At 32.9% G+C, this 72,089-nt stretch overlaps 1 protein-coding gene and 1 non-coding gene across 2 annotated transcripts; one reads left to right on the forward strand and one right to left on the reverse strand.

The window, feature by feature from the left end:
• The first annotated feature begins 34,166 nt into the window (after positions 1–34,166).
• On the forward strand, positions 34,167–43,639 carry AST91 (sulfate transporter 91). Its single transcript, XM_086454421.1, has 13 exons — positions 34,167–34,658; positions 34,766–34,814; positions 35,309–35,516; positions 35,683–35,854; positions 36,014–36,079; positions 36,530–36,643; positions 36,759–36,875; positions 37,778–37,904; positions 40,989–41,275; positions 42,157–42,347; positions 42,420–42,505; positions 43,153–43,229; positions 43,326–43,639. The coding sequence occupies exons 1-13, from the start codon at positions 34,347–34,349 to the stop codon at positions 43,482–43,484; spliced, it is 1,965 nt and encodes a 654-aa protein (XP_086310547.1). The 5' UTR covers positions 34,167–34,346; the 3' UTR covers positions 43,485–43,639.
• On the reverse strand, positions 37,666–37,739 carry TRNAN-GUU (transfer RNA asparagine (anticodon GUU)). The gene has a single exon. It is a non-coding gene; the product is annotated as a tRNA-Asn (tRNA).
• Positions 43,640–72,089: the final 28,450 nt, after the last annotated feature.

A 72,089-nucleotide genomic window follows, 5' to 3' on the forward strand; every position in this document is an offset into this window, starting at 1 on the left:
TCTTTCTCTTCTTCTTATTCTTCTCCATCCCTCACCTCCTCCGCCACCACCACCACGACGTTCTCCCCCCATCTTCCTCACTTACTTTTGTCGTCGCCACCGTCGCCGCTACCACCTTCTCCGTCGTCGCCGCCGCCTTCATCGCCACATCCTCCCCCCTCCCTCTTCCTCGTCATCTTTTTCTTCCTCTCCCCCTCCTCTCATCTTCTTCCTCCTTCTCCTCTTCTTCTTTTTTCTCATATTTTTTCATGATTTTATCCAAGTGAAATTAAACAATGGAATTTGATTTTCCAACCCTACCTATTTTCCACAACTAAATTTCCATGGATTTCAAATTCCAGGGAAAGTGACTTTCCATGCAATCAAACATACCCTTAATTCAAAGTTGATAATATACAGTGGAGAATTATTTGATGATTTAGAAAAATACAGAAGACTAGTTGATAAACTCAATTACTTAACTATCACTCATCCAGATATTTCTTTTGTATTAAGTGTAATGAGTTAGTTTATGGAAACGCTAAAGATTCCACATTGGGAAGTTGTTATTCGGATCCTTCGATTTCTTAAACGATTTCCAAGACGTGGTTTGTGGTATAAGTCCAAAGATCACTTGAACTTAGAAGGGTATTGTGATGTAGACTGGGCAGATTCTCCATCTAATATAGGAGGTCTACATCTGGATATTGCACTTTCTTGAGAAGAAACTTAATTTTTTGGAGAAGTAAAAAGCAAAATGTGATTGCAAGGCCCAGTGTTGAGATAGAATATAGAGAAATGACTCTTATGACATGTGAACTGACATGGATTAAGAATTTTCTCAGAGAATTGGGTGTTAAAATAGTTACTCCTATGCGATTATATTGTAATAATCAAGTTGCAATTCATTTTGTTTCCAATCTAGTGTTTCATGAGTGAACAAAGCACATTGAGACAGATTGTCATTTTATCAGAGACAAGGTTTTATGTGGGGAAATTAGTACATCGTTTGTGAAGTTTGAAGATCAGTTGGCAGATATGTTCACTAAGGAACTTAACTGTAGTCGCCTCAGTCTTATTTGCTCAAAGCTAGATTTACTTGATATTTATGTTTCAGCTTGGGGGGGAGTTTTTATTTTTTATTTTTTATTTTTTATTTTTTGTAGTTTCTTTAATTTATTTCCTTTAGTTTTTTGTTCCAAGTTGGATTTTTCAACTTGAGGGAGTGTTATTGGTATGTATAAGACGTGTGGGGGCAAATTGGTCTTTTCTAGTTCCACATGTCCCATTTAGTGTAACTCTAATTCTCTTATATAAATATAAGAGAAAAGGCTAATAGAATATGTTTTTCTATTGAGTCTCTCTAAATACTTCTCCTCTAAATCTCTCTTTTTCTTCTAAACAATAATAGATGACAAGTGTTGGAGATGGACCATCCCACACCCAAGTCGATTATTTAGGCGATTATGTGAATAAGTTCGATTTCCATGCATCAATTGCAAGAATTCTCTCTTCAATCCAAACCCTCACCTTTATGTTGGAAAATCTCTCAAAACAAGCCTTCCCAACCACCACACAATTTTACTAATTGTGGATGATATTTTTCATTGGGTACCAAAGGGTGACACATAGGCATAGATATGAGCCAACTCATCCAAGGGTAAGCTCGGTGGCTCGGTCGTAAACTAACCATAGATTTGAGTCTCGGTTGATCGGAGGAATATTGGGTCAATGATGCATGGTAGGATAGTTCAGTTAGTCGAAACCCATAAAAATCAAGCATATTGCAAAACCAAATTTGGAAGATCTCTAATTTAGGGGAAAACCCCCCAAATAGAAGGAATGAATAAAAATAGAAGGGGATTCGTTAATTGCAGGAAATCGACCCAATGACAATGGTTATGATTCCAGGTAGTTATCCAAATCCTTCAGATAATAAAACTGAATGTTGATCAATCCAAAACAGATCCATAATCCATTAATTTATCTATTTAAATTTCATTTAATAGATTGTGTAAATCATATTAAGATTATGTGAGCATGAGAACGATGAACCGAATTATTGCTTACAATTGGTTCTAAACAAGGAAAGAAGCACTTTGAAGGACTATTGGATCGAGGAGTGGCTTCAGACCACATGACTCAAATTAGTGATATAACACTTCCAAGTACCAAATTGATACATCCAAGAAGGTTGGAAACCCATAAATAAGTCACAAATGGAGAAGGAATGTATGCAATTTTCATTTTCAAAGAATCAAACTATGCTCAGCTACGACATAATTTGATCGTTGGAGTGTTTGGAGGGAGGAAGCTCGGGGAATTTGAGCATTATTAAACCCACCATTGGTTGGATCTCTTGCAACGTTTCTGCACATAACCTTACTCCATATTACTAGGGCTGTCAATGTGGTGGTTCAGTTCGGACCAGGCTTTGTTCAAACATGACCCAATCATAAAGTAGCGGGCCATGGCTAGCCTTATACATCTAGTAGAGCCTTTGTTGGTTATGCCCGAGCCCGAGCCTAACAGGCTCAATTGATATTGTGTTCTATAAAAAAAAAATTAAATTCATGCATCTTTTAATTGAAAAATGGTTAGAAATGACAGTAGAGGTATTAATTATAGTGTGTTTTAGTCATATTTTGTTATATTTTGTTATAACATTATACATGTATCTATAAATAAAATATACTAGTGGGCGAGGTTGGGTTTTGTCAAGTCCGAGCTTGGAAAGCCCAGCCCTACATTTGTCGGGCTCATGATTGAAGCCCTAACCCTGCTTTGATAGGGTGGGCTGACCAGGTTTGTGGGCCAATGGGCTTAATAAATACCCTTAGACATTAGACAAGACCAACATTCTAGAACCTTCCCATTAAGTAATTTGGAAATTACATCATTCTTTTTCAAATATTCTACTCTTTTTATTGTCAAAGGTTGCCCAAATATTCCGACCCTCAAAGGAAGATCTTCTTTGATGAAAAGTTCTATTATTTATTTATTTATTATTATTTATAATTTATAATTGTTATATTCTAAATATTATAACAGATCGGCCATACCTAATAATATGAATGACTTGCTATTCACTTGTTTTCTGGGAAATAATCATACCATACCATACTACAAGGTGTAGTATTGGAATTGCTATGTAGGCTTTTGTTTACCACGGGTTCGAATTTCTCTCTTTTCTTACATTCACCTAATTCAGCAGTGTATCAAATCCAATCCAAAAATGAAAATGGATCTTTTTTTCATTCCTATGGGACCGTAGTCTAAATAGAATTATGGTCTAAATGTAACCGTAACCAGATAATAAAATATAGATGTTAGAAGTCGATTCATTCCAATTCATTGGTTTAATCTAGAATAAATATAAATATCAGAAAAAGATGGGATTGTTGTCTTGACGAACATGAATAGATATTTCTTTATCTTTTGTTTTTATTTAATAATTTTTCACAAAAGAATATATATATTATCCTCCGAACCTCAAAAGAAGATCTTTCTTTGATGAAAAGTATTCTTCTATTTTTCTATTTATAGTTTATAATTGTTTTATTCTAAATATTATAATAGATCGATCATACCTAATAATATCAATGGTTCACTATTCACTCGGTTTTTAGGTAATAAATGTGTTTAAGAAATCAGAATTTGGAATTGGATCCAGCTTGACTTGACCAACTCAACCAGACTCAAATGAGTCAAATTCTTTCAAACCGATTTTCACGTTAGTTGAAAAAATATGAATACAAATTAAAAAAAATTAAGAATCATTTTTTGTTATAATAAAGATTAATAGATGTTGCAACATAAATTTGAAGATGTATATCAAATTTTTGTTATATTTTTATTGAGTGCGGATCGTATGCACCCAGGGTGGAAGATTGAAACCATCCTCCCACACCCCAATACATGCCAAATAAGCCATGATCCAAGGAATTAGTGCTTAAAATATCTCCTTTTAAAAAGTTTCTTGGATCATGGCTTATTTGGCATGTATTGGGGTGTGGGAGGAGGGTTTCAACCCACGCTGGTGCATACCATCAAGACTCATTTTTATTTATGAGAGTAGTCGAAAAGCATCATTTACTAAGCTAAGCGTGCAGGATGAGAATCTTGAGAAATTGAGATGGATGAGTGGGAAGATTATGAAAGTCACAATTACAAGATGAATACATATGAGAAAAATCTACTTATGGTTCCAATAGGCGATAAATTAACGTAACTCTTGAGAGAGTGAAATGAAGGAACATGATACGAACCCCAAACATTTGGAATAAGAGTTGTTTTGGTTACTATTGACAACATTGCAACCTCAAAATAACATTTTATACTATTAAAATCTTACAAATTATTTATCATACAAAAAAAAAAAAAAATACCATAATGGATCAATCTGATCACCTCAATGTGTTTGTCAAAGCCACCCCAATTTATCAAAAAATTGGTTCAATCAACTTGGTTTTTATTGATTCAATCAATTTGATGAGTTGACTTGAAGAATTGGTTTCATTGAGTTTTGGAAACAAGTTACCTCGAAATCCAATCAAGTTGAGTCAACTTGGTCGAGTTTGGATATATGGTGTGTGGTCCATTTCCTTTTTATCATCCCTTGGCAATCCTATCAAGAGCATCATATATTGCCCTTTTTGTAGCTAAAAAGCCTCAAACAATATCCTACCACCTTAGCCTAAACACATATCCATAAAGTTAAAGAAAGAAAAGAAGTGGATACATATCAAAGACTCAGCTTTAGAGAAAGTTGGTATATTCAACTCGAAGCCGCTTTTCTTACTTTCATGCTTTTTTTGACATGCACTGCTTTTAGATTCCAATTTTCAATATATGACTCCAAATCATTCTATCAAAAGATAATAGAAAGAAGGAAGGAAACCAATCCTGGTATTATGTGGATCAGCTAGATAGTTATGGAATCTTTTCATCTTTATTTGAACCAATCATGATCGTACACATGGCATACTAGTGGGTCGGTGATCTACCACTAAGGGATATTCTGGGCCATCTGATCTTTTCATGAATTAAGATAATGATTGCCATGCCGTCATCTCTACAGTATAGTATAGTATGTATGATAATCAAAAAGGTCCTTAACTTTCTTCTTCTTCTTTTTTTTATAAAAATGTAAAATACTACTACATTGGCAAATACACACACATGATATATAGTTGTATCACATCCAGAGTCAACTCTGGGTCTGGGGCAGTACTGGGGTACTCAATGCTATTGGACTTGAATTTGTGTGCAATTCATAAAGTAGTGAGCCAGGGAAGCTTTTGGGTGAATTACTATTTCCTGAGCAGAAAATGAGTTATTTACGATTCTGGCTACTTTTCATTTTAATTACCAAAATATGAACAATTACATTTTCGTTAAAAAAAATTCAGAAAGAATTGACTATTTCGCAGGTTTAATCACTTTAAAAACCTCTGAATTCGTTATCGTTCATGTTTTGGTAATTAAGGCTCTTAATTCTTAGTTGATAATGAAAGCCTCCAGAAGACTAGGAGGGTTATTGCTATTCTAGAATAATCTTCGACATCTCTCAAGCCAAATATGGTGAACTAAGGCATTAAGAGAAAGCTTTTTAACCGAAGTGCTTAAGGAGTTACCTCTAAGGTAGTTGCTTAACCAAGTAACTTCAGTGTTCTAGTCCCTCTTAGAATGATTGATATTAGACCTCCTTAGGATTCTTTGTCGTAAATCATACGAGAAATTGTTGGAATTTAGATGGTTGAATTTGAAAACCCTTTAATATTCAATAGATTTTAACCATTTGGTAAACCAATTTTTAAACCATAGGATAATTTAATCCCATGTTTGCTTTATGCTTTTTACTTTATTGTTTTAAGTTTTAGTTGATAGTTTTATTTTTTGCCTTGAGTAGTTTTAGTCCCACATCGATTAGGAGAAGAATTGATTTGCAATTCTTAAATAGTTGTACTTCTAATAGTTTTAAAGTCAATAAAAGTAGTGGGTGGGCTCACGGGGGCCCAAGAGAAAAACCCAAGGTTCCAATTGGGATTTAGATTTGATCCACTGATCCGAAAATCTTCATGCGTGTGCGCGAGTACGATGTACGTGCAGGAGGGGTGCAAAATCTCAGATTTACACCTACATGGCCCAATTTTATTTAAAAATTCTAGGCCATCTTGTATTTTCTGAACCAACACATTCGAAGAGGCTTTGTGACTATTCTGAAAAGTCACTTTCTCCTTATTTATTTCCAAGGTTTAGTTGATTTAACATACTTGACCTTTGATCTTTTATTTTATATATTTTTGACTATCAGTACACTTTTTATTTTCGTTGTGAGAGCACACAATATCGTTGAGTTCGAAGTTACGTTTCTAATTTAGAGTACCCTTTTGGATACGTGGGTTGTTGTATCCTAGAAAACGAACGCCTATAGACTGTGATACCGTAGCAGAGGCGAATTTTGTTTTAGGATAGTGTTTTGTGCAAGCCTCAACCATTTTATTTAGGTAATATTTTTCCTATTACATTCAATTTGAAAATCAGGATTTTTTCAAACTCCTTCTCTCACTGTCCATAAGAAATCAGTACTCAAGTAATAATAGAAATTGCAACCTAGGAAGATGTGATCTTCGTTTTCCATATTATTCATGCAAAAACATCAAATAGTCTCATGGATAACACCTCTTTCCACCAATTTGTCTTGGGTATTAAGGCCTTTGCTGAGCAGAAGCTAGGTCGTGGCTCTATGCCTTTTGATATTGTTAGGGAACTTACAAGGTTGTAGCATCTCACCAAGGGTCTAGAGATCTTGATGTCCTTATAAGCAGACTTCATGCATAAAGTACCTCTCAAATTAGGCTATTAGATGATTTTGTTTCTCTTAGAACAATCCAAGTCTAGCTATTTGATTTGCTCCTACCTGCCTCCAAGGCTAGCAGCAAGGTGCACCAAAGAACCCATCAATCTTGGTTAATAAGGTTGCTCACTTTAACTTCCCTATGAAATCTAGAGTCATAGGATAATTCAAAATGGGGATTTTGCAATAGAATTCCATTTGTAAATCAAGGGTCATGCCAGACGAAAGTATCCCTCTCTTCCCTATCCTATGCACTACTAAGTATTGAATAGCCTCCTTGGTTTTGGAGGATTTTCCTCCACGTCCAATAAGCATCGGCAATAATCAACATAGTCTATAGATGATCTCCTTTAATGAGGTTATTGGGGACCCAAGTAACCCAAATGTTGTTCCAGGGGGGAACAATGTCTCATATTTGTCTAGCAATAGCCACTTTAGTTTTGAAGCTCCAAGTCTTGAAATCCTGAACCTCTTTCCATTTTATCCTTTAGAACTATGTTCCAGTTAACACAATACATTTTTTTTTTCTATTTTCGATCCAAACTAAAGGAATTTAGAACATATGCTCTTTATGGATTCTAGAATCTTCTTTGAAAGCATTAGAACACTTGTCCAAGACACCTGCATGCTACTAAAGATAGACTTGATCAACTCCATTCGCTCTGCTAAGGAGAGAAATCTAGCCTTCCAAGACTTGATTTTATTAGTGATCTTTGAAATGAGAAGCTGACAGTCCACAAACTTCAGCCTAGACTAAATAAGAGGGACCACAAAGTATCTAAAAGGGAGGAATCCTTCACTAACGTACAAAATTTGAAAAATCTTCTCTTTTTCAATGGCCCGAATCCTTAAGCAAAAAATGTTACTCTTGTCTAGGTTCATCTATAGACTAGTGAACTTACCAAAACACATCAGAGCATCCTTCAAGGCTTCGACAGACTTGGGGTGCCTTTGAAGAAGACTAACAGATCATCAGCAAAAATCAAGTGATTCATCTTGGAATATTTGCACTTGGTCATGAGCGCCAACTTGCCTATTCGAGTGAGATCCATTAACTTGGCCTAGAGTAGCTCCATTACAAGCATGAATAGATAGGGGAAATGGGGTCTCTTTGATGAATCCTCTTTTTTGCTTAGGAAGTCTCCTTTGAGGATCTTATTAATGGAGACATAGTACATAGGAGATGAAATGCATCCCCAAATCTAGGATATGAACGATTTTGGGGAAGTTCATCTTCTCAAGGCAGTAAATAATAGCCTCTCAAGCAATTGAGTCATAGGTTTTTTGAGATTTACTTTAACAACGCACTTTGGGTCTCCATTGTCTCTATGGAAGTTTCTCACTAGCTCATGGGACAATATAATGATGTTTCTAATGGACCTACATTTAATATAGGTTGATTGGAAGGGTTGGCCAAGTGGTTCAAAGTGTCTTTGAGTCTGTTGGCTAAGATCTTTAACACACACTTGTAGAGCACATTCCACCAAGCAATGGGTATGAATTCATCTATAGAAATATGTCTTTCATATTTGGGCACCAGAGTAATAGTTGTGGCATTCATTTTTCTGACTAGTTTCCATTTATGAAAGTAGTAATGGATAACAACTACCATATTAGTATTAATAATGTTCCAAGCGTTTTGGAAGAAGTAAGTTGTGTATCCATTACGTCTAGGGGCCTTGTCACCATCCCTAGAAACCATGACACCCCTGATTTCATCTTCACTAACAAGCTTGGATAGTTCGACAGTTGAGTTTTCATCAAGTCTCCTCATCTGAACATCTTGGCAGTTAGGTTGATGTTTAGAGATGGTCCCAAAGAAGTTCCTATAAAAGTTAAGAAGCTCTTCTCCACATTATCTTTCTCCTAAAGCCAATTCCCACTTCTATCTTTTAAGGAAGATCGTAGGTTTCTTGTTCTTCTAGCCAAAAGGGACATGTTGAAGAAAAGGGGTGTTAAAGTCTCCAAAATTCAGTCAATTGACTTTGAATTGTTGTCTAATGGTGGCTTCCATTCTCTTGCCTACTTCATAATAAATATTAGCCACTCTTTTCTCCTCCTAGACCAAGGACTGGTTTAAAGGTTTTTCTTGAATGGCTCATTGGATCCCCTCAAGTTGCTTGAATGTGCATTCTAAAATCTTCTTGTCTTCTCCAAAGCTTTGTGAGCTCCAAGGTTCGAGGACAGATTTTAGGCTCTCTAGCTTTATAACCACTTTGAATATGGGGTTCCCTCTCAAAGGTTCTCCCGAACTAGCACTCACCAAATCAAGAAACCTAAGGTCTTTAACCTAGAAATTAAAGAATTTGAAAGGCCTCATCTTGATATAGAACCAGGTTAGGGTTATGTTTAGAGATCCCTGAAGGAATAAATTATACTTTTGAACTGTTGAAGGACTCCACGCAATTGTTGTTGGTAAGCATTTTATCAATTTTTTAAAAGAACCTTATGTGATCCTACTTATTTCACCAAGTCAAGTGACACCCTCTGGCTCTAAGATCCATAAGACCAATCCTCTGCATACAATTCCCAAGGTCTTTCACATCAGAGTTAGTGACTCTTCTACCCCAACTTTCTTTCCCACAAAGGTAATGTCATTGAAGTCTCCCATCACCAACCAAGGCAAATCAGCAAGAGCAGCAATACATTCAAGCTCTTGCCAAACCCTCTTCCTTTCTTGTTTGTCATTACACCCATACACAATTGTTAGCAAAAATTGGGACCCTTACTTAAATTCTCCAAGCAAAGTGACCATTTGGTCAGATTTGTAATTTAAGGTCAAGTTGACAGAGCTACAGTTCCAACCAACCCATATCTTGGCTTTTAAAGCACACGCAATTGTCTTCCATCTTATACTCAAGCCAAACATTTCTAACCACAAAATCCTTATTTATTTATTTGACTTCGGTTTCCAAAATACACATAATATCGATATTTTTTTTTAATGAATCTCCTTATCTCTTGTTACTTAAGAAGGTCGTCCACCCTTATAATATTCCAAGCTACACAGTTCATTGGGAAACTTATGTGTCCTCTTTTCCTCATGTTCCCTCTCTAGCTTCTCCCCAGGCCTATCTTGATGTTGCATGATCTTCATGGCTTCTTTGATATGTTGTAAGGTAGGAATCTTGTTAGTCTTTTTCATAACTATCTCATCAACTCTTAGGTTGTTGAAATTTGTGTTATCCTATTTTTGGATCTTTTCAGTTTTTTTATTCTTATCCTGAAAGGTTTGGAATATGTTACTAGAAGGGGTTGAAAATATTAGGCTTCATATCATGTCTAATCTTAAAAAGGGGTGAATAAAATAAGTCTTTTTTTTTTTTTTCTGATTTATCCAATTTTAATTTAGATTGATAATGTGACTATTTATTCTAATTCATTCAACTATCTTTGATTTTGCACATGTCTCTAAAATGCATTTAATAAAAATACATTTGGAATCTAAACATTGCTTTTATCATGTTATTCAATGGTCCATTCATATAAGATTTACCTATTCAACATTCATGGTATTTTATGACATTCAAGTGTAAGTTGTGAAATCATAAAAGGTGCACGAGACATAAGACTTAAAATGGATCGACAGTGTGCCTATATCCATTCTCATGGCAAGTTTCTAGTTTACAATGCAATAGTTTCTTTACTTAGAATCTAAACATTTATGGCATGTCATAATACCATAATATTTATTCATAGCATGCATTCATATAAGCGTAAATTAATAGAAACATTTTTACAAACACAAGACAAGCATTTTATAGTGGTTTGACAACGTGCCTACATCCACTTCTAAGGTTCCTAATTAGGAATTTGGTGTTCACTATCAAAGAGGTTTATGGTTCATCTCAAACCTTTTACATATAATTTTTATATCCAGGCTAAATTATAAAATCTTAAGATCGAGAGAAACACATCCTCTTGAAATTGTGAATTTCGTTCATCGAAAATTCACGAACTTCTTCTCCTGTCAAGAGTCTTAGACTCTAACAAGAGCTTGGTTTTTTATAGATTGAACCAAGTAATCTCATACATAGATTTGAAAATGAAAAACCAAAATAACAAGGACTCACTTAACACTTTAAGGTTTGCTAATGACGATCTTGAGTTCTTCTAGTCCTTGAGCTCATAAATACATTTTGATGGTTGGATCTTCTAATCAAATTTTTGAGTTCATCAACTCTTTGTGATTACTCTTTCCATTTTCACCTTTTGCTCCTTGCTCCATGAATGTATCAATATGTGTGCAAAGAAAAGTTTGGTAGTTGAAGTGAGATCCAATGAAAGATCAAGATAGGTTGAGGGAAGGTTCATCTAATGCTAGACTCTCATGGAGATTGCTTGAGTTGAGGGTGCATTCAACTAAGGCATGATCCTCCAATATTATAGAAAATGTTCTCTAAGAAGGGAGAGGGGGTAACACAAGTTCTCAAGGGATTGATTCAACCTACAATTGAATTTAAGTGATGAAATTTATACACATTTGGGGGGTTTTCAGGATCTACTAGTGGCACTAGGTTAATTAGGGGCATCGATAAATCAACGTTAAAAAAAGATGATCGTTGGAGTGTGTTTCCGGCCGCCCTGGTAATTTTACTAATCACATCGGTAAAATTACCAAAATGCCATTTTAGGTCATTTTGAGCTATTTTGACATTGTTTAGGCCAAAATGCCATTGTTTTGGGGATTTTGTAGATCTTACTAAATATAAGGTCCACAAACTTTCACCAAGGGTGGATCATGTTCTAAATGGATAAAATTATCAAAATACCCTTTTTAATCATTTTAGGCCAAATTGAGCTCTTGGGAAGTTCGATAATTAAACGATTTAGGGATTTAGTAGATCTTGCTTATATAAAATCTCTAAACACTCACCAAGGGTAGGTGATGGTCTAAGAATGGTAAAATTATCAAAATACCCTTTATAACCATTTATGACTCCCAAAAGTTTCGATTAATGAATAGGTCGAGGTATAAGATTTCCTTACTAATATGAGTTGGCCTAACAATCATCTAGGTGTTGTGAAATGGTCTAGGTGGTCTCATTACCTTTTAGGTTTTATGCACACACATTATGAGCATTTTGTCTATGTGCTTGAGGTTGAGCAACTTTACCGAGGTCTTCACATGTCTTCAATTGTAAACTAGTCTAACACACAACTTAAATCTCGGGATTAACAAAATGTGGAACTAACAAGGGTAATTTTGTTATGATGAGGACTGGGTTTCTTGGACCTGCTACCTTTGCCTTCGGAACTGGACTTTTCAATTAGGTTACTCTTCTTGTTTTCTATCGGTTCAAGAGATTTGTTACTTGTCTCACCTAGCTTCAATATTTTGATGCCTTTTTTGATAGGAGACTGGTTTGTCCATGGAACTATCAAGGGCTGAGTTGGTGTGATGTTTTGAAGTGTTTTCCTTACTTGAGCAGAATTCTTGATCCCAAGAATTAAATTGATCCGTTGTCTCTCATTCTTTATTTATTGGAATTTGGGTGACAACACCACTTGAAGAAATTCTAGAATTTGAACTTTTAAGAGAAAGAGACTATAAGAGAATGTTGGACAACCTTGTTATATAGAGAATAGAGTGATAATAAAATGGGAGATGTAGGGTTGTCTTTGGCTTTGATACCATTAGGCCTAAGCCGAAAATTTGAAATGATGGCCTTTTATCTTTATACTATATAAATAAAATTAATTAATTTTTATATAATGACAAAAATTTTTATTTAAAATCTACTCTTCTCTTTTTCTAAGATGCAACTCGATATTATGAATTAAAAAAAAAAAAAAAACTTTCCTCATAAACTTCTAATGTGTACATGCCTTCATGTTTTGGTGAATATTAGAGATTCCCCAGCATTTTGAAATTGATGACTTGCCTCAATTTCAAGTGGAGTAGAAGTGGTTCGACTCCCCACTTTTTCATCTAAACTTAAGAGTCAGACTAACTTGAATAACTTATTAAGATTTCAATCTTATTAAGGATTGTGAACTCACATTTCACTACCATAAACATGATCTAATGCATAACATATAGAGGACAAAATTTTTGAAGAAATTTTGAAAAAATTTCAAAAAAAATATTATTTTTCACCATTTAATTTCAATTTTAAATTTGAGAGTTTAGTAGTCGTCCATTTTAAACACCTTGGACGAAGTTCGAAACAGGGTTTTTTTAATTTTTTATTTGAGTTTTTGTAGGTTGCAGTGTTGGATTGTCAATGTGGTAATCCGTGTCAGCCCAACAACCCTTAGTTAAGATTTGAAATCCTACCTAATTTATAATAAAAGTATTTTTCTAAACTTAATATAATGTAGGTCATTTTGGTTTAAAACCAAGAAAAAAAATGCAACACACGATTGATTATTTTTTAAAATCATGCTAATATCTTTTTACGATTTTGATACATGTTGCACACCAAACACCCCACTATTTTCACAGTTCCAAAAATAAACAAAAAAAATTTTAAGAGAATTTTTTTTTCTTATTGAAAACTTCCACGAGATTTTGTTGATTGAGTATTATTATTTAGAAAGTCTCCATCACAAAGGATTATTAAAGAGGATTTATAAAGATTTTCTTTTGGGGGGCCTTTATCTTGAGCGGGGTCTTAAGTTGTTACCTAATTAACTTTATGCTTGAGTTAAAAAATCATAATAGATTTGATTTATTTTTATGGATGATTTGATTCGATTCTAATTCTTATCCAGTAAAAGCGATCTTGTCGATTTGGTCACACAATCTGAATCAAGTTGCACCCTAAAGAGAATCATAGAGTTACTTCAAATTCAAGGAAAAATAAGTAAATAATAGTGCTCAGATCTTTGGGGATGAGGTAGTGTGTCCCGTTCAAGCGACTACGTGACATATCTTGGTACTGGTACACTTTCCAGTCTCATTATTATATTCTGCACTATTGGTACACTTTCCAATGCAATTGAAATGTGACACGTCACCCACGACCATTCACCGAATGTGATGTTATGTGTGTTGGGACGGTGGAGCATGCCAACATTTGTCAACTTAGTAATGAAATGCCCTTTAGTGGGCCATGATCATCATGGTTTGATGATTATCCCACTTCTGTACTACTTACAGCCCACCTTCCAATTATTCTCAGCCAGGCAGCCATAGTTTCCTCTAATGAGTTGAACAAACAAGTTTTTTTTTTTTTTCTTATTGGAAGAGCTGCTATTGGCACTCCAATTTTAACTTATTACACACCAATTCTTAAATTATTTCACACCTTATTAAAGATCAAAGCACACTACTCAAACATTACAAAGATTTGGCTCAAATTAAGATAATGCCGACATAACATTATGGGAGAGAAGACATTTATGATGTGGATGTGTGTCATAACAATAGATATTTTTCATTAAGATATGAGTTATGACACACATCCACATCAGAAATGCCCTTCACAATGTTACTTTAGCATGACTCTTCAAATTATTACCTCAACATTATAACATTTGATTCAAAGAATTTCATTAATTGTTTATAATTATGATTAGGCTCATATAAAATTCCAAACCTACAAATAGAAATTTAGTAAAAAAATTGAGAAAGCTTCTATTGGCACCCCTCAACTTTTACTTATTCTCAATCATTCAATTATTTTTTTCTATTTTTAATTGGAGTGTAATAAGTAAAAGTTGAGATGCCAATAGCAGCTCTCTATATTAGATAAGATAAGAATTATATAGGGAAACACCTGTAATTTACAAGTCTTAAAGTTGGGCAACACTAAATTATCTCCAATGAAATATTTCTTAACCAAAAAGGAGAGAGAATCATCACTCACAAGAATTTATTTTCAATAGTGCACCACAATTAGTTAGACAAGTAATATGATTAAAGGTGCCGAAGATAAAAAAAAACTCTTTTCACATTCTAATTACATTATGCATGGGATATAAGGCAATTGAGAAAAGGAGAAGTTTTTTTATCGAGAATTTCCAATATAATTGGAAATAAATTAGATTTTGTTTGATTAACATTTTAGATAGTTCAATCATATAATGTATAGTTCATGCTATGATGTTATTTTCGCATGATTTCAATCCCTTCTTTATTTCACTAAAACTTGATTTGATTTCTAAGAATCTAGGATGTTCATTTACACTATTAATTTAAGGTAATCTTTGATGGTAAGGAATCTTTGACTCATGAAGAATGATTCGTGAAGAAAACACATGATCCCAACTGTTTGAACACAAAATCCAATGGTTGAGATTTGTCATCAAGATAAGTTTCTTTGAGATATGTACTATCAAGATACGCATAAATCTCAACTATTGGATTTTGTATCAAAACGGTTAAGATCATGTGTTTTCCCATGAGTCAATGGATCCCAACCCATCTTGTAATATAGTTAGAATATATTAATGATTTTTTACCAAGATGATCTTCATGTTGTGAATGACTCAATGTATGGTTGGATTATTTAAAATGTTATCCATATAACTTCAGGAGTGTAAATATGATTGGAATGAGTGTCTTTATTGTAGAGTAATTTTTTTGCTTATCTTCAACAACTCGATTTGCAACTTTGATGGTGTCTCCTTGTTCTTCCTGTCATTTGGAAACATTGGTGTGGTACCTGCCAAGAATCCTCCAACATCCAAGTTAGATAAGAACCAAGATACAAAGTAAATATAACTCATAATTCTCTCCTAAAATAAAAAACTGTCCTTCCTTCATTGATCTCTTCCCTTTATATAGTGTTTTCCTGTGATCCCTAGATTTTAGGGATCCTCTCCTTGATCCTCCAAATCTTCGGACTAGCTTAAGAAAAATCCTTTTTCAGAAGGAAATCAAATTGATTTAAAAGGAGCATAATTGACTCTAATAAGATATTCTTAGATTATCGGGATCTATCCCTTATTTTTGGTCGAATGAGAAATAGACTCAGATCTGCACGCATGTAGTCCTGCCTTGCCACTCAAACTGGGTAGGGGTATATATTAACTCTGACCTGCATCTAGGCAAAGCTAATATTTGGGCTTATTTGGTCGTTATTGAGTTGTAGATCCCAATTAGGTACCACTTGCTTTGAGTAGACTGCCTTATAATCTACCCTAACTCATTTGAGATCAGGACACGTGTAGATTGCTTACAGCTTTTACCCTCCATACTTATATTTTTTATTTTATATATCATTACTTGATAAGCAATATATAGACAGTCAAGTTCCGAAGACAAACTTCTAGACAAAGTGGCTTGTCCTCTATGGACTAAAAGTTTTGGAATCACCTAATTTTTTGTGAGGATGGTCTCTATGGTGAGAAAATCATCATTAGAAAATATTAGCATATTCTGAAATTTCTAACTCTAATTTATAAGTTGAAGAATTGTAGACCGTCAATTTTTTACTGTTAGCTTGTAACCACTTTTCATGGGGTTAGAATTTTCAAAATGAGCTGATTTTTTGTAAGGATTATCTCCTCATCATAGAGATCATCCTCACAAAAAAATCAGCCCACTCCAAAACTTTTTAACCATATAAGACAATTTTATCTTGAACATTATCTACAATTTTATTTATCTTGAACATTATATATAGGGTCGGGTTCCGTAGACCCCCATTACGACCCCCTTTGCGACACACCATTTTGTCTTATATGGGCAAAAATGTTTGGAATGGGCTGATTTTTTGTGAGGATGATCTCTATGGTGAGGAGATCATCCTTGCCAAAAATCAGCTCATTATGAAATTTCTAGCCCCATGTTTACAAGTTGAAAAATTTTAGACCGTCCAATTTTTGTAAATCAATTTAATGGGGTTAGAAGTTTTGGAATGGGATGATTTTTTGCCAGGATGATCCCCTCATCACAAAGATCATCTTCACAAAAAATCAGCCCATTCCAAACATTTTTGCCCATATAAGACAAACGGTGAGTCGTAGTGGGGGTCGTAATAACGCCATCCTTATATATATATATATGGCATATGTTAAAGTGCAATAAGTACACTTTGAAAATTGGATTTTATAAAAAATAAAAAATAAAAAAATACTCTTAAATTTTTTTTAAAATGCTAAAATACCCTCAAATTCCAATTTCGAAAGTATATTTATTATACTTTAATGTGTGCCTTTGCGGCACATGATAACAGAACCTTATGTATATACATTAGAATGAGGTTTATTAGGAATTAATCCGACAAGTGATCAGATTCCAAAAGCTGGATCTGTTCCAATTTGACAAGCAACAACCTTAACCCACATCTCAAATCTGATCCATTTAGCTAAAATAGATAGGAAGTAGCATAGTAACCAAGTTTAAATTTGAAAATTACTTGACAAACAGTTTAGTTTGATTAATTCCAACAACAATAACAATAAGAAACAAAAAATAAGAAAATTTTGGAGATCTAATAAATGAGTTTTTGAATTTCTTTTCAAAGTCATCATAATATTTAGAGGTTGGTAAAATTATTATATTCAACGATCAATCTATAAATCATCAATTAGTTTGTTGATCTGGTTATTCATTTTTGACAATGAGTGGCAGTTGTTACTCGAGATAATTAAGTGGTAATTTTTATTTATTTTTTGGATTAAATTGGCGTGGGAGATAAGGGTCAGAGGTCATGTCATTCCTATCTTCTCTATCATGCACCTCCACATATCCTACTTTATTCGCAACCCACATGGGGGGAAGATTCTAGAATCTCCAAACTAGTCCCACACTTAGCCACGTATTAATTACAAAAAGAGTATAGATCGAGCGGTGTTTCCTGACCAAGGTCAGATGGCACCCTACTTTATGACACGTGGTATTTTATTTTATGTCACGTGACATTTTTTATTTATTTTTACTTAGATAAATAAAACATCAAGTTTGATTGGTGATGTGCATCCATTTATAATAATATTATTTTAAGAATAATTTTTAATTGTTGGATTTATGCTTTTTTTTCAAGAATTGAGATCCAGTGGATATAAATTATTAAATATTATGATTTTTGATATGTAGGTTTATTAAGGGATGGACCACACATCCATACGATTAATGGGTTCTCAAAATGCCACGTAACATAAAATGGGTTGCCACCTGACCTTGGCTAGATACGGGATACCATTCTCGATCTCTAATCTTTCAGATTGATGTCTTGCATGATGTTACTTAATTTTAATTGTAAGATTTACCATAATGATGAGCATTGTTGTAAGTGTGAAATAGCGTAATCGATAAAATCTAAAAATGATGATATTATAGACCTCCCACTACCACAAAGTTATAGATCTCACTAAAAATAGGCCTACTAATTAAGCAATATATATATATATATATATATAATATTTAATTATTTGTTTAAATTTATTATAAAATAATTATGTCCTGACATAAATAGTAACTTTATCTCCCTTGAAATGATTTATTAATGTGTTTAAAATAATCTATCTACAATGATAAAGACTAGAATAGTATTTTTGTCTCTTAGAATTTTATATTTTGGACAAGCAACAAGATATACAATGGAAAGAGTCCACTAGTTTGAGGAATAGTCCACTAGTTTGAGGAATCCATAGCAAGTAGTAACATGTATTCCTTATCTAGTCCTATCTAATCCAACAACCAAAATCATGAATTAAATTTAAGAGATTTATTGGGTAGACCTATATGTTGCTATTTTATTATAAAAACACTCTCACTTTATCAGTTTGTTATTTGAACAAATCTTACTTTAGGAATCAGGCGAGCATGACTAACTTAACAAAATATCAAATCTTACTTAGGGTTTTTAGGCTCACATGGATTGTCAAATTAGCAATCCAACACCACAGTCTTCTAGATTTCATGAAAAAAATCAGATTCAAAAGATAAAAAAATTCCCAAATAAAATACCCCTAATGTTAGGTATAGTACAACCAATAACTTTTCGATGCTTTCTCAAAACTTCTAATAGTTTTTCCTCTTAAATTTGATTTCTGCTAAGAAATAAGTATTTCAAAGTCTTTGGTTGTGACTTGAGTTCTAATTTGGGAAGTTCGATTTGGGAAGAAACAAGAGTGGAAGTATAAATGGAAATTTTTTTGACTTTGGATGCCAACGCATAAAGTCTAAAAATGAAATAGATTCCAACAATACATTAACTTTTCTCATAGACTCATCTAAATTGAAATCTAGGCCAAACATTTTTCCAACGGATCAGTGTAACTAGATTCTAACACATTCGATTAAATAAAGTATGTATCATATTTACATCTTCTGCATCAATTCCTTCAAAATTGTGGAAGACATTAAATTTGACTTTTATATCCCGAAAAACTAATGTCATAATCCCATTTCGACAATGAATAACTACATCAGAAGTTGCTAAGAATGAACATATTAAGATTATAGATACATGATTTTCGGATTACGAATAACACTTCTATGAAGGTTTGGAGCCGTCACATTTATTTTGTAAGGGGGTGTGAATGGTCACCCGATATATATTTTTAGGAAAATTGTCATTTTTGACGTTTAGTGACTCTCATTTGAATAAGGTACCAATCAACCTTGAGATCGGGGTAAGTGGTTCGATTGAAAAAAAGGGAAGGTGTTAAGCATCATTTTCTCCTCACCAAGTGGTGGTAACCTTAACTCAACTCGATCATTTTTGGATGAAAATGCAAAATAAAATAAAGTGCCACGTGTTGATGGATTGTACCCTAAGTAGGGATTTGCTATCGGCTTAACTCATAAAGATTATCTTATTAGAGGAAATAATCTTTATGGGCATTAGCCTTGGGGACAGCATGCTTTTGAAGAGTGTTGACTATGATTATGGGTTCATTCTCATGAGTTGAGAATGATCTGAATACCAATTGCCTCAAAACAGTTTAAAAGGTTTAAAATCGAATTTTATTTTGTAAGGGGTTACAACCCTAATACTTTCAACTGAACAAGTCCGATCTACCGGCGATAGGGGATGGGAGCATCACATCTTAGAGGTTTTTTAAAAAATAAAAGAAGTGAGGGGGTAGTAGAAGAGGGATATGGAGAGGGGAGAGAGAGAGGGGGGTGTATTCCTTTTGACCCACCTTGAAGCTTTAATGTCTTCTTTTATTCATTCATTCATTCTTCTTCTTCTATGTCTTTCTCTTTGAGTCCTTAGTGAAATATGAAGATATATTTTTTTGGTTATGTGAAGATGTGAAAATAGAGTAAAAAAAGTTGAAAGTATAGAGGTGAATTGAGAGTAGAAGTTTTTTAGTCTAAGACTTGGTACCCATTTTGGAAGGGGAGGGGGGTATTTATATGTGTTTGGAGGTTACTTTTGGAATATAATGGGGTGAAATAATGAAAGAGTAGAGAATGACATGAGTTTTGAAGATGGGGGTATGAAATTTATAGTGGGGATGAGGGTAGTTGTGTAATGAGAATAAATGAATAGTTTTTTTTTATCCAAATTGTTTGGATCCTACCAAATCCATTTGGGTAGAGTGTTTGATGAGGTGAGATGATGGGTGTTTGGTTTAAGAGAATGGGGGTATAAGGGATTAGTTGATTGGATTTTGGGTGAGTTAAGGGGATAATGACATATGTCAAAAAGGGATGGGGAGGTGCGGTGATTAGATGAATTGATTGGAGAGAATGAGTATTTGATTGGAGAAAAAAGGTATGGGTTTGGTTTGTGGAGGTGGGTTTATAAGAAATGATGAGAGTGGGTTAGAGAGGGGTATGGGTTGAGATGTGGGGGGGGGGGGTAAATGATTTTTTTTAGAGATGATAATGTGGATAGGTTAGGGAAGGGTATAGGTTGAGATGATTTTTAGAGAGGTGATGTGGGTAAATGGTTTGTTAGAGAAATGTGATGGGGGTACGTAGTTGGATGAGGGAGGTGAATTGGGATAATGACATGTTTCCCTTTTGATGATCAAAGGGTGATTAGTTGATGTGGATAGTGGTTTGTGGGTTAGGGTTATGGGTTTGGATGTGGATTTGATATGGATAATGATTTGTGGGTTTTGGGGTGTTGGGCTTAGGTTTTAAGTTATTTAGAATTGGTTATGGTTATGTTAGAATGAGTTTTTGATGGTGGATATGTTTCAAGCTTTAGGTGAGATTGGATTAAGTTTAGGTTAGGTTGGATATGGTGAGAAATGCATTTTTGTGAGTTAAGGGTTCGTGGGTTTTAAGCGGGCTTATGTAATTTCAGATTCGGGAGGGGAGCGGTGAAGGTGGGAAAAGTGTAGGATAAGCCAAATCTTTTTGGTGAGCTCACTAAACCCTTAGGGGGTCTTAGGGACCCTTAATTTGATGAAATGCTATGTATTAGTGATTTAGGCTTTTGAGGCCCGTTGGCCAATTTTATTTGGAAAATCGATATTTTTGGACCCTTTCAAGTAGGGGGCTCGTTCAAATTGGGGTGTCTATAAAAATGATAGGAACATGGCTATTTGGGTTAATGACCGACTTTGTGTTTAAAACAACAAAGTCGATGGGAAAATAAAAATCATTGACTTTCACGATTACATCTTCAATAATTTCTTTCGAAACCTTGATTAACCTATCGGTTAAATTAAACGTGATGTCGATGGGTTTTAATTTATCTTTCTCTGAGACATTTGGCTTCTTGTTAATAGGTTGGACAGTGTTATCGACCTTCTTTCCTGACCTCGGGGTGTAGATAGCTTGAATGGAGTCTTGTGAAACTCTAGAATGACTTCTTACCTCATATTGTCTTTCTAGTCCATTTGGAACTGTAAGTTGACCTCTAGGGTTAAGCATAGTTTAACTAGGAAATTGACATTTCTTTCTCCCTCCTAGGAAAAAAGTTAATTGATCCAATTAGACTTCCATCTCCTCTATGGATTAAACAATGACCTGATTGATTTGAATTTCAGTTTGGGTGGTTTCTTATTGTTGTTAGATGAGTTGTTCTCGATGCTTTATCAACTCTAAAGATAATTGTTGTCGGACTGGAGGATTGTAATTAGTTATGGGATATGGTACTAAAGCTCTATACTCTGTAAGCTATTGAGATTGGTAAGGATTTTGAGGAACAATGGCTTGGTTCATTTGGAAATCGACTTGCTTAAGAAAACCTATATTGAAACTGGGTGGACTACTTTGTTAGATAGGTTCATTCTGTCTATTTAAGAAATTGGGATAAAACCTATTATTTGGGTGGTGAATTTGATTAAAAGAATTAGGTGTTGGTTTCTTAAATGTGTTGTAACCATTAAACATATTGGCATATTCAGTCTTAATGAATGGCAAGTTGAGATAATATTCAATCAAATGATCATTATTGTCAAACAAGACATATAATCTACTTGGCTTGATTGCCACTTACAAAACGGAGCAAGAATCATAGTGGGGGTTAGATGCTGAGATGGTGAAAATATTTAATTTCTTTGTTAAACTATTCATAACACTCTCTAGACTAGTTATAACATTCTTGAGATCAAAGTTTGCCATCATCTCATATAAGCCTGACTTCTTCACTAGATCATCTCTATCGAACTCTCCAAGACTAGTTATCCAGTTTTGAATACTTTCAAATAACTCAACTAGGAAATCATACACTTGATTGGGTGTTTGATTAATGAATTGACCTTTATGAATGAATTTAACTAAGAAATGTTAAACTTTGTACTAATTATGCTTTGTTAATGTCATGGTGTAAGCATTTGACCAGTGTTCGTTGCATAAGATGTCTCCGAAAAAGACGAGAAAAATATAAAATTAAAATTAAAAAATTAATTTAGAATAGCAAGTAGGATTGTTCAACTGAGGATTGGGAGACTAATAATTCAGATTTTGGAAAATCAAAGGAAAATGATGTGATTTTGGAGAAAAATAAAATTTTATAAAAAATAATAAAATTAAATAATAAAAAATTATGAATTGAAAAACATCTAAGGAGATTGAATCCATAAAGGATAATACATTAAATCAATTTATATTTCAATTTCTTTTTGGATAACTCAAATCAAGAAATCGACAAAGTTTCTTGATTTGAAAAGTTTAACAATTAAATTACCTTTTTATAAATCTAATAATTAGCTTAATTTACTTTCCTTCAAAAGTTTTATCGCCCAATAATCTTACATCACAATAAGTATTCGATATAATGGATTTTCCCCAATAGTAATAGTTCACATCCTAGATGAGAGATAAGGAAAAATAAATAATATAATTTTATAAACAAGATTTGTTGAAGAGAAATTTATTATGAACTTTGAAAATCATGTAAAAATTTTAATTAATTAAACATCTTAGCTTCATCAATCTCTCTAGATTGAGAGATTAGTCAAGACTCATTTTAAAAAAATCAATAAACAAACAGATTGAAAATAATTTATCTTTTATTGAGTTCTGAAATAAATCTTCAACAAATACTTGTCTTTTAATTTATAAAAAATAATAATAAAAACTTAAAATAAAAAAGAAAAGAAGAAGATATTAAGATATGAGAAAAAGAGAGACAAGATAATAAGCTAAAAGAGAACAAAAAAAAAGATAGTTAATGTCTTTTTATGAAAAAAAAATAATGGTTGTTTTGGCAACACGTTTTCGTTTGAATTGAATCTTCTTCGTGAAATATAATTATTTTTCCCTCTCAATAAAATTTTTAACCCCATTTACCTTGTCCTATTTTGATAATTGAGTCAAAATTTATGTCCAAAATGATGAAACATGACAAACTTGGAATCTTTGACTTATTATGTGTTTTTAACCAATTTAAAGTCTGAATTAGTTTTGTCTCGTGAATACAAATTTATTCTCTTCTGAATAAATTTTCTAATCCCCTTGACCTTGTCTTATTTCAATAAATGAGTTAAAAGTTATGAGTAAAATGATTTGATATGAAAGATTCAAAATGAAAGAAAACTTAATTCTGTCAAATCCAAAACCATCAAATCTCTTGGATTGTGTTTTGACTTTAACCTTTGACTTTTGACTTTTGTAGTTTTCCCACCATTTGATTATTCAATCCCCATCTATTTTTCCTGTAAGAAATGGATATATAATTAAACCCTTAAAATTTGTAAAAATACATGTAATTTAGTTATTAAAATATAATTTATGATGAATTAACTATTATGCATAATTTTATGAAAAAATTGTAACTCTTAAGTTAAAAAATACAATTAAATGCTTTATGAAATAATGTAAAAATATACATTTTTAGGCACTTAACAATTAGAAATCATTGAATCTTTCCCAAGTTTGAGAGAATTCTTCATCAAGATGTCTTCTAAAATTCCTAATAGCATCCTTCATTCTTTCAATTTTGGCCACGGGGTAAAAAATTTTCATAAATGTTTTAGATAAAACGTCCAAGGAAGCAATGGAATTGGATGCTACAAAGTTTACCAATGAAAGCAAGAACAATATAAGCTTAATATTCTCTTCATTTAGATTTTGATTCCTAAATGTTTGACAGATAATTAAGAATTTGTTAAGGTGGGTGTAAGGTTGTTCACGTTCTAAACTATGGTACTTAGGCAACATGTTTATGGTGATTGGCTTAATCTTGAATTGATAGGCATTGTTAAAATGTAAAATAATGCATACGGGTGAGGTAACGAAAGCAGGTGCAAAAAGTTCGTTCAAAATTCGTTCGCAATCACTCATCATGGATGATGATAGTTTCCTACAATTTCTATTAATAGTACGTTCAATTTTAGGATCAAGAGGTTCTAATATTTCACTATTTGAAAATCTACTAAGTATGCAAAACATACAGTTATCCCAAGATCAACAAAAAGAAAAGACTTGACCTAAAGAAGCTATCTAACTCTAGACATCTCCTAATTGGGTAGAAATAATGTAACTAGTCTTCTGGCCCAATTCTATGAAATCAAAATTGGCCATTCCAATATACTAATCAGAGGTGGCACACAATGCTTAAACAAGAGCATTCTTAAATAACCTTCTTTTCTAGAATAGACAAAGTCTATCCCTTATGGGGCAAGACCATCCTAGGCACCGAAAATGAATAAAAAACACAATCGATGCAATCTGAAGCGGATTTCTCATATCTAGCTTGTAGTCCCTATAGTGTAAATTAAATTAATTTTAATTAATTTGAATTTGACGACTAGTGAATTAATTTTCCTAATCTAGATAAAGGAATTGATAATGACCTCCAATATTTATCTTTTTAGTGACATCCCTTTGTAGGGATGCTCTTTACTAAGTAAAATAATCTAAGTGCGTGCAAATAAAAATGAACAAACAAAAGTAAGGAGTAACCCACTAGAAAGGGGTATGTGGGTATTAAGCATAATACCGTACTAGACGGGGGAAGATTAGTTTAGTTGACTTAGGTCGCCAACACCAGATTTGATGAATGAACCTAAGGATCCGTGACGATAACGTCCAACCATCGTCCTCCCCTAATCTATTAGAATCCAAGCCATTTTGGATATTTATTAAAAATAACTACAAAGTACCTAAAACAAAGATGGTTTATTATTGAAACTAAACCTAACTAAAAATAAAAAAATTATGAAGTTTCTTTCGATTGATTTTTCGATTTCTCCCTTCAAGATTGAAAATCATATAAAAAAAATTAGAATTGTATCAAAAAATAAAAAATAAAAATTAACAGAACACTTTGTTGCGTCATAGAACAATCCAGAAAAAATCAGAGACTGAAACTCCTCTATTTTACTGCGACGCGATAAACACAGGATGTTTGTAAACTATTATTTCAGAATCTTGTTTTGTTAACTCATAGAAGAAAAATAAATATAAAATATTTTTGAATTTTGAAAAAAAATTGATCGACAAAAAACAGAAACAAAATATGAGTTAGTTTGATACAAAACCTTCAAACTGAAACTACAATAATTATCTTTGACAATAATGCCAAAATGTTGGTTGTTCCCAGAAGATGTTGATTAGAATTTAATACTTGTCTTAACTTGATTGGAAAGCAAATGGTTGAACCACAAGGGATGTACTTGAAGGGAAAATAAATCAAAATTAAAAATTAAAATAGAATTATAAATTAAGATTCACAAAAATAGAATTATAAAGTACTAAAAATTAAATTAAAGAAATGGAAATAAATTCAATAGAGAGAAAGTCCACGTAGAGCTATCTGTCTAACCTAAGCTAGTTCTATCCTTTTTTTAACTCAACTCAAAGGCTTGGTGTTACTCTTTGGATCGGAAACAAGTAAAATCTTGGTTGAAAATTAGAATTAGGGCTTCTTCACTCACTAATGTATGAAGCCCTTGCTACTCAATATCTAAAACAAGTATAGTGCATCTTGATCTTATTTAAGTATGAACCATCTTACTCTAGATTAAAAGGGTGTAAGGGTTCAACTATTACTTTGATCCATTTGAGTTGTACAAGGCTTTAAAGTGAACCCATAAACATTAAAGTAAAACATAGAGGATAAATAATTAAATAACAACAACATAACTTGTTCTAGGCTTTTCCTCTCTAATGGAGAAAGATTAGCCTAAGGTCATAGCAAGAAGGAAAGAAAGATAAATAAAATGAATATTTGTATTCATTGAATGCAAAAGTTACACTCTTTCTTCTATCTTACTCTCATTATTTACAGAAAATTACAAAAAAAAATAAGACCTAATCTAAAAATGGAAAAGAGACAAAGGCCCAAAGGACAGGGACTAGAATACTAGACAAGACTTTTTCCATAATAGGCAAGAGTCCTATTTATAGAGGAAATTAGGACTTCCAAAAGAATCCTTTTCGATATGTCGCCACACTTTGATTGCTTCATGCATACGTATAAGTTCCGTGCAATTTTAGAACAATCACTTTTGTTTTTACCGTGCTGTTGGTTGGACATGCCGTGCCACGGTGAAACTAGCTAAAAAATGACTGAGTTTTGGTTGGGTCCTTATCTTTCTTTCTTATTTGCAATGCAAAGTCTTTTTAATGTGTTGGTGTTCAATTTAGTTCTGTTGATCTTTGACCTGTAAATTTGAACACACGCATAATCAGTTTTTTGATAAATGCATTATTTCATGCAATTATGCCTACTTAAGATGATAATTCATGCAAAAGGATAATATGAGGCATGAACATGATTATTGACCAAGAATGGTAAAATTGAAACTTAAACTATAATAAGTGCCTGGTAAAATTGTGGATAAGTCAATGTTTTGAAACACTGATCACCTATCTCAAGTCTTTCTGCATTGATTATCTCCATAAATAGTCAACCCTTGACCATTATCTTCAAGATTAGGCCTCTTTCTAATCATTAGATAGGAATGTTGTTTTTACCTCTTCCAACTTCAATGTATCTTTTCCGTAAGAAGCATTGTCATCATATTGTCGTAAGAATCTAAAAATGAGGTAAGAAGTATAATGACATTTTCTTCTTTCTCGAACTTAACATCTGCTTTGTGCAATTGATCCAAAATCTAATCGAACAAATTTAAGTGTTCTAAGAGATTCACACCTTCTATCATTTTCAAGGCATATAATTGTTTTTTCATATATAACTCGTTAGTCAATCTCTCATCCATGTAGAGATTTTCCAACTTCTCGCAAAGTTCTGGTATCGATTATTCCTCCATAACGTTAAACAAAATGTTATCTGCAAGATAGAGTTGAATCGTACTAACCGTTCTTGCATTGATGTCATCCCAATCTACATTCGTCATCTTTCTCTAGTTTACTAGACTTCCCTTTCAATGTCTGAACCAGGGTTTGTTGAACCAAGATATTCTCCATCCTTATTTTCCACAAATAAAAACTACTACTCCCATCAAGCCTCTGGACCTCGAACTTCATGTTCAAAATTTTCATTGCCATCTTATCAAACCCTAGTTTCGTGGCATGTTCCTCCACGAAAAATAAGAGAAAAAATAATCTCCAAAATACAATCGATCTCTTTGTACGAACCTAATTGTGTTGATACTAGTTGTTATGAATTTGGAGATTATTTTTCAATACGATTATGAAGAAAATAACAAAGAAAATCAAGAAAGAAATCAAAGAACACTAAGATTTACGTAGTTCAACAATGATGCCTACGTCCACGAATATATATAATATTCTTCACTAAGAAATCAAAATAGAACGATACAAGAAATAATTAGTCAATGCTTTAATCCCAAATTCAAGCCCTGAAACTCTTGTACACCCTTCTTCCTTTTTTTTTCTAAAACCTTACAAGAATTGATTTAGTACAGAATATAACCCAATACCCAAATATATAAGGGGGAGACTAAAGATGAACTCAAATTCAAAATAGAGGTAGAGTGCAATTCTAAACTCAATGGTATAATTGTTGGTTACCACTATTCCATTATAACTAGAAAATCACTTCCAAAAGAAAATCCAAGCCTAATCTAAGAAACTCATAATATTACTATTTATAAAGTTTCAAAAGTGAAACACATCCTAACCGTTGGATTAAATTCAAATATTAAGGCTATGATAAAAGACACATAAATATAATATATATATATATATAGGTCCCGTTCCCCACCTTAAGCTTTACCCTACACTTTAACAAACGTGTTTTGTCCTACATGGGTTAGAAGTTTTGGAATAGGCTGATTTTTGGTGAGGATGATCTCTATGGTGAGGAGATCATCCTCACCAAAAATCAGCTCATTCCAAAACTTCTAACCCCATAAAAAATGATTTACAAAAAATGGACGGTCCACGATTTTTCAACTTGTAAACATGGGGCTAAAAATTTCGGAATGGGCTGATTTTTGGTGAGGATGATCTTCTAATCATAGAGATCATCCTCACCAAAAATCAGCCCATTCAAAAATTTCTAACCCATGTAGGACAAAACATGTTTGTTAAAGTGTAGGGTAAAGCTTAGGTGTTGAACATTTCCCATATATATATGGGTAGCGTTCAATGGCAAACTATTTGGCAAAACATTTTTCAAAACATGAGTTAGAGGTTTTGGAATGGGCTGATTTTTGGTGAGGATGATCTTCTAATCATAGAGATCATCCTCACCAAAAATCAGCCCATTCAAAAATTTCTAACCCATGTAGGACAAAACATGTTTGTTAAAGTGTAGGGTAAAGCTTAGGTGTTGAACATTTCCCATATATATATGGGTAGCGTTCAATGGCAAACTATTTGGCAAAACATTTTTCAAAACATGAGTTAGAGGTTTTGGAATGGGCTGATTTTTGGTGATGATGATCTCCTCACCGTAGAGATCGTCCTCACCAAAAATCAGCCCATTCCAATACCTCTAACTCATGTTTTGAAAAATGTTTTGCCAAAAAGTTGGCCATTGAACGCCCCTTATATATATATATATAGGGAAATGTTCAACAACAAACATTTTGGCAAAACATTTTTCAAAACATGGGCTAGAGGTTTTGGAATAGGCTGATTTTTGGTGAGGATGATCCCTACGGTGAGGAGATCATCATCACCAAAAGTCAGCCCATTCCAAAACTTCTAACCCCATCAAAAATGGTTTACAAAAAATGGATGGTCCACGATTTTTCAACTTGTAAACTGGGGCTAGAAGTTTTGGAATTGACTGATTTTTTGTGAGGATGATCTCCTCACCGTAGAGATCATTCTCACCAAAAATCAGCCCATTCCAAAACCTCTAACCAATGTTTTGAAAAATGTTTTGCCAAAATGTTTGTTGCTGAACGGGACCCATATATATATATATATATATATATATATGGGAAATGTTCAGCAACAAACATTTTGACAAAACATTTTGGCAAAACTTTTTCAAAATATGGGTTAGAGTTTTGGAATGGGCTGATTTTTGGTGAGGATGATCTCTATGGTGAGGAGATCATCATCACCAAAAATCAGCCCATTCTAAAACTTCTAACCCCATCAAAAATGGTTTACAAAAAATGGACGGTCCACGATTTTTTAACTTGTAAACATAGGGCTAGAAGTTTTGGAATGGGCTGATTTTTGGAGAGGGTGATCTCCTTACCATAGAGATCATCCTCACCAAAAATCAGCCCATTCCAAAACCTCTAACCCATGTTTGAAAAATGTTTTGCCAAAATGTTTGTCAAAATGTTTGTTGCTGAAAGGGACCCTATATATATATATATATATATATATATATATATATATGGGAAATGTTCAGCACCCTAAGTTTTACCACATACTTTAACAAACGTTTTTTGTCCTACATGGGTTAGAAGTTTTGGAATGGGCTGATTTTTGGTGAGGATGATCTCTATGATTAGAAGATCATCCTCCCCAAAAATCAGCCCATTCCGAAATGTTTAACCCCATGTTTACAAGTTGAAAAATCGTGGACCGTCCATTTTTTGTAAATCATTTTGATGGGGTTAGAAGTTTTGGAATGAGCTGATTTTTGGTGAGGATGATCTCTTCACCATAGAGATCATCCTCACCAAAAATCAGCCCATTCCAAAACTTCTAACCCATGTAGGACAAAACGCGTTTGTTAAGTGTGTGGTAAAACTTAGGGTGCCGAACGGGACCCATATATATATATATATATATATATATATAATATATATATATATATATAGGGAAATGTTCAGCACCCTAAGTTTTACCACACACTTTAACAAACGTTTTTTGTCCTACATGGGTTAGAAGTTTTGGAATGAGCAGATTTTTGTGAGGATGATCTCTATGATTAGAAGATCATCCTCCCCAAAAATCAGCCCATTCCGAAATGTTTAGCCCCATGTTTACACGTTGAAAAATCGTGGACCGTCCATTTTTTGTAAATCAATTTTGATGGGGTTAGAAGTTTTGGAATGAGCTGATTTTTGGTGAGGATGATCTCCTCACATAGAGATCATCCTCACCAAAAATCAGCTCATTCCGAAACTTCTAACCCATGTAAGACAAAACGTGTTTGTTAAAGTGTGGTAAAACTAAGGGTGGCGAACGGGACCCATATATATATATATATATATATATATATATATATGGGTCAGGTTCAAGGGCCATATGAGAAAACATATGAGAAAACTTTCGTTTTTCAAAGTAAGGGTTAGAGGTTTTGGATTGAGCTGATTTTTTGTAAGGATGGTCACTATGATGAGAAGATCATCCTCACAAAAAATCAGCTCAATCAGAAACTTCTAAATCCATCAAAAGTGATTTACAAATTTGTGATAAAAATTGATAAAAAATCGACGGTCCTCATTCTAAATCACTTTTAATGGGGTTAGAAGTTTCAGATTGGGCTGATTTTTTTTTTGGATGATCTTCCCATCATAGAGATCATCCTCACAAAAAATCAGCTCAATCCAAAATTTTTAACCCATATTTAAAAATTTTATTTACCGTCGAAAGTTTTCTCACATGTTTTCTCATATGGCCCTTGAACCTGACCATATATATATATATATATATATATGGGTCGGGTTCCTGCAACACACATTGCGACACACATATAGACAACGTGTTTGTCTTATATGGGCAAAAATGTTTGGAATGGGCTGATTTTTTGTGAGGATGATCTCTGTGATGAGGGGATCATCCTGGCAAAAAATCATCCCATTCCAAAACTTGTAACCCCATCAAAATTGATTTACAAAAATTGGACGGTCTATAATTTTTCAACAAAAATTGAACGGTCTAGAAGTTTCATAATGAACTGATTTTTGGCAAGGATGATCTCCTCACCACAGAGATCATCCTCACAAAAAATCAGCCCATTCCAAACACTTTTTCCCATATAAGACAAAACACGTTGTCTATATGTGTGTTGAAATGGTTGTCGTTTGAACCTGACCCTATATATATATATATATATATATATATGGGACATGTTCAGCAACAAACATTTTGACAAAACATTTTCATAACATGGGTTAGAGGTTTTGGAATGGATTGATTTTTTGTGAGGATGATCTCTACGGTGAGGAGATCATCATCACCAAAAATCAGCCCATTCCAAAACTTTTAACCCCATAAAAAATGGTTTACAAAAAATGGACGGTCCACGATTTTTCAACTTGTAAACTGGGGCTAGAAGTTTTGGAATTGGCTGATTTTTGGTGAGGATGATCTCCTCACCATAGAGATCATCTTCACCAAAAATCAGCCCATTCCAAAACCTCTAACCCATGTTTTGAAAAATGTTTTGCCAAAATGTTTGTTGCTGAACGAGACCCTATATATATATAGGAAAGCGTTCGGAGGCCCAAAGAAAGCCAAACATTATGTCAAACATTTTTCAAAATATGAGTTAGAAGTTTCAGAATTGGATGATTTTTTGTAAGGATGATCTCTATAATGAGGAGATCATCCTCACCAAAATTCAGCCTATTTTGAAATTTCTAACCCTATCAAAAGAAGTTTACAAAAATTGGATGGTCCATGATTCTTCAACTTGTAAATTAGGGTTACAAGTTTCGGAATGAGCTGATTTTTGGTGTGGATGATCTTTTCATCGTAGAGATCATCCTCTAAAAAAATCAGCCCATTAAAAAACTTCTAACCCATGTTTTGAAAAATGTTTATATATAGGAGAACGTTTGGAGGCCCTAAAGAGAGCCAAACATTTTTCAAAACATGGGTTAGAAGTTTCGGAATTGGCTGATTTTTTATGAGAATGATCTCTATGATGAGGATATCATCCTCACCAAAAATCATCCCGTTCTGAAACTTCTAATCTTATCAAAAGTGATCTACATAAATCAGATGGTCCACGATTATTCAACTTGTAAATTAGGGTTAAAAGTTTCAGAATGAGCTGATTTTTGGTGAGGATGATCTTTTCATTATAGAGATCATCCTCACAAAAAATCAGTCCATTCAAAAATTTCTAACCCATGTTTTGAAAAATGTTTGGCTCTCTTTAGGGCCTCCGAACGCTACCCATATATATATATATATATATGGGTCACGTTCAATGGCAAACTTTTTAGCGAACTTTTTGGCAAAACATTTTTCAAAACATGAGTTGGAAGTTTTGGAATGAGCTGATTTTTGGTGAGGATGATCTCTACGGTGAGGAGATCATCATCACCAAAAATCAGCCCATTCCAAAACTTCTAACCCCATCAAAAATAGTTTACAAAAAATGGACGGTCCACGATTTTCAACTTGTAAACATGGGTTAGAAGTTTTGGAATGGGCTGATTTTTGGTGAGGATGGATCTCCTCACCGTAGAGATCATCCTCACCAAAAATCAGCCCATTCCAAAACTTCTAACTCATGTTTTGCCAAAAAGTTTGCAAAAAAGTTGGCCATTGAATGCTACCCTATATGTATAGGGGACGGTTCAACAGTCCTAAAGTTTGCCAAGTTTGGTGCCAAACATTTTTCAAAATATGGGTTAGAAGCTTTGGAATGAGCTGATTTTTTGTGAGGATGATCTCTATGATGAGGAGATCAACCTCACCAAAAATCAGCCTATTCCCAAACTTCTAACCCACGTTTTAAAAAAATGTTTTGCCAAAATGTTTGTCAAAATGTTTGGTGTTGAACATTTCCCATATATATAATATATATATATATATATATAAGGTCCCGATTAGCACCAACCCTTTGGCCAGCATTTTAGCCAACCATTTTTTTCCTACATGAGTTAGAAGTTTGGAATGGGTTGATTTTTGGTGAGGATCTGCTCTCTACCGGTGAGGAGATTATCCTCACCAAAAATCCGCCCATTCCAAACTTCTAGTCCCATGTTTACCAGTTGAAAAATCGTGGACCGTCCATTTTTGTAAATCATTTTGTGATGGGGTTAGAAGTTTTTGAATGGGCTGATTTTTGGTGATGATGATCTCCTCACCGAAGAGACTCATCCTCACCAAAAATCAGCCCATTCCAAAACTTCTACCCCCTGTTTAAAAAATGTTTTGCCAAAATGTTTTGGTGCATGAACATTTCCCATATATATACATATTAAATTGTCTAATTAGCACAATAATCTAAAAGATGTTATTCATAAATATCCTCCTCAAATTTCATAACTACTCTTAACTATAATATTATCATCTGCTCACAGCTGAGTGCCTTTTGTCACACAAAAGAAGGGACACTTCACTCTTTCTCTTATTACCTGATCTGCATTTAAGAACCACTGAAACCACATACAAAAAATTCATTACCAACTTAGAGAAGAGCACCATCCATGAAGAAGAAAGAGTATATCCCATGATGAAGATAGAGAATATCCCACACCTGCAAAATCCTTGGCACACCAGTTTATGTTGCCCTTAATTAAACAGTCAACTGTTTTAAACACTCTATCCATGAATGATTGTATGTATACATGTATAAATGTATATATATTCTATGTATGTAAGTATTATATGTATATACTCTTTTGCCTTCCCATGAAAAGAAAAGTGAAGGGTCCTCATTCTCAAAGCTAAGTCGATAAGGCTCACCACAGGAACTCCAAAATCTCTCTCTCTCTCTCTCTCTCTCTCTTTCTCTCTCTCTCTCTGGTAGTGTATATGCAACTTGCTTTACTTGTGGACAGTACAAGTTTTGTTTGGTAGTTGTCCCCAAAGAAGTTGATTGATGGGGTTACCACAAATAAAAGAGAGTTGTTAGCATGAGATCCATCAGACATTGATCAGACCCATTTCTCTGCTATGGAACCGATATCCACACCCACAAATATGAATAATTTGAACCTTCAATGTGTAGAGATAGCAATGGAGGTGCACAAAGTTGTCCCACCACCACCAGGAACTACATTAGAGAAACTACAGACCAGGCTCAAGGAGACTTTCTTCCCTGATGACCCTCTAAGGCAATTCAAAGGCCAACCTTTGAAGAAAAAATGGATTCTTGGAGCTCAGTACTTCTTCCCTATACTTCAATGGGGTCCTAATTATAATCTTAAGCTTCTTAAATCTGATATTGTTTCTGGCCTCACCATTGCAAGCTTAGCCATTCCACAGGTATATATCACTAATAATCTTGTATCAGAATCTATATTTATTAAGTTCTTGTTTTCTTGGATGTTTTTATAACTGTCTCTCCATTTTGATTCTTTTTTGTTCTTTAGGGAATCAGTTATGCAAAGCTTGCTAATCTACCTGCAATTGTAGGCCTTTGTGAGTAGTATTTCTTCTGTGTTTTGTTTTTTTAAAAACATATTTAACACTTGGGGTCTGTTTGGAAGTGGAGTTGGAGTTGCACCTCTTAAAGAAGATCCACCAACTCCCAAAATTTGAAGAATTGCAACTCGATCCCACCGAAAATGGTCGATGGTACTCTACTCGAGCCACCATACCATCCATGCAGGCCAATCGATCATGCTGACATGATATGTTGGGTACCTTATGCAATTCCAATACAAAGTCTACTCATAACCAAACGCTTTAGTTTATCTTGGGAGTCACAATCAAATTCCAACTTAACTCCAATTCTTAAAACCTTTCAAATTCGAGGATCAATTATCAAAATTTTGTATATAAATCATATATTTGTACCCCAAAAAAAAAAATTTCCAAATTTAATCTGTTCTGATCACAATATGTTGATCTAAGGTTTTTTTTTTTTTACATTAAAATTCATCTTATATAAATATATTCATCTATGTGTGTAGATTCAAGCTTTGTTCCTCCTCTAGTATATGCTGTTCTGGGAAGCTCAAGAGATCTAGCTGTTGGTCCTGTGTCCATTGCTTCACTTATAATGGGTTCAATGCTTAGACAACAAGTTTCACCCACCAAAGAGCCTCTCTTGTTTCTTCAGCTGGCCTTCACTTCAACCTTCTTTGCTGGTCTTTTCCAAGCTTCACTAGGAATACTAAGGTTAAAAAAAAAAAAAATTATTAATTTCTTTTTCTATAGTTTATAACAAATCACATAACCTTTTATTCCCTTCTCTCTCTCTCTCTCTCTCTCTCTCTCTCTCTCTCTCTCTCTCATCTATATATATATAATTGGTAAAATAATGTGATTGGATATGGTTTTGTAGGCTTGGGTTCATTATTGATTTTCTCTCAAAAGCAACTCTTATTGGATTCATGGCTGGAGCTGCAATAATAGTCTCTCTTCAGCAGCTTAAAAGCCTTCTTGGGATTGTACATTTCACCAAACAAATGGGTTTGGTTCCTGTTTTGAGCTCTGTTTTCCACAACACAGATGAGGTCTATTTACCAATACCCCCTTTAACATAAAATAATAAAAAATAAATAAAATCTCAATGATTTTTTTTTCCTGTTTTTTTCATTGTTCTTATAAGGGTTTTTATAATTTTCTTATTTACTGACTTGTCTTTTGTTTGTTGTTGTTTGTGATGTTTTCAGTGGTCATGGCAAACAATTCTCATGGGTTTCTGCTTTCTGGTTTTCCTCCTTTTGACCAGACATGTTGTATGTATTCTATCTCAAACTTTAGAAAAAAAAATGATTTATTATTTTATATTAAGATGGTATAGTCATGTCTGAATATTTTAGATACTCCTTTGCTTTCAAACTTATGACATACCCTTGACCTCAGTCTTCTCTGAGAGAGTAAGAAAAAAAACCTAAAATGCCCTCTTCTTCATCCTCTACCGGAAAAATCTTGATTTTCTCCTCAAAACCTTTCTTCTTATTTTAATCAAGAATTTTGACAAGAAATTGAATTATTTTTATAAAGTGGAATATTTTTTAGTTGTTTACTGAAATTATTTATTATTCTATAAAATGGGGAAAAAAAAAATCTCACCTTAACCAAATAAGCCCTTTAATTAATATTTAAATCACAAAGAAGCCCTTCTAGTACATGTGCTCGTGCACATGCCACCTTCTAATGATAATAATGAAATATTGATGATACAGGGCATGAAAAAACCAAAGCTCTTCTGGGTATCAGCTGGAGCTCCTCTTGTCTCTGTGATACTTTCAACACTACTGGTATTCGCATTGAAAGCTCAAAAGCATGGCATCAGTGTTGTAAGATATTGGGACCTACATAGCTATATTGCTACCTGTTTCATGGTATCACTATATGTTGTTGTTGTTGTTGTTGTTTTTTTAACTTATTTTATTTAATTTTGGTTCTTAATAGATTGGAAAGTTGGATGAAGGGCTAAACCCTCCTTCATTGAACATGTTACACTTTCAAGGTGGCTACTTGGGGCTTGTAATGAAAACAGGCCTTATCACTGGCATTCTCTCCCTCACTGTAAGTCTTATAACACTCTATATCTATCTGATCAACTCGGATGAAAACATACATTTGAAATATTTATAATAAAAATTTATTTGAGATGGAATTTGAAATAAATAATTGGGTAAATTATTTTAATATTTACAAAAAAAAAATAATATCTATTTTTTTCAAAAATTACCAAAGATAAATTAAATCGTTGGACAGTCTAGCATTTTAGTAACTCGCTAAATTATCCAGCGTTTTAATGTGTTAAACTACATTGTTTTACTAGAAATGCCCTTTTAACGGTTAAAACGTTGGACTGTCCAGCGTTTTAACACCTCACTAATTTATCCTCCATTTACAACATTGGACAGTCCAACAAATTACTAAAACGTTGGACTGTCTAGCGACTTAATTCCTTTTTTATAATTTTTTAAAAAAAATTAAAATATTTTACCATCTTTTAATAATTTTCCCTAGATAATTCTATTAGGGGTCAAAGTCAAAAAAGTCAGGTAGGCTGGTAGCTTATAAAATTTTCCTGAAAACAGTTTCTATGAATTTGAACAATTTTTTTTCTTGAAAAATTAATTTTGGAATTGTGATCTGGATTTAGCTATATATATATATATATATATATATAATGAGATGATTCTTTACAGGACCCCTTGTGGGCCCTCAGATGCACACCTTTCAATCTATGGTTTTTATTCTAGATTTTAATAGCGGGCCCAGCCCATACGGTAGTTTACAAAAACTTTTCCCAAATAAAATTCTCTTCAAAAGAATTTTCTATTTCTTTCAAAAAGAATAAAAAAATCGCTAGAAGGAGGGCTCGAACCTCCGACCTTGTGGTTAACAGCCACACGCTCTAGCCAACTGAGCTATTCCAGCTGTTTGTGTTATTTAATGAATAATAAACAATTTGACAGGAAGGAATAGCGGTAGGAAGAACATTTGCTGCACTGAAGAACTATCAAGTGGATGGAAACAAAGAAATGATGGCAATTGGATTCATGAACATAGTTGGCTCCTGCACTTCTTGTTATGTTACAACAGGTACACCCTTTCACTTAGCCCGAAATCAACCCGACCTCGGGCATAAAATGCTCAACCTAAGCCCAACCCATGTCGGGTTGGTTCATTCCTCATTAATACTAGATAATTTAGAAATAATAATGACTTAAATCAGTGTTACAAAAACAGGACCGGACCAGACCGATCTATCCGATCGGGTAGGACAAGTCCCGTTAGCATCTATAGTTTGAGTCAATCGAAAAAAACCCAATTTTATAAAAATCAATTGATCTGATTGGTTCAATCGATTTAAATAGTGACCCAACCAATTTTTGGGTGACTTTTAATATACCCTATCACAATTTGATAAATATTTGAGTTGCCCATTGTGTTTCAAAATTGATGATAATGACCCCTTGACCTACGGTATTCTCTTATAAACTAATAGAAAATTATCAAACTTAGAAATATTTTAATTAATCGGCCCACATGAATTGTCAAGTTGGAAAAATAACACTAACCCTCTAAAATTCATGCTTATATTATATTTAAATAAATGAAATAAAAAATTATTATTTTGGGCTTGATCCATGCTTTGAAAATTGACGATCACTAAATTCTTAAATTTCAAATTTAAATCCTAATTCAACAGTGAAAATTTTTTATTTTAATATTTTTTTTATAAGTTATTAAAAATCTTGTCATCTACATCCTATGGCATTGGATCATGTTTCTGACTTAAAAGTTACTTGATTTTGAGAAAAAAAAAAAAACTTAATATTTCATTTTTGAGTCCAACCAGTTTGACCTGGTCGGACCAATTTGGACCGACTCGGTCAATCATACAAATCAATGATCGGTCTAGTTTTTAAAATATAGGCTTAAATAAAGATAAGTGGTCTATAAAAATATATATAAAATTTACAATCATTTGTCCTAAAAAAGATGGTGATGATTACTAAAGTTTGAAATGTGAATTGTGCATGAGAAAGAAATAAAGATATGTAAAATATTTTTAAAATATAACCATATTAAATTCGAGTTTGGGCAAATCAGGCAAAATTTGGGTTTGGGCATAGACATTGTCTAGATCCAACCCGAATTGATTTGGTCAAAAAAAATAAGCCCGAACCCTAGCTGTGCCCAAACTTGATTCAAGGTTGGTTGAGTCCACCGGGTTCGGGTTTATCCAGCCAGAGTTGCAGCACTAGAGGTTTATGGTAGAGCCATGAATGAATAGCATCAGACCCGGATCCAATAACTTTGGTCTGGATTGAGAATTTGGGTTTCAATAAATATCTGACCAAATTACGTATTGGATCTGTTATAACCCAGCATGTTCGGACCCAATGGAATGTGAGAAATAATTTATTAAATTGGGTTTAATATGATGCAGATACAATCCGATGATTGATCACACTTGGATACTAACATTAAGATCCGATATGAAAAAAAAAAAAAAAACCCCGATCCAAATGTCCTAGAACATTCATATTTTATCGGATTTGGTCCTTTGGATCCTTATCACATTGGTCCCAGATCAACCCGGTCCGATCTAGACCTTATCCAGCAACCCTTGCTAGTTGATAGAAAATGATCAAATTTATTTTTTATTATAATTTTTTGTCAAATTTGGTCAAAACATTGATTAAATCTGAGTTTAAGATATCTTTATAAATATTTAATAAAAAGAATTAAAAATATTGAATAATTATAATTAAAAATAAATAAGGGACAAAAATTATATTTAAAACATATTTTTTATTGAAAAAGAAAATTAAAAATGGCATTTATGTAAAATGATGGGAACACAGTTGATATTTGTACAAGATGAATAGTGAAATAGAGACCATCTCTATTTTTTTTTGCTTCGTCTCCAATTCGACGTGGATAGTGATTCAGAGGGTGTGTTAGAAATTAAGAGACCAGTTGGAACTTGGTTCGGAGGTCTCTATCTCTAAATATAGGGATATAGATACCAGTTGGAGTTGCTCAGTTGGGCAGACTCCGATGTAATTTGGTTTGACCTCTATATATATTTATTAGAGAACTTAAAAGAATTTTTTTAGAATCACTTTATTTTATTTTCATAAATAATCATCATTAAATATGTATTATTAAGATTTGATCATTGAAGAATTATTATAATATATTAAAAAAAAAAAACTTATTTTGGGTGTTTACCAAAAAAACAGAAAAGTATCTTACCAAGATTACTAGCATAACCATCTTTTTGAAATATTTATAAAGATCCATATATCCATTTTGATATATCAGATTGGGTACAAGGCTCTTTTGATGAATATTTTGAAAAGATGGTTGTGCCAGTAATTTTGGCCTTGCACATAATTGTTTTTGTACTTTTCCCTATTACCTTTATTAAAATTATTGCCTTGAAAACTAATTGGTGTTAAAAATTTGGATTTATGTAAGATTAAAATTTTGAATAATTAATTTAAATAAATATTTTAATATTTTTGAATAGATGATTGAATTTTATATCACAATTTATAATTTAATATATTATAATGGTATTTTTATAATTTTAAATATTAATTAGGTTGATTTTAAATTTGCATCAATCCTCTATTTCATTGAATATTAAAAGAGTATTTTTCTAATTTCAGCTAATTAACTTTGCATCATACCCTCATTTCATTATCATATTGAAGATTAAAAGGATATTCTTTAATTTCAACTAATTAACTAATGTGGTTATGCCATTATGAGCATGGTGCATTTGTAATTTTATTCATTTTAATAAAAAATAACCTAATAATTAATAAGTTTAAATGTATTGTAAGGGCTTTAGTGACTTTAACAACAACCAAGGTTGGAGCCAGGATTTAACTTATGTGGGGGCAGCCAAGAGTAGAAATTTTTTTGTGGGGGACAATTAAAAATGAGAAAAATAGTTGTGGGGGCAACTAAGAGTGGAAAATAAAATTTGTAGGGGGCAATAATGACATATTTCTTTATCGGCCGTTAAAACTTGTCGCAATAGCACATTAATCCATAGAATTTGAAAACTCTTGTGGGGGCAAGTGCCCCTACTCTAAATCTGCCCTTGACGACAACTACTCCCCCTTCTCTCATTATCCTAATCGGATTTATTATGTATTGTAGGTGCTTTCTCTCGATCTGCAGTGAACCATAATGCAGGGGCGAAGACAGCGTTGTCTAACATAGTGATGTCCGTGACAGTGATGGTAACATTACTGTTCCTGATGCCCCTATTCCGTTACACACCCAATGTTGTATTGGGTGCAATCATAGTTACAGCAGTAATTGGGCTTATTGATGTCCCGGCAGCTTACCTTATTTGGAAGATTGATAAGTTTGATTTCATGGTTTGCTTATGTGCATTCTTGGGTGTCATATTCATCTCTGTAGAAGTCGGCCTCGCCATTGCTGTAAGTATTTTTCTTCTTAATTGATGTTGTCAATAAGTGTTTCTATAGAATCACTTTTAGAATAATTGTGTGATTGTAATATTGATTGTATGGTGACAATGTTCTAGGAAGTACTTTGTTTTTGGAATCTAGAAATGCTTCTTTAGAAGATGTGGAGCATTTAAACCACGAGGAGTTGGCTCAATGTCAATTTCGGACCAATAAGTGGTTAATGTTCGTAGGTTGTGAGTTTGATACCTAGTATGAGCATTAATTCCTCAGGGGCCACCACCCCCGAGGGCGCACCCTCACGTACCTGGTGCATGTGATGTGCGAGCATTGCACTTGCCTTGGGACTAGACCTTTGACAAGACCATGGTCTATAGAGTGGGCAAAGCCCAGATACAGACCTGGTCCGTTGTCTACACGGATACCCAGTCATCAAAAAAAAGAAAAAAAAAGATGTGGGGCATTTTATGAAAAATAGCTTTTGTGGACATTTTGGTCATTCAAATAAAAATTATCAGACATTTTGAATATTTTTCAATAGCATAAAACTTGGCTTTGGAACATGTAGATTGGAGGAATAAGATTGGTTTAGCTAACCTGAATCTTTGGGATAAGGCTTTTTTGTTGTTGATGTTGTTATTGTTGCTACTTTGCACACTTTTATCCAAAAGAACCCACAAGAACCAATTTCTTTACGTTCCACTTAGATACGGATAAAAGCCAAAATCCAAAAAAATGGTTTGGGGCAATGTCGGCTTCAAACTGACTTTTGGATTTTGGCTTCTATATATAAATGTAATTCTTCCTCCCAAAAGCACTTTTTAGACACTAAAAGCTAAGACTGATTCCAATATAATTTACGACAAACTCTATTAATCTCATTATGCATGCAGGTAGGGATGTCAATATTCAAGATCCTTTTGCAAATCACAAGGCCTAAAATTGTGATGTTGGGAAATATTCCTGGAACAGACATTTACCGCAATCTTCATCATTACAAGGAAGCGACACAAATTCCATGCTTCCTCATCTTGAGCATTGAAGCTCCTATTAACTTTGCCAACACTACCTACCTCAACGAAAGGTTCGCTATCATTATCATTACATTTACAATAGAAATAGGTAATTCGTATCCAACTTTGATTATATTTTGTAGGATTTTGAGATGGATAGAAGAATACGAAGCTGAAGTGGAAGTAAGAAAACATTGCGATCTTCGATTTCTGATCCTAGATATGTCAGGTAAAATTGATTTATTCGAGAATCAATATATATATATTTTTATATTGGTCATACTCTTGCTTGATATTTAACCCATCACTACATTTTGAATAGCTATAGCTTCATTAAGGATTTAATAGGAACCTCTTCTCCTTGCAATCAATCATATTCTTAGTGATTATTTTATATGATGCTTCAAAAAGATTATTTCATTTATTTTATTACAAGAAAAAAAATAGTCTATCAACATATGCTACTACTATATTTATAAATTTATAGAAGGTAGTTTTTATGATATCTTTTGGTTTTTCGTTTTAAAGGGAAAAACCAAATCTTCACTTGAGTTATTTGAACTTACAAATTAGCCATACTACGTAATTGCAAACGATCATATCTACTCATGTGTCACTCTCTTGAAAATTAAGTTTGTTTTAGAGTTGTTTAGATGGTATACTTTCTACTTTATATGTTGAGTTGCAATAAAAACAATGCTATAGAAATCTTCTAGGGATATATTTACAACAATAGTAGTTTTTAAATATAAAATTGTTACATATATTCTTTTATAATGTCCTTAGAAACTTGATTTTTTTGTTTAGTATATATAACCAACAATATATAGTTGTGTGCAACTAGTAAGATAAAATGGTATTATGTTTGTTTTTCAGGTGTAAATTCTATAGATACAAGCGGAATCTCATTCATAAAGGATCTAAAGACCATGATGGAAAAAAATGGTCACCAAGTAAGAAAATGAGTTTTTTTTTTTCCTTTCCTTTGAGATGTTTTTGGCTTTGAGTCAAATTATTGATACTGCTATAATGGTTGATTGGCGACACAGCTTGTATTGGTCAATCCGGTGGGTGAGGTGATGGAGAAGCTACTACGAGCGAATCAGGCTCATGAGTTCATAGGTATGGATTGCTTCTACTTAACTGTTGGAGAAGCTGTTTCTTCGCTTTCATCGATGATGAAAGAGCAGACATCGAACCTTGTATGAAACCAACATGGATCCCTACTAATTCCTTGTTTTATAGTAGAAAAAAACAATTGAAGTCTTATTTTAATTATGATTTCTATAATAATTTACTTGTATAAAGGCACATATGGTATATGTGCATGTAATCAATTATATTTTATCTTTATGTTCTCCAATTATAGAACTTCTTGTATTCTACCATCACTATTAGCATCCCATAAAATTTCATTTTTTTCTTAAAATTATAGAATTTTGAAATAGATTAGAACTCCTTTATTCATGAATAATTGAATATATGAGACGCATTTTGGATAAAATATATAAACAATTCTATTATAAAATTCTTTTTTCGAGGGAAACAAAACAAGAAAGGCATGTCTTTCTTATTTTTCCTTTGTGTGATGAAAAGCGGCTTCTTGCAAATAGGATTGTCTGCGCATCGAGACCAAAACTTGGTTTGATCTAATCTAATCTAATTCGTTAATTTTAAGCTTTGAATCAAGGTTTCAGGTTCCAATAAGGATCCAAAATGATTATTTTATTGGTTTTGGATTGCACGCAACGTGAAAAAAGCCCATGTTTGATGGCCCAAGGCTGTTGAATTTCATAAAAGTTGACAAACCAAGGCATCAACTTTTCTTCAACGGGTAAAAACCGTCTAATTAGTGGAGGATGGGAGAAATTCGAAGGCTCCAGGTCGTTGAATCAAGGGAACATAAAAAAAATTTAATAACCCTAGCCTACAGAAATTTGATTTGTAAATTCCGCTAGCCTTGGCCCATCAAATCAAGAACCACAAATTTCATGTCGAATTTTTCATTTTCACATAGAGGCACGTGCTCCAATACAATACCAACCGTACGGATGGAATATCATATGAGTAAATGTGTATATATTATCACATATATTATGTAAACATACTACATTTTATCATAGTGTATCCAAGGTTTTTAGGATCTTATAGTAGTAATGACAAGTCCTGCATTATAAATTTGTATGTGTTCCGTACTTTTAAACTATAAATTTTATTTCAATGTATGGGGGATATTTTTCGTAAGGCCCCATGGATGAACATGTAGCACTCTGAGGAATCGAGTTTACACAGATCAATCATGTCATAGAGCTCTAGTCAGAAGATATGATAGAAAATCGGATCCTTAAGCTTATGGATGCCCTGGATTTCCGTCTCATCTATGACAGTCAACGCTTATACCTTGGGAGGTCGGTAGACATCGCAAGAGTGTTGCAAGGATAAGGGGATTGGGTCAACCCATATCCCAAAAAACAGGGGATCCAGGGGGATACAAATTGATTAAGATATCTCGTAATAGGAAGAAATTCAAATAAGGAAAGATATAAAAAAAAAAAAAAAGAAGGAATGAATTAGGACAATCTTGATTGGATACATTCTAAATCAAGATCCACATTCTAAATAAGATAGAGATGGAATTTGAAAGCTTCCACCTCTATAGATATATGGCCAAAACACATTTAAAGGTTCATTATTTACCCCTTACTATTACTCTACCATTTTTTTGTACTTAATCTAACTTGGGCATCAGAGAGATTGTGTTACAAGCACACTTAGATTTGCTCACCACGTCATCTAAGAACTTAGAGGATCGCCATTCTCAGAGGCGATAATACGATCAAGCCTCTCAAGATGTTCCACCCCCTCCCAATTCAAGATTTTCAATAGGACAAAGGATCACATCTTCCATTAGTGGAATCAGATGATATTGTACCAGGGAGATGACCCCTTACTGTGCAAGTTTCTCCCCTCAATGTTGTGGAAAGGGAAAATTACATGGTTCCAAGGACTTCTCCTGGGGTCCATCAAGGGATTTTCTAAGCTTAAGAAGACTTTCGTCTGACAATTCTAAGCTTTTTTGTTCATTATTTTGATGGATTGCAAGTGCTAAGATTGAAGTCTAAAGATTTTTTGTAAAATCCCAAGTTTTCAATTCGCATCTCGAGAAAAATAAATAGTAGAATTTTGAGAAAATCTTGAAAGTGGGACTTAGGGTAAAATTGTAGGACCCTGTTCTGATCATTTTTAATGAAATCTGATCTTACCATTGGATTCAAAATGATCAAAAAACATATTTTAGCCTGTAAGCACGCTCAAGTGCTATTTCGAATAGAAAAGTTACAAAATCCTCGATTACCGAGTTGGACCAAATTAAAATAGTAACTTTTTACTAGAGTAAGAATTATTAAGATTTGATTATACCATTAGGTTTGTAATGAAAAATTATTGAACATAGATAATTTATTTGTCATTTTTGGAGATCAGGAAGTCGAATTATCGTCAAAAATAAAAATGACGTTAATTTTAGGGGTTTAGGGGTCACCTTAGGCAAAAAATGTAAATTTTTGTTAGAGATAAAATTTATAGAAATTAACCATACCATTAGATCCGGAATGAAAAATTAGATAAAATAGAGTATTCATTTGTCAATTTTGGAGTCCGGATGGTTAAGTTATCGTCAATCAAAACAATAGATAAAATACCGATTTCGTCCTAAATTTTATATAAATAAATTTTTTAATATTTTTTTAATTCATTGTTATCCCCAGCCCGTCCAAAACTAGCCAAGGAAAATAACGAAAATTTTCAATTTCCTCCGATCTTCAAACTCAGATCTCTCACAAACGGCTTGCCGTTGACTTTCGACGCAGAAGGGAGAAACGTTCATAACCTCGACATCTACAAAATCCACCCAAATTCCTTTCGCTTTCTCATCTTTTTCACCCCGTATCGTCAAAAAAATAATCGTATATATATACGGGGGTTTCGTAATTTCGACATCGAATTTCATCCGTTTTGGGGTCAAATTGTCTTCCACCGCAGAAGGGAGAAAAGACGACAGCGTCGATGTGGCGCCTGGCCGAACACTAACACAAATCCCCATGTCAGATATCGAGGTACTAGGTGGCACCTCGAAATTTCGGCATGGTCTCCTCTGTTTATGTTAGCATTCCAAGGCATTCAACCTGTACCTGATAAACGACATACAATCCTGCATATAACAAACAAAATATAATACTGGCGGAAGCCTATATACGTCTAATAACGTACGAAAGATCAGAGCGTGGAAGAAGAAATTATAATACTGGATTATACGAAAATTTCTCACTCTAACATAAGTCCTATCGCTCAGAACAAAATCTATAATACTTTTTGGACAAATCGACACCAGTAGGGGTAATAACCCCAATACTCACTGAGTGACGAACTCTGGCTGTCTATCTGACCCACCAGATGATTCTCACTCGTGCTCTATACCTGCCTCGCCAAGCTTCAGATATGAAATTAAAAAAAATGGAGAAGGAAAGGGTGAGTAACAATGGTTACCCAATAAGGAATAACACAATTTCTGCCAATAATCTCTTCTAACATGAACGAATAAGCATACTAAATCATTTTAAAATATACAAAATTTTACAGAAGAAACTACGATTAACTGGTACATATAGCCAGGGATGAGCAACTAAACGTTTTAAAACTCACATTACATCGATTAACAATACTCACTATAACATTATCTTTTTATACAAATCTAATTGATCAAATGGAAACATTAAACATGCATTTCATTTTATATATCAAAATAAGACAACAGATACATAATACACAATGGTGGAGTATTAGAATTAGAGAGTTGGGATTCACGACTGGATCGCTCATAGTCGGGACATGATGTTACAATTCTTCTCTGACTTTTAGTTCCTGATTTTGTGGCCGGTCGCTGCACTTACCACGTTTGGTTGACCATTTATCCGGTTCAGGCTGGCCGTTTGACGTGACCGTAAGCAATGGGTCTCTTTTCGATGTGTCAGAACGTTCGACTACTATAGATTGTTAGTGATCACTGACTAATCATCTTCGTCTATGCCTATCAGGCGTGCATGTGATTCCCAAATATACAAACCATTCGTATACGACCACCTTTACTTTACAAGTTCACTGGTAAAGATAGAGAGGAATATCCCGGATTCCAGTTGTGACTGCACTCTCATACGCGTCCCATACCATGTATGAGCTTGGTGGTCCCTACCGTACATCCCTGGATAGTACACAACTCCGGATGATATGATGCACTATCCCTTCAGGCATTTACAGACTCTTTAACAGCTCACAAAATAAGTACATATATATATATATATTATTTTCATTTGAAAACAAAAGAGAAATTAACAATACTAGGTTAAGAATAGATATCCAGTTTCCTTCAATGCAAGTGTGGCCACCTAGCCTAAAATAAATAACAAAACGGAAATGTAAACAGCGCCTCGCGCTAACAGAAATTTAAATAAACATGCAACCAACAATATTATCCCTGGATATATCTGTTCACCAACCTGCACACGACACAACAATGTAAAATGCAGACATCACCCCTCGGGTGTGATTCTGACATTTTACCGTTTCATACCCTTTTTCCCTTTTTTCGATTTTTACAATTTTCAATCTCTTTAATAAAATATCCATTTTCTGATATTTATCAACTCAATATGAGTTCATTGAATATTAAATCACATTTTCCAACTGAAGAATTTATTTTTATCAATAAAATAAAATAAAAATACAAATTATTTTTCAAAACGGGGTCCGAGCAATGCACAAGACCCAATTTATGGAAATAACCCGTTAAAATACCCTACCCACATATAATTTGTTAAAAATACAATTAAATACATCAAACATGCAATTTCTGACGTGAATTTTTGAAATAACAAAAGAATTCTATATTTTAGAAATACATCCAAAATTTTCTGATAAAATTTTAAATGCAATTTTCACAATCTACGATTATTAATAGAAATTGAGAGTTCCTTACAATCTCTAGGCGAAAGGATCGAAGCACGTGCGCGGAAATCGAGGCGGATCAAACTTTGAAGTGGTTGATTTTTGAATCTGGCCTGGTGATTTTGAAGATCTTGACGTCGTCGTCCTTTCTCCCTTCTACGACGGAGGACAGTTTGACCCCGAAACCGATGAAATTCGAGGTCGAAGTTTTTGAAATTCCCGTATATAAATACAACTAATTTTTGACGATATCGGGTGAAATAAAAAGTGAAACGAGAAAAGGTTGGGTGGGTTTTTTAGATGTCGAGGCTGCGAACGTTTCTCCCTTCTGCGTCGGAAGACAGTTTGACCTAGAAACGGACGAAAATCGAGGTCGAAGTTTCAAAACCCTCGTATATAAATACGGCTGACTTTTGACGATATTGGATGAAAAAGAAAGTGAAATGGAAAGAGGTTGGGTGGGTTTTGTAGAGAACGCAGCTGCGGATATTTCTCCCTTCTGCCTCGGTCATCAACGGCGAGCCGTTTGTAACAGATCTGAGGTGGATGATTATAAGAAAAAAATGAATTTTCCATTTTTATTTACCGCGACTGTTTGGACGAGTTGGGAAATACGAGTTTAAAAAAAAATTGAAATTTTATTTATATAAAATTTGGGACAAAATCGGTATTTTGTTAATTGTTTTAATCGACGATAATTTGATCATCCGGACTTCAAAACTGACAAATGAATACTCTATTTCGCCTAATTTTTCATTCTGGATCTAATGGTATAGTCAATTTCTACAAATTATGTTTCTATCAAAAATTTACACTTTTGGCCTGATGTGACCCTTGAACTTGACGTCGTTTTCATTTTTAACGATAATTCGACTTCCTGATCTCCAAAAATGGCATATAAATAGTCCATATTCAATAATTTTTCGTTACGAATCCAATGATATCATCAAATTTTAATAATTCTCTCTCTAGTAAAAAGTTACTATTTTAGCCTGGTCCGACTCGGTAATCGAGGATTTTGTAATTTTTATATTCGGACTCGCATTTAAGCGTACTTACAGGTTAAAGCATATTTTTCGATCATTTTGAATCCCATGACGAGTTTAGATTCTATTAAAAATGATCATAAATATCTTAAAGTTTTATCCCTAAGTCCCACTTTTAAGATTTTCTTAAAATTCCACTATTTATTTTTTCTCGAGATACGAATTGAAAATTCGGGGTGTTACAGTCGAGATCTTCGAAATCACCGGGTTAGATTCAAAAATCAGCCGTCTCAAACTTTGATCCGTCTAGATTTTTGTATCGTTCACCTCGATTTCTGTGCACACGCTTCGATCCTTTCCCACAAAGATAGTATGGAACTCTCAATTTCTATTAGTAATCATAGATTGTAAAAATTGCATTTAAGATTCTATTAAAAATTTGTGATGAGTTTTCAAAAATATCAAATTCAATTGGTTATTTCAAATTCACGCCAGAACTTGCATGCTTGATATGTTTTACTGTATTTTATAACAAATTATACGTGGGTAGGATATTTCACCGGGTTATTTCCCTCAGTTGGGTCCGGTGCATCGCTCGGACCCCGTTTTGGTTTAAGTTTTCTACTATTTCATTATTATTGATAAAAATGAATTTCATAGTTAGAAAAATAATTTAATATTCAATGAACTCATATTGAGTTGATGAATATCAGAAAATAAATATTTTATTTGAGAGATTGAAGATTGTAAAAATCAAAAAAAGGGAAAAATGGTATGAAACGGTAAAATGTCAGAGTCACACCTGAGGGGGGATGTCTTCATTTTACATTGTTGTGTTGTGTGTAGGTTGGTGAACGGATATCCAGGGATAATGTTACTGGTTGAATGTTTATTTACTTTCTGTTAGCGCTAAGTGCTGCTTACATTTCCATTCCGTTCTTTATTTTAGGCCGTTTGGCCACAGTTGCATGGTTAATTTCTCTTTATTTTCAAATGAAAATAATACATACATACACACACACACACACACACACACACACACACACACATATATATATATAATATATATATATATATATATATATATATATATATAGCTATTTTGTGAGCTATTAAAGAGTCTGTGAATGCTTGAAGGGATAGTGCATCATATCATCCTGAGTAGTGCATTATCTTTGGATGTACGGTAGGGACCACCAAGCTCATACATGGTATGGGATGCGTATGAGAGTAGAGTCACAACTGGAATCCGAATTTATTCCTATCTATCTTTACCAATGAACTTGTAACGTAAAGGTTGTCGTATACGAATGGTTTGTATATTTGGGAATCACATGCACGCCTAATATGCATAGACGAAGATGATTAGTCAGTGACCACTAACAATCTATATTAGTTAAACGTTCTGACACATCGAAAAGAGATCCATTGCTTACAGTCACGTCAAACGACCAGTCTGAGTTGGATAAATGGTCAACCAAACGTGGTAAATGTAGCGACCAACTACAAAATTAGGAACTAAAAGCCAGTAAAGAATTATAACATCATGTCCCGATTGGGAGAGATTCAATCGTGAATCCCAACTCTCTAATTCCAATACTTCACCATAGTGTGTTATGTATCTGTTGCTTTACTTTGATATATAAAATCAAATACATGTTTAATGTTTCTATTTGGTCAATTAGATTTGTATATAAAGAAAATGATATAGTGAGTACTGTTGATTGATGTAATGTTAGTTTTAAAATATTTAGTTGCTCATCCCTGACTATATGTACTAGTTAATCATAATTTTTTTTGTAAAATTTTATAGATTTTAAAATGATTTAGTATGCTTATTTGTTCATGTTAGAAGAGGTTATTGGTAAAAATTGTGTCTTCCTTACTGGGTAACCATTGTTACTCACATTTTCCTTATCTATTTTTTTAGTTTCAGATTCAGAGCTTGGCGAGACAGGTATAAAGCACGAATGAGGATCATCTGGTTGGTCCGATAGATAACCAGAGTCCGTCACTTAGTGAGTATTGGGGTTATAGCCCCTAGTGGTGTCGATTGTCCAAAAGTATTATAGATTAAGTTTTGAGCGTTAGGACTTTTGTTAGAGTGAGGAATATTTGTATAATCCTGTATTCTGATTATTCTTCCACACTCTGATCTTTCGTACATTATTAGACGTATATAGGCTTCTGCTAGTATTATATTTTGTTTGTTTATATGTAGGATTGTATGTCGTTTATTAAGTGCAGGTTGAACGTTTTGGAATGCTAACATATACAGAGGAGACCATGTCAAAATTTTGAGGTGCCACCTAGTACCTCAATATCTGACATGAGGATTTGTGTTAGCGTTTGGCAGGGCGTCACAGTTTTTAAACCAAACAATTGGTATCAAAGCGCAGTTAGCTTTTATTTTCAATTGAAAATAATGATTATTGTATATTTAATCAATGTTATGAGGGGTTTTACTCGAAACCGTCATGTTACACTCTCAATTGGAGAAGATGAAGTTAATAGGCTTTGGACCCTATTAAACCCAATGTGACAAGGCCCAATTAAATCTTTGGGCTTGAGACTTGTTTTTATTAGATAATTATTAAAGTTAAGTTTTTTACATTTTCTTTTAAATATTTTGTTCATAGTACTTGTTTATTTTGAGAAGACCACTACAATGAGTTTGTTTTCAAAGCACTATTTGTTCATTTGTTGATTTGGGGCAATGGGTTTTTACCCATGTAGTGAGACAATATGTTGACTACTCTAAGGATCACACCATTAACCGTTTAAATTACTTTTTGAAGCCAAACTCATCTATATCTAAGAGTCAACTGTGTTGACTCGATTGGATAGATTTAACCTTCTTTCGAAATTATTGTCTTTGCAATAAATAATTCATGTACAATTGTTCAATTGTTTGATTAGGACTTACTTGGATACATTTATAAAAATTTGAAGTTTACTCGATTGAATAGATTTAACCCTCTTTTGTATTCACTGTATTCGATGTGAGTAATTCATGAACAATTGCTTAATTGGTTGGGTAAAACTTATTTGGATACATGCATACAAAATTGATATTTAATCATAGAGCAATTATGAAGAGCATTCCACGATTATCCATGTATTAGAACTCTGTGAGACATTATTGAACTCTTAAAGAATTACTTTCCATTAGATTTGAATTGGCTATTGAACCATAAGATATTCAAATCACTGAGTTATATCAAGTTCCTAGTTGAATAAATAAAAAATTTAAAGTTTAACTATACTAAGTTCGTAATGTGCATAAAGAATTTTATAACAAACTAAAGTTTGGAACCTAAACTAGGTTTGGCCCTAATTGGATGTTAGGTTTGACTTATATGGGTATAGGAGAACCTGTAAAGTGATCGTTTGAGGGTTTGTAGACATGAGATGTTCACCTTTGAACCTCAATGCTATGTTGTTTGGAGTCGCCACCATTCTTTTTTGGAAATGAGTGTGAATGACCACGTAAATCAATTTTATTTGAAGATCATTTTTATGGCATTGTAGTGACTCTCATTAATGGAAAATGTGTGGTCTACCTAAGATCTAGGTAAGGAAATTCGATTAGAGAATGGGGAAGGTATTAAGCACCTTATTCTCTCCACATAAGGTGGTTACATTTTAAATTTGGCTATTTTTAAAATGAATATCATAACAATAAAATGCATGAGGTGCATAAAGTAGGTGTTTGCACATGATGGGTATGTACCTCTTTGAAAAAGGATTTGATGTTAGTGTTGACATAAGAAATATCCTATGGAAGATGATATTTTATGGAGTCAACACACTTTTGCATAAGTTGAAATATTGGTTTAAGATTTTAGAGAAATTCCATGGACGGAGTTCCCTTAAATCCACAACCTTAATGTATGCATCCTTAGCTAGAAATTTAGTATTTTAACCCCATTAAGAGAGTTACATAATTCTTCATCATAGCCAAACATGTGTGATGTGTGTGCATAGTATACATTATGATGCATGAGATTAAAATGGGTTAAAAGGGGCTTCAACCTCCATCCTTTCAACCAAACAACCTCAAGCATTCCATGCCCAAGGTTGAGGTTCAATCTACTCGGGATGAATGAGGGTTCTCTATTACATCCTAAAGGCTACTAAAAAGAAAAAGAGAAGAAGATGCAAGTGTTAACTTAGAAATAAAACTTATCTATACCCATTTTGTCCCTTTGGAAGCCTTTAATGAACTTGAGAGTTGAAGGATGATAAAATTAGTAGGGATTTTGGTAGAGTGATAGGTTGAGAGAAGGGGGCTTGAAAGCATGGATTGTTCAAAGAAAGTGAGGGTACTTATATAGTTTTTGGAGAACTTTTGGGGATAAAATAATCTAACCCTAAAAATAAAGAGAATGGACATGAGGCTTAGGTTATTTCTTTTGAAATTTTCATTTGTATGAGGGCAAAGATGACATTTGTGAAGAAATCTAAAAATCATTCTTTGACCCTTGATTTTTTGTTAAATAGATGTGAGAGAATAAAATACACTTTTGGGAGGATGAGTAAGGTAGTGACATGTGTAAAGGTGAAGTAGGTAAAAAGTAAACTTTGGTTCGTTTATAAATAACTCATAAAACAAGGGTAGATGTATACTTTTTAAATAGACTAATGAGATAACTCCATATATGTACTTGAAGATTCCCACCTTTTGAGGCTATGATTGGAAGTTCTCAAAACTTTATGAATTATTATCAAAGACCCAAAAACCTTTTTGATTTGACTACACTTTTTGAGAAGGACATTCTTGAATTTTCACAAAAGGGGTTGACTCTCCAATTATATTAAAGCATTGAGTATTGGGGGGTTTATGAGAGATCATAAACATGTGTCATCCTTTGAGGGGGTATGAGAGAATAGACTTAGAATGGACTTGGTATTGGGCTTAGAGGATGGACTTGGGCTATGGACAATGGGTATTATGGCTATGGACTAGGTTTATGGATAATAGGTCTGGAGATAGACTTGGTTTATGGATAATGGGTTTGAAGATGAACTTGGTTTATGGATAATGGTATTATAGACTTTAGGTTAAAGTGTGGGTGATAGATTGGTTAATGGAGAACGGATATGGATGCGGATTGGATCATAGAGGTGTTATGGAATTAGATTGGATTATGGACAAGGTTGAGCATGACATGATTATATGACATGATGTATGTATGCATGAGGATGATGCCAAGTAGCAATGTGAGCCCGTTGAGAGGCTTAAATTCTAAATTGAAATCAATTTGGGAAATTTGGTTCTTTCTAAAGGGATTCGTGCAAATTGGGGTGTGTACATGGTTCATAACTGAAGTAGAAGCATGCTTTACCAAAAGATAACCAACCTACGGAGGTTGTGGTTTCCTCAAATTTTGGGATTTAATTCTCATTAAGTCCTTGAAGTAGCACTAATTTGCATTAAATTATTAATTTTGCAAAAAGGTAAGCTAAACCAGTTTTATGTAGAGTAGGGGAATTGATTAGTCTCGAGTAACGTAAGGAGATGAAGATAACCATTTTGTTAAAACGTGGTGAAAGTATTTAAGTCAAATTAGAATATGAGTGATAAAATCTATGTGTGTTTAATCAACGTGATCATGAGGGACATAACATATTGAAATTTCTGTTAAAAGATGATATTAAGTGATGCACCTTATGCGTTCTCACAATGTGAAAAGTCATTACCATATTTGTCAAACACCGTGATCAATTTGGCTTGATCCCTAACACAAATTGAAATTTTAAACATAGAATCCCCTAAAGATAAATGTTATGACAAGTAGTCATGTTAACTGGTGAATAAACATTGATATCATACTAGGATTAAATATATTCTGGTTTGGTCCGATTAAAGGTTAAGATTGTGACTTTAGTTACAGTTTCTTTTGAATTTTTATATGCTTAGAACATGTCTGTTATAACTTTCAACTTCTACTCTAAGCTTCTGTATCTGGGAGAAACAGAAGCCCAGATTCTAGGAAGCTGCATCTAGGAGAATATTGTCTTTTACAAAAGTTGCAAAATTACTAGGCTTATCACAAAAGCATGTTTGTTTCATAGTTTTTATTTACAAGATTCTAGAAAATGATCAGAATGCCCTTACATGTAAAAAATTATAAAATACAATATTTTTGACAATAACTTCGATAATTATTCATACAAATATTAAGAAATATATAAAATACACATATTATCAATATGTTTTAGTTTATTGCATGTCTTCAATCAACGATGAAATAAAATTTTACTATTAAAATAATATTCAAAATAAAAAACAAACATTACAAGTAAAATATTGCATCTTATCAATGCATATATAATAGTGTTTTCTTTCTGTAGGTCTTTTATTAAAATTTTGACCAATAGATTATTGAAATCATTGGCCTTCATCTACCCATAAAAATGAACCCCCATGTCACTAAAAAAAATCATCTATATAATGAACTTGTTTATCATTTATAAATTTGTAATACAGCTTAAATTGTATTCAATCGTATTCAAATTTACTTAACCAATATGGGCATCTAAAAAAATATTCGTCCATTATTTTTCTTCATATGTGAAGTAATTAATTTCATAACACGACCACAAGAATAAAGAGGAGGTGCATAATGCGCCGCGAACACTACAAATATATTACAATTTATCAAATATGTGATCAAATATATCTCAAAAATATAATACAATGTATAGAATGTAATTATAAAAAAATAGACTTCATATATATGACTACCATATTAATAAGAACACAAAAAGAAAATATCATCTTAAACTCTGTCATAATCGTCATTTGATTGTGTTAACAATAATAACACAAAAACAAAATATCATTCTAAGGTCTATTATAATCATCATATAGTGCATTAGTTATTACAATTTTTGTCTTATCTATGACTAATCAAGCTCCACAATCTATCATTAGAGGGTCATCCTTGGCCTCTTTATGCACACCCTCTTCTCCATCCACCATTTTTTCATCATCATAACATTTAAACTCAACATTGACAATTGCATATTTTTTTTTTATGAAATTGTGAAATATCATATAAGTCAAGATAATATTTCATTGTGTGAAAATTTTGTATCGAGGCATTTGTTATAGAATTGTCAATTTTGCCCTTAGAATTTCAGAATTTCATTCAATAACATTTTGAAGTGATGAGTACATATAATTGTACAATTCTTTTTTTATCCTCTACCGCGACTCTCTCTTAAAATCTTGTATGTGATATGTCATATCCTGATAAGGTGCGAGAAACCCATCTATCAAGAAATATCCAGAGTCAATAAAATAGTATTTACCTAAAATAAAAAAATAATAATCAATTAATATATTATTATATTTATCCAAAATATTATCATTAATATTTAAATTCTGATCTATAGGAGGGCATGAAAATCTTATCTTTTACTTACGAATTGTGTCAAGAAACACATAAGAATCATTAGTTGTTCTCTCCCAACCAACTATAACGTGTATAAACAAGTAGTAATAACATTTTGTGTTATGCCCTTATGTAATCGAAAATGATTTTGTTTCTCAACCTAGATATGCATCCCGTCGATCATGTCAACACAATCCTTAAAACTTTTCAAAAATCAAACATTAATAATTAAATATGAAATTATATAACTTATTGAATTGATATATCATTGATGAAATATCTTCAAATATGATCAATACCGTTGGTTTGTTTAGATATGTACTAAGACTTCATTTAGGTTAAGTGAGATAACCAATAAGTATAATATTTCAAGTAGAGTTTTAAATACTAAATGAAAGTACTTCTTAATACTTTCCAATGAATATCTAAAACTATTTTTCAAAATCCTATGCCTTTCGTTATGTCTCAATATATAAAGAAACATGCTAACTTGTTCTTCAACTGAGATTTTTCTTTATTTCTGTAGTAGGTCTTTTCCTTTCAACAATTCACATAAATTGTAAAAAAACATGTTGTTCTATCTTAAAAAGATCATTACACGTCAATCCACCTTATAGGATCTCGTATAAATAATTTCCTCAAGAATAGAACAATTCCTTATTGGATTCCTTACCAAAAGTATTTTATAATATTATAAATTTTAATTACGACACCTATTAACATAATATCAAATTACAGTTCCTCATCCATGGTATTTGGTTCTCAATTGCATTATCGGTGGGCATAATATTATTGTTGGAAAATAAAATATCATTATTGATGGACATATTATCATTCAAATTTATATTTTCTATCAGTAATGTTATAACATAGAACAATAGACAAGCCTCAAAATGTAAGATTCCAATGCTTTTAAAAACATCGATCCTGAGAATTATTAAACTATAAACACATAAATACAAGATAGCCAAAAATGCAGTAATTCGACCAATATCTTTTGTACTTTTATTAAATTTTTTGCGAAAATCAAAAGAAAAATAACAAAAAGGTGAAAAAACATAAATCAAGTAAGAAGAAATCAATTCCTATAATGTACATTAAATCCACATGAGAAATATTTCAAATTAGATACAAACTTGATATAAAAAAAATGCTTAAAACCTTTAGAATTCATTAAAAGTGAAACAAGAAATACAGATTTATAATGACACGAGTAACATTTTTAAGTTAGTTGTTTATGAATCCTTCAAGAAATAATTAAAATTTAAAACAAACAAATTAATGTTGGCAATTGATCCAAATTTTATAACATAAATTAGATTATCTAATAAAATACTTCAGGAAACAAAAAAAGTTAAGATCAAACAAAAATTATTTTACAACTTTGAAACCCCAATTTTCGACAAGTAAATGTGCATCTACATTAATGACCAATCCAATAATTGTCATTGGTTAATAATGACGACAATCTAAAATCAGAACTCATGTATGATGATAATGATGACAGTCTGAAATTACAATTCATGTACAATAATAATGACAAAGAGCTAAAGTCAGATATAATATTTCTTAAAGTCCATTATCAGAATTAACATATATCAATTATTGATATAGTTTCCAAGTCCATTCTTAAATATCTAAAATTTCTTGATGAAAGAATAAAGTGATATAGATAGTTGTGAGTGAAGAAATCATATTTTCTTATATTTAAAAGTCAAATGAAAACTCAATCGGAGTGTAATAAAAAACTTGAACAAATATCTACCAATCGAAGATTGTTCTCAAAACCCTTTTTTGTCTCTATGCTTCTGTTGAGTTTGATAATAGTAGAGCATGAGCTTTTCATTTGTTGTTTATGTTAGAAATAAAATAAGGGTAAAAATCACCAAAAGCCATTTTTCGATGTTAGCTTCTCGTATTGGCTTACGCATAAAAGCATCCCCTAGACCTGCTTCTTGAAAAAGGATTTTTTTTTACTTCTAAAAAAATAAAATCACCTCTAATAAATATGGCTAAAATCTCAAAAAGCCCTTGAAAAAAGTTATAACAAACAAGTTCTTCAATTATCGATTAAGAGAAAGCCAATGAGATGGAAATTGGTATAATTCATGTTTTTTTTCATTAAATATTTTGAAGGGATTTGAAAACTTTAGTAAATCTCTTTAGTATGTGTTTTTATTGATGACTGTTAAAATATTATATTAATAATGTTCTATTTTGGAGATGTTCGAAGTTGCTCATCGATTTGTAAAAGTAGAGTATTATATTTTAGGTTGACTTATCGATTTATGTGGTATTTATTTAATTACATACCTATAGAGTAAGATGTGGTGTTTAAGATATTAAAACAAGATCTCTATTAATAACTTTGTACTTTGTGACTGAGGAAGTATGTCTTAATCGCTTTAATGTTGGATCCATGTGTTTGACAAAAAACTTTAGAACTGGCAATTAGATAAAATAATGATCTTCTAATTTTCAAATGTTAAGTTTACAATTTAAAGTGGGATTGTTTCAAGTATGAAAATTTAGTTAATTAAAGGGTGTTTTTCAGTAGTTTAAATCCTAATTTTGAGGACATGTCTTTTCTTGAGATAGTTTTTATTTATTTTTTGTCATTGGAATGTTTTATTAGTAGATGGTCTTTTTAAATGATTATTAGTTATCTTATCAAATAATTTTCTTTGTTATGTTCATTCTTAGACCCATTTTTTGGTTCCAAGCATCCTTTTTTCAGCAAAAGATCTTCTTGAAGTTGGGTTATATCCCTTAAAGAAACATAAAATTAGTGGTTAAGATTTGAGAATTTTAGAATTTATCCACTTATGTGACTTGTATTAAAAATAGATGAGTAAGCAACAAAATTTTGAGATTTATCAAGCTTTAAACTTATTTGACTTGAACCATTCAGATATAAGTGGTCATTTATTTTCTTTTTATAGCATCAAGTATTGTTTCATAAATATCAAGTTCAGTGGGAGTAGCCTTTGTTCCCTCGTCATCTGACTAAATAATGATTAAGAGAGAGTAAAATTAAAATTGATGATTTTATCCTCAATTTTTTTTTTTGTTGTTTATTCGATATTGAGATTGATATCAAATATGTAAAGATGAATTATGTGATCAAAGTTAATAATTATATAGAAATCACGTGTCTTCTTATGTATGATAAAGTTTAAAGAAGAGAATGTTGGAGTCTATTAACTTTATTGCTTAAGTGGGAGTTATCTTATGACGTTTAATATTTCATCTTTATCGTATTTAATAATTTTTTAATGCATCATCCATCATTTCTTATTCGTATATGTTATTTATGCATATGCAATGAAGTAATATCTAAAATCTGCTTGATAATATATTATTCTGAGGTTATTAAATGTGTAATGGGCACACATCTGTAAATCCTTATCATGTTATTATCTAAAGTTAGTTTGAAATATGATGTAGTATTCATGAGGTACGTTTGGGTAAGATTCATTTAGGTATAGTATTAAGCCTTCATTCTGATAGGATGGTGATGGTTATACACATGACTGTTTTGTCATAATATATCAGAATGACACACTTAAAATGTGAAATTTGGTCAAATTAGAGAATGCACACAAGTGATTGAATAAGCAATGTACATTATCTCTTAAAGCTTTATAAAACCACTATAAAGTTAATCTCTTAGTTTCTTAGTTGGTGTTTGTTACCTCTTCAAAACGCGATTTTCACTGCGTTTGTGGTGAAAAGCTGCGATTCCATCTCTAATTACCGTTTGGTAAAAATGACGTTAAAAATTTGCGATTTGTAACTACGTTTTGAAATGCAAAATGGAGAAGCTCATATGAGAGTCTTTTTTAATCGCGTTTGTGGGGGAATAAATCACCGAATAAACGATTTAAGTGAAAGGACGTTTTTGCCTCTGCCCCTTCATTCTATTCTCTTCGATAGAAGTTTTCTCGATCTCACCTCTCTCTCTATCTCACGGTCTCTCTTTCTCTGCTTATTTTCTTCTCTTCTTTGTCGAGAAGCATCTCACATAGCTGCGCACAGCTGTTAGGTCTCAATCTCGCACAAATCTCTCCGTCGCAAAATTTTCTCTTTCTCTGTCGAGCCTCGCACAGATCTACGTGTAGCCGGAGTTCGACTTCATCTCTTCTTTCTTAATAAATAGCTGAATCAAACGGGATTTGTGGTTCGATTTTTCTAACCCTATAAACATGGAAGTTTCAGAATTTTTTTTTTTAATTTTAGAGTTTGCTTGATTATAGTTTTGATTATTATTTTGTTGATTATAGTTTTGTTATTTAATCTCTTCTCTCTTGGCAAACAGTTGAATCAAACGAGATTTTTGGTTCGATTTTTATAACCCTATAAACATGGAAATTTCTGAATTTTTTTTTACCAATTTTAGGGTCTACTTGATTATAGTTTTGTTATTTAAGCAAATTTCATAATTTTTTTTTATCAATTTTATTCAATTTGGTTTGGTTTTCTAACCATATAAATATGGAAATTTCAGAATTTTTTTTTTATTATCAATTTTAAGGTCTACTTGATTATAGTTTTGTTATTTAAGCAAATTTCAGCATTTTTTTATCAATTTTATTTAATTTGGTTTGATTTTTCTAACCTTATAAATATGGAAATTTTATAATTTTTTTTTTATCAATTTTAGGGTCTAGGTGATTATAGTTTTGTTATTTAAGCAAATTTCAAAATTTTTTTTTATCAATTTTATTTAATTTGTTTTGATTTTTCTAACCCTCTAAACAGGGAAATTTCAGAATTTTTTTATTTTATTTTATCAATTTTAGGGTCTACGTGATTATAGTTTTGGTATTTAAGCAAATTTCAGAAATTTTTTTCTCAATTTTATTTAACTTTTTTTTTGTAGGGTTTGGGTTTGGATTGCTTAAGGGAAATTATAGTTTTGGGAAACCCATTTTCTTTGCATGTTTGGGGACCATCCCCAATTACCTCTATGTTTGGTCTTTCCTAGATTGTAACATTGGTTGATGATTACAAATGGATACACTTGGGAATATCTTATGCAGACTGAAGTATTGTCCATCTTTAAGATTTTTCATAAAATGGTGTACCCAATTTGATATAAAAGTTAAAAATTCACCGCTTAGATAATGAGGAGAATATCTAGATTGTGGTGCAACCTGATATCTTTGGGTGTGTTTATTATTTACATATTCATGGTTGAATTAAATACTCATGCATTACAATGGTCAGCTTCAAGAGTTTCTCAAATTCTAGTAAGGGCTGGATTCATATTGGTAGCATGATTCATAATGTAAGATTTGCTCGAGTAAGGACTGGATTTTAGTTTTGAGCAAAAGAGTCCTTAGTGGAAGTCTCACTAAGTTTTAAAGTTTAAATATTTGAATCATATTTGTTAGATGTTGTAGAATTGTGATGGTTTTTTTTTAAGTTTGAACTGAATCATGTTTGTTTGATGTTTCTGTTTGGTGGTGGTTGTCGTTAATTGAGTTTTAAAACTTGAATCTTTGAATCATGAATGTTTTTCTTTATCTTACACACACACACACACACACATCAATTACTGTACACTGTACAGTCAAAGATTGAGAAAACAGGGATCCCTCACCGTGGAACTGAGAACTATGCGTTCTTCTAGCTATTTATAAGATAACCTGACATTGCCTCTTGATTTCTCTATTTGATTATACATTATGCAAAAGTCAAAATATATATGTGTGCTTCTCTTTAACTTACACATGCACACACACACGTCAATTACTGTACTCTATACAATCAAAGATAGAGAACACAGGGATCCCTTACTGTGGGACTGAGAAACTGTGCGTTCTTCCAACTATCTATAGGATAACCTGACATCGCCTTTTGATTTCTCTCTTTGATTATATATTGTGTAATATTTTTATTGTTCCTACTTATTTCAATATTTTTTTTTGTTTATGAACTAAAGATTTTACAAAAGATTGATGATGAGGTTGAAGTAGAATATGACATATTATGTTCCATACATTACTGTTGTTATTACCATTGACAAATGGAATATAACAATTTAAAGAGTGCAAAAGCAGATTGGACATCTAAACAACATGAAGTTTGGGTCGAGATATGCTATGAATTAGTTAAAAAGGGGAGGAGATGACATAAAGTACTTGATAAGATTGGATATGAAACCTTGGTGAAGGAGTTTAAAAAGATAATTGGCGTTTACCATGATAGAGGGCAAATGAAAAATAAGTGGGATAGACAAAAAGGACTTTAGGGACATTGGAATAAGATTTTCATAAATACTGGCGTTTCTTATGATGATCAGACCGGTATATTAGATGCAAGTGAGGAGTGGTAGGATGAGTGGTTAGAGGTATATTTTTTTGTTACTTCTTTCTTTTATTTATTTAAAAATATTTTAGTTCTTTTATATATAATTTATAATTTTTATTTTTTAAAGCATCATCCAAAAGATGCAATATTTCGATTGAAGTCTTTGATGTTTGCGAAGAAATTAGATTTAATCTTTGGGGGCACATACGCTACTGGTAGCCGGATGTGGTCGCATGCATCTGGTACAATGCCATCTATATCAGCAACCCAACAAGATAATCTTGATGTGGATGATCTAAAAGATGTCATGGAGACCTTGCCCCCGGAGTCTTAGACACCTCTAGACTTTACTCCTGATGATGCTGATAAGTTAGGGGATGATGCTACCCCTACTGTACCCCCACCCACAGACTCCGTTTGACGTAGAAGTGGCGATACTCTACAACCTCAGGTCGTAAGTAGAAGATGACTACTGTTATGCGAATTGGGCAATCATTAGAGAAGCTCATAAATGCAGTTAACAATCAGACATCTGCTTCTAGCAATCTCACTCTTGTTAAGAAAGACAATATTCAAGAGTCAATCGACCTCTTAGACCAGCTAATAGATGTAATTCCCAACGGTGATCTCTATCATTTTACATTAAAGATGTTTATGAAGAACAAGCAATTTAGAGAGATTTTTTGTGGGTTACGATCAACAGATATTCGTCTTAGGTGGTTAGAGAGCAAGATGACTAATTATCTGGCTGGGAGAGATTCTTAGATATTTTTTCATGTTATTTTTATATTATGTTGGTTTTAGGATGCACCTATAGGGTGCAATATACTTTGGTTACTTTTATATTTATGTTGGTTTTATGATGCACCTATAGGGTGCAGTATACCTTGGTTACTTTTTGCACTAATATGATATAATATACTCTGTTAGATGGATATGTTAATTTTTGTTAGACATATATTATATTTTCTATTACATGGATATTATTTTCTATTAGATGTTTATTGTGATTAATATTGTGAAAAATGAGTTTTGTTGTATATGGTGGATATCATTTTATTGTGTATTGTAAGTTGAGTATATATACCACTAATTTAGATGTTGATACCATAAATACTGTTGATACGTTTGATACCATCGATTCAAATGGTAATACCAATAATACTGTTGAGTCAAGTATTTTTAAATATAGCTACGAGAGGAGTCATCCTAGGTTCTTTATTTTATTGCGAGAATTTCTTAGATAGGGAGGAACATAGTAATTGCCGTTCAAGGGGATTGACTTTGTGCAGAGAACACTGAATGATAATACGACATGCCACTCATTATTTAGAATAGAAAGTCCAGTATTTGTGAATCTGTATTCCATTTTGGAGGAACAGAGGTATGCTAAAGATTTAACGATATCTTACTATTCAAGAACAAGTAGCGATGTTCCTATTGATAATAGGATATAATTAAGGACAAAGAGTAATTGCAGATCGTTTCGTTCATTCACTTGAAACGGTTAGCAAGTACTTCAACATAGTTCTTTTGACGATTGTGAACTTGTCAATGTCCTTAATTGTACCTCCCGACCTCAATGAAGTCTCTCCGCACATACGTAACAATCCTCATTTTTACCCTATTTTAAAGTAATTTCTTATATACATACACTTTAAATATATTTATTTTTATTAATGTTTATAGATTAATATAATAAAAAAAATATGTAGGATTGTATTGGAGCATTAGACGAAACACATGTTAGTGCATTTGTACCAATAGTAGAGCAAATGCAATATCGAGGACATAAGGGACTCACACAAAATATAATGGCAACATGTTCGTTTAACATGTTGTTCACTCATGTGGTGGTTGGTTGGGAAGGATCTGTTAATGATTCACGTGTGTTCCTTGAGACATTAAATACTCCTAATTTTAATTTTCTATATCCTCCACCAGGTCTGTATTTAAAAATTTGTCTATTATATATATTTATATTCAATTCTACAAATTAATTTTTTTTGGATAATAGGTAAATACTATCTGGTAGATGCTGGGTACTCACTCATGAAAGGTTATCTCACACCTTGTCGAGGTGTTTGATACCATCTACAAGGCTATAGGAGGTCACGGGCAAATAGTCGACAAAAAATGTTCAATCATTTGCATTCTTCATTTCGGAACGTGATCGAACGAACATTTGAGATTTTGAAGGTAAAATGACTTATCTTGAAGATGATGCGTTCATATAATTTGGACAAACAACGAAACATTGTTGTGGTTTGCATGACATTACACAATTTTATCAGAAAACATGCGATTGCCGATGAAGAATTTATTCGATTCGAGAAAGAATGAGCAACGAAAGAGGAAGAAGATGGGATCACTGATCAAGAGTATCCAGTTCCCCTATCAGTAGGTCGTTAGAGTCAACAAACAATGAAAATGCATAGGGATTCAATAGCTGATGCCATTTTTACTGGCAATCATTGATGCATTTTCATATTATATATTTTTTACTTTGTATTATAATTATAAATACTGTTATTCGATGTTGAAATAAAAATTATATTGTTTTTAATTATATTTCAAAGATTTTATGCTTATTTATTTATGTTCTTTGTGTATGATGAATAACATTGATGGCAAATTATACGTATCGACCATGTTGTTCATGTGGTCGAGTGATGACATGAATCACAGTTAAAAAAAATAATTATGGGAGGATGTTTTATACGTGTCCATCTTGGCAGGTAATATGTTATTGATATTAATGTTGGGTGCATATTTATATTTGGTGAGATTGATATTAATTCATGTGTTATTTTACTTTATGGAGATATGCAGGGTCTTTTGTATAGGCAGATGAAGTTGACATTATCAATAATAATGTTCCTTAAGATAAAGTAACGGAATCAAATAAGAATAATGAAAAATATATTTTATATGCATTTGTTGGATGTATACTTTTCATGTTTTTATTTATTTCAGTTTTACTTATTATATTAACTATGATTATTATGTTTAAATAATGTCAGAATGTAAATTAGATGTTATGTGGATGTGTTATGTATATACGATGTGATGTGGATATGTTATGTATATATGATGTAATGTGAATGTTGAATTGCGTATTATGCAAGTATTTTGTTTATGATAAAAATTTCATATGTCCATTTTTAAGAGAAGATGTTGCCGAAATTTCTATAGAATTATAAATTTTTATATAATTTTTTTTTGAATTATAAATATTTTAAAATTAATACAATTATTTTTATATAATTTTATTATATTTATATATATTTAGTGTAATTATATATTTATAAGGGTATTCTAGTAATTTTTTATGCATTTTGAGTGTTCTATCAACCTTAAGGGTATTCTGGTCATTTTACCCTAATACAACAGATTCTAGAAGTTGTATCAAACAATAATTACCAAATTTTGGTCAACAGTACAACACTTTTACAAAGTTCTATCAAACAAGCTTTTCAGTGTTTCAGTTTCTGACAGCAGAAGTTGACATCAGATTCAGGTAACTGAATCAAACGGGACCTTAGTGATCCAATTTTGAGACGATGGAACTGTTTCGATGTCAAGAAAAAAAGAACACTGAAGTATTCACAATCCACTTTTGATATTGCTATTGAGATTGAGTGAAAGTTGAGGTAGTAACTAATTGTCTTAGCTAATAACTTTTTAAAATTAAGAATGTTCGCTCAATCTTGAAGTAAAGTTTTTTAATCCCTAAATTTTTGTAAGACCAAATCGTTTTGTATGAACCAAGTGAGAAATTGTTGGAATTTTAATAAATTTTTTTTATTATTTATGATTTTTTCAAACAATTAAAATTATTTTGGTGGTTCAAACAATTATTTGTTTTTATTAGGGATTAAATTTAAGTTGGCTAAAGACAATAAGGACTAAAGCGAAAATTTTGTTAAAGCAATCTAATGAGAATTTTCATAAGAATGAGTTTTGTGATTTTCTAATACATCTAAAACTCTTACCCTCCTAAATCTCTTTCCAAAATCAGTAATGGGTTGAATTGGAAAGAGCATGTCTATAAAAAAGAATAGATGTTGTCCCAACCACACACAATGTCAAGCATTCCTATCGTTATAATTTTGTGGAGGTGAAGCGTAGATCACCACGATTTGTTCGTGCTTTCTCATATATTATTGAAGATTTCTTGGAGCTTTGGATCGGTCAAGATTTGATATTCAAATGATTCGATTGTCTCAATTGGATTTGTCTTTTATCTTTTATTCAAAAATATTATATGTATTTGTCCAGAACATCATTAATCTAAGCTACTGTGTCCACTATTTGCAAGTTTTACGATCAAAATCTAAAAGATTTTTAAACCCAACATGTAAAACCCCAAATTTTTAATTCGTATCTCGAGGAAAAAATAAATAGTAGAATTTTGAGAAAATCTGAAAGTGGGACTTAGGGGTAAAACTTTAGGATGTTTTTGATCATTTTTAATAGAACCTGACCTCACCATTAGATTCAAAATGATCGAAAAACATATTTTAGCCTGTAAGCACGCTCAAATGCGAGTCCGAATATAAAAGTTGCAAAATCCTCGATTACCGAGTCGGACTAGGCTAAAATAGTGACTTTTTGTTAGAACAAGAATTATGGAGATTTGATTACACCATTGGATTCGTAACGAAAAATTATTGAAGATAGATTATTTATTTGTCATTTTTGGAGATCAGGAAGTTGAATTATCATCAAAAATAAAAACGACATCAATTTTAGGGGTCACCTCAGGCTAAAAATGTAAATTTTTGTTAGAGATAGAATTTATAGAGATTGACTATACCATTAGATCCGGAATGAAAAATTAGGCCAAAATAGAGTATTCATTTGTCAGTTTTGGAGTCCGGATGATCAAGTTATCGTCGATCGAAACAATAGGCGAAATACCGATTTCGTCCTAACTTTTATATAAATAAATTTTTCAATATTTTTTTTATTCATTGTCTTCCCCAACCGTTCAAAACCAGCCAACGCGTTCAAAAACAATTCATTTTTCTTCGAATTTAAATCTCCGATCTCTCACAAACGGCTAGCCGTTGACTTCCGACGCAGAAGGGAGAAACGTCCGCAACCTCGATATCTACAAAACCCACCCAAATTCCTTCTGTTTTCTTATCTTTTTCACTCGATATCGTCAAAAATCAGTCGTATTTTTATACGAAGATTTCGTAACTTCGACCTCGGATTTCATCTGTTTCGGGGTCAAACCGTCCTCCGTCGCAGAAGGGAGAAAGGACGACCACATCGAGATCTTTCAAATCACCGGACCGGTTTCAAAAATTAGCCACTTCGAAGTTCGGTCCGTCTCGATTTCCGCGTCGATCTTCTCGATTTCCGCGCACGTGCTTTGATCCCTTCGCCTAGAGATTGTAAGGAATTCTCAATTTCTATTAGTAATCGTAGATTGTAAAAATTACATTTAGGATTTTATCGAAATTTTTTTGATGTATTTCCAAAATATAGAATTCTTTTGTTATTTCAAAAATTCACGTCAGAAATTGCTTTATTAATATGTTAAATTGTATTTTTAACAAGTTATACGTGGGTAGGGTATTTTAACGGGTTATTTCTTTTAATTAGGTCTTGTGCATTGCTCAGACCCCGTTTTGATATAAAATTTGTATTATTTTTTAATATTATTGATAAAAATAAATTCTTTAGTTGAAAAATGTGATTTAATATTCAATGAACTCATATTGAGTTGATGAATATCAGAAAATGAATATTTTATTGAAGAGATTGAAAACTGTAAAAATCGAAAAAAGGGAAAAAGGGTATAAAACGGTAAAATGTCAGAGTCACACTCGAGGGGTGATGTCTGCATTTTATGTTGTTGTGTTGTGTGTAGGTTGGTGAACAGATATCTAGGAATAATGTTAATGGTTGCATGTTTATTTAAATTTCTATTAGCGCGAGGCGCTGTTTATTTTTCCGTTATTTATTTATTTTAGGCCGGGTGGCCACACTTGAATGGTAGGAAACTGGATATCAATTTTCAACCTTGTATTGTTAATTTCTCTTTTGTTTTCAAATGAAAATAATATATATAGGGTCCCTTTCAGCAACAAACATTTTGACAAACATTTTGGCAAAACATTTTTCAAAACATGGGTTATAGGTTTTGGAATGGGCTGATTTTTGGTGAGGATGATCTCTACGGTGAGGAGATCATCCTCATCAAAAATCAGCCCATTCCAAAACTTCTAGCCCCATGTTAACAGGTTGAAAAATTGTGAACCGTCCATTTTTTGTAAACCATTTTTGATGGGTTAGAAGTTTTGGAATGGGCTGATTTTTGGTGATGATGATCTATTCCCTGTAGAGATCATCCTCACCAAAAATCAGCCCATTCCAAAACCTGTAACCCATATTTTCAAAAATGTTTTGCCAAAATGTTTGTCAAAATGTTTGTTGCTGAACATTTCCCATATATATATATATATATATATATGTAACTATTTTGTGAGCTGTTAAAGAGTTTGTGAATGCCTAAAGGGATAGTGCGTCATATCATCCGGAGTGGTGTGCTATCTTGGGATGTACGGTAGGGACCACCAAGCTCATACGTGGTATGGGACGCGTATGAGAGTGGAGTCACAACTGGAATCTGGGTTTATTCCTCTCTATCTTTACCAGTGAACTTGTAATGTAAATGTGGTCGTATACGAATGGTTTGTATATTTGGGAATCACATGCACGCCTGATAGGCATAGACGAAGATGATTAGTCAGTGATCACTAACAATCTATAGTAGTCGAACGTTCTGACACATCGAAAAGAGACCCATTGCTTACGGTCACGTCAAACGGCCAGCCTGAGTCGGATAAATGGTCAACCAAACGTGGTAAATGCAGCGACCAGCCACAAAATCAGGAATTAAAAGTCAGAGAAGAATTGTAACATCATGTCCCGACTGGGAACGATCCAGTCGTGAATCCCAACTCTCTAATTCCAATACTCCACCATAGTGTATTATGTATCTGTTGTCTTATTTTGATATATAAAATGAAATCCATGTTTAATGTTTCCATTTGATTAATTAGATTTGTATAAAAAGGTAATGTTATAGTGAGTACTGCTGATCGATGTAATGTGAGTTTTAAAATGTTTAGTTGTTCATCGCTGGCTATATGTACCAGTTAATCATAGTTTCTTTTGTAAAACTTTACATATTTTAAAATGATTCAGTATGTTTATTCATTCATATTAGGAGAGGTTATTGACAGAAATTGTTTGATTCCCTATTGGTAACCATTGTTACTCACTCTTTCCTTCTCTATTTTTTTTAGTTTCAGATCCTAAGTTTGGCGAGGCAGGTATAGAGCACGAGTGAGAATCATCTGGTGGGTCAGATAGACAGCCAGAGTTCGTCACTTGGTGAGTATTGGGGTTATTACCCCTAGTGGTGTCGTTTTGTCTGACAGTAATATAGATTTTGTTCTGAGTGATAGGAATTTTGTTAGAGTGAGGAATTCCTGTATAATCCTGTATATAATTTTTCTTCTTCCGCACTCTGATCTATCGTACATTATTAGACGTATATAGGCTTCCGCTAGTATTATATTTTGTTTGTTATATGTAGGATTGTATGTCGTTTATCAGGTGCAGGTTGAACGCCTTGGAATGCTAACATAAACAGAGAAGACCATGCCGAAATTTTGAGGTGCCACCTAATACCTCGAGATCTGACATGGGGATTTGTGTTAGCGTTTGGCGGGGTGCCACAGATGGTATCAGAGCATTGTATTAGATCCGTATGGGATACAGATCTGCTGTGCTTTGTAAAATTGGCTGATACCACAGATATTAGATCGATAATCATAGAATGTCATTAGGAATTCAGAATCCGTGCTCATCAATCATTCTGTATTGGAATTACGAGTTCTTCCATGTCTAAAAGTGTATAAAGCCTAGTAAGCCTAGGATAGGATTCTAGGTTTGTTATGTTAATAATGGAAATAGAGTCCATTACTAAGGTCCAAGCTATGATAGTAATCATAGTTACGTAAGAGCGGTTTTGGCCTTATTCTGATAAGTGCCTTGTTATAGATAAACACAAGCGAGAGGAATGGACAAGGTATAGGCTGAAACGTAACAGAGACGAGACAGGTTCTGGGTCAAATCACTGATCTGATATCACAGTTAATGTCATTCATCGGACAGATAGCTAAGTCTCACGTCAAGTTTAGAGAGGAAATATGAATAATACAACCACCACTACCTCGAAGCCAAATGAAAGAAGGCAATTAGTTTATAATAAGCGACAAATAATTACGAAACTAACAAATTCATAGGAAAAATAACAATAAGTGGGGAGTAATATTATAGACATACCAACTCAATGGATGGAAGAATTTCATAAGAAATAACAACATATACTACTAAATCCATCGAAAGAAAAAGTTGTGGTATGTTATGAGTGTAGCAAATCGGGACATAAATGAGAGTAATGTTCGGGTCAACGTCAGTTGATTAAGGATGTGTGGCTCTGAAAGATGTTAGACAAACCAATGTATGAGATAATAAGGCCACCATATTTTAATAAAGTTGATAACATATTCGTGCCATCCCGAACAGACAAGACTAGCAATTAAAAGTAAGAGATGGTACAAGACTTACCACGATTGCAAAATGCACCATCAAATCCAAGAAATGAGGGAGTGTTGGACTTCTTCGCAATAGACAAACACTACTCCACCTCAAGGACCACTACCACAGGTCATGCATTTGAAGAATGAGAGAATTCCCCAGCCCAAAGGATAGGTAAATCTAGAGATGTGGTAGTAGAATTTCCAACGATCACGTCCACCGAGATTTGAAAGTTTTTTTCTATCCGATTGAGGTCAATGAGTGGATTTTGAAGACCTAAGAGATTTTGAGTATCATGTAGTGCCCGAGAGATCAGTGGGTGACGGTGACTACTTTTTAGTTGGATGGATATGCTAGTCATTAGTAACGTTTTGAAAGGAATGTATTGGGAAATGGATCGTTTGAGTGGGTAAACTTCAGAAAGATGTTTTTTGATAGATTTATATCTAAGACTGCTGGAGAAATTAAGCACAAGGAATTTTTG

Source organism: Akebia trifoliata, chromosome 9, assembly GCF_017979445.1.
Source record: "Akebia trifoliata isolate Shusen 1 chromosome 9, ASM1797944v1, whole genome shotgun sequence".
Taxonomy (NCBI): domain Eukaryota; kingdom Viridiplantae; phylum Streptophyta; class Magnoliopsida; order Ranunculales; family Lardizabalaceae; genus Akebia; species Akebia trifoliata.

Excerpts from the sequence above, each read along its gene's own strand:
- AST91 (XM_086454421.1), top strand. The coding sequence starts at position 34,347 with ATGGAACCGATATCCACACCCACAAATATGAATAATTTGAACCTTCAA. Across the intron at positions 36,876-37,777 it reads CTGGCATTCTCTCCCTCACT|GAAGGAATAGCGGTAGGAAG; the intron begins GTAAGTCTTATA and ends ACAATTTGACAG. Across the intron at positions 37,905-40,988 it reads TTCTTGTTATGTTACAACAG|GTGCTTTCTCTCGATCTGCA; the intron begins GTACACCCTTTC and ends TATGTATTGTAG.